This window comes from Mustela erminea, chromosome 1 (assembly GCF_009829155.1).
Source record: "Mustela erminea isolate mMusErm1 chromosome 1, mMusErm1.Pri, whole genome shotgun sequence".
NCBI classification, from domain to species: Eukaryota; Metazoa; Chordata; class Mammalia; order Carnivora; family Mustelidae; genus Mustela; species Mustela erminea.
The window spans coordinates 65,422,840-65,494,928 of NC_045614.1; the positions used below are offsets into that span (position 1 = coordinate 65,422,840).

The 72,089-nt window shown below is 37.3% G+C and overlaps 1 long non-coding RNA gene across 1 annotated transcript; it reads left to right on the forward strand.

The window, feature by feature from the left end:
• The first annotated feature begins 25,076 nt into the window (after window positions 1–25,076).
• LOC116600711 lies at window positions 25,077–58,570 on the forward strand. The gene is made up of 4 exons (XR_004289770.1): window positions 25,077–25,211; window positions 44,090–44,199; window positions 46,485–46,615; window positions 58,519–58,570. It is a non-coding gene; the product is annotated as an uncharacterized LOC116600711 (long non-coding RNA).
• Window positions 58,571–72,089: the final 13,519 nt, after the last annotated feature.

Sequence of the window (72,089 nt, forward strand, 5' to 3'; positions counted from 1 at the left end):
GTGTTGCAATAGAAGAGGACAGTATTTATTGGTATAATAGTATACAAATTTCATAAGAACAGAAAGTCCTGGTGGCTCTACATCTGAAATGTTTCAAGAACCTGATGTGTTGGGGCATCTGGATGGCTTAGTTCTTAAGTGTCTGCCTTCACCTCAGGACATGACCCCAGGGGCCTGGGATGGAGCCCCACATCGGGCTCCCTCTTATTTTCCCTCTCTCACTGTCTCTCAAGTCAAATAAATAAATAAATAAAATCTTAAAAAAAAAATCTGATGTGTTCTTGGTATATTTACTATTGCCATCTTGGAACAAGCCAATATCACTTCTCATCTGTCTCTTGCTTCCTAATTGAGTCATTAAAGCTTCTGGTTGTTCACCCACTATCTCCATCCCCATCCTCTACTCGGGCAATCTATTCTCAAGATAATAGCCAGAGAGTTTTGTTAATATGTAAGTCAAAATATGTTCTTCCTTGGAGTAAATTCTAAGTCTTTATCATGGTCTTTAAAACACTGCACAGGGGGCACCTGGGTGGCTCAGTGGGTTAAACCTCTTCCTTCAGCTCAGATCATGATCTCAGGGTCCTGGGATTTAGCCCCACATTGGGCTCTCTGCTCAGCAGAGAGCCTGTTTCCCCCTATGTCTCTCTGCCTACTTATGATATTTCTCTCTCTGTCAAATAAATAACTAAAATAAAATAAAATAAAAAAACACTGCACAGTATACTTCTTCCTCCTACCTACCTCTCCACACTTGACCTTGAAGTCCGAGAGTGTCAGATCCTCTATATCCTCTATATCCTCCAAACACTGTCTTACTTTTTCATAAACTCATAAAACCTGATGCTTTGTATATACATTTGTCCATTCATGTAAAAAGCGAATTCCACAAAAGAATTCATCTCTTTTCACTATTCTAACCCCAATGCCCAAAATAGTACTTAACATGCAGTAAATAGGTAATAAAAAGTGAAAATGAATAAATGTATAAAATCAAGTAATCAAGGGTCTTTGGATCATATTAACTTATCTTCAAGTCTGTGGTCTACCCTTGGGAATGTCATAAAATCCCTTGCCCTCATCTTTCTCTTTCACTTATCTAGCAAAATCCCAACCCTACATTAACCCAAATAGTCACTTTTTCAAAGCCTACAAGATGAGAATCTGAGCACTTCTAGAGAATCTTACCTGATATTATAGACTAATTTTATTATAAGTGAGTGATCACCAATCCTAAGTGGGTATGCAACACTGCACACCTGTCCTACTATATTTCTATGTTGATTTAGTATGTTTCTATCCATGTAATATTGTACTATTTTTAGCAGAAAATAGTGCAATTTTCCAGGATTAATGAGCAAATCCTTATGTATCTATTCTACTTATTCTCTACTTTTAGTTGGTTTATTCCCATGCGTTTAAGCTTGTTCAAGTCTTTCCCATTAAAAAGAAAAAGAAAAACTTTCTATTATATTTTCCAGTTACTGTCTATTCTTTTTCTTCTTTTTTCCCCTTCGCTTCTCGGCCTTTTGGCTAAGATCAAGTGTAAAATAGATTTTATTGTTAGAACAATTTTAAGTTCACTGCAAAGTTGAAAAGTATGGAGAGTTCATATATACCACCAATCTCCATATATGCAGTTTCTTCCATTATCAACATCCTACACCACGGTGGGACATTTGTTTTGGTCCATGAATCTGTATCACTGATACATCATTATTAACCAAAATCCTCAGTTCACATCAGGGCTGCTCTTGATGTACTTTATGGGTTTTGACAAATGTATAATTATATATATATATCTACCATTACAGTATCATAGACAATAATTTCACCTAACCCCTTAAAATCCTCTTTGCTTTGTCTATTTTTTGGTACCTCTCCTCTAACCTTTGTTAACCATTGACATTTTTATTGTTTCTATAGTTTTCCCTTTTCCAGAGGGTCATATAGTTGGAATAATACTAGGTAACCTTTATATAGTTGACATACAATGTTAACATTAGTTTCAGAATCACCTAGTGATTCAACTTCTCTATATGTTATGCTATGGTCACCACAGGTGTAGCTACCATCTGTCACTATATGACTATTATAGTATCACTGATTATATTTCCTATACAGTGCCTTTTATTCCCATGACCTATTCATTCTATAACTGGAAGCCTGAATCTTACCTTTTTTTTTTTTTTTAAAGATTTTATTTTATTTATCTGACAGACATAGATCACAAGTAGGCAGAGAGGCAGGCAGAGAGAGAGGGAAGCGGGCTCCCTGCTGAGCAGAGAGCCCGACACAAGGCTCGATCCCAGGACCCTGGGACCATGACCTGAGCCGAAGGCAGAGGCTTTAACCCACTGAGCCACCCAGGCGCCCTTGAATCTTCCACTCTTTTCCCACCTCTCCTCTGGCATTTTCTAATCCCTTTTTACCCATCCCCTTCCCACTTCTCCTCTGGCAACCATCAGTTTATTTTCTATATTTTCAGGTCTGATTCTGATCTTTGTTTATTTGTTATTTGTCTATTTTGTTTTTTAGATTCCACATATGAGTGAAATCATATGGTAATTGTCTTCCTCAGTCAGACTTATTTCACTTAGCATAATACCCTCTAGGCGCCTCATGTTGTTGTAAATGGCAAGACTTAATCCTTTTTTATGACTATGTAGTATTCTGTGTGTGTGTGTGTGTGTGTGTGTGTGTGTGTGTGTGTGAACATATGCATCACATCTTCCTTATCTATTTAGCTATCTATAGACACTCAGGTTGCTTCCATATCTTAGCTATTTTAAATAATGCTGCAATAAACATAATGGTGTTTATATCTTTTCAAATTAGTATTTTCATTTTCTTTGGGTAAATACCCAGTAGTAGAATTACAGGATTGTATGATATTTTTATGTTAATTTTTTTGAGGATTCTTTATGTGTTTTCCACAGTGGCTATACTAATTTACATTCCCTCCAACAATGCACAAGGATTCCTTTTTCTCCACATCCTTGTCAACACTTGTTATTTCTTGTCTTTTTGATTTTAGCCGTTCTGATAGGTGTGAAGTGATATCTCATTGTGGTTTTTATTTGCACTTCCCTGATGATAACTGTTGTTGAACAGAGAACACATTTCTTTCTGACACTGAATAATAGTACATTGTCAGTTTTCACCACAGTTTATCCATTCACCTACTAAAGGATATCTTGATTGATTCCAAGTTTGGGAAATTATTAATAAAGCTGCTATAAATATCTCTGTGCAGGTTTTTGTGTGGCCATAAGTTTTCAACTACTTTGGGCAGATACCAAGGGGCTTAACTCCTGGATTGTAAGCTAAGAGTATGTTTTGTTTATAAGAAACAGCCAAACTATCTTCCAAAACGGGTGTGTCATCTGGCATTCCCTTCAATAATGCATGAGAGTTCCTGTTGATTCACAGCTTCACCAGTATTTGATGCTGTCAGTGTTTTGGATTATGGCCATTCTAATAGGTGTGTCTAATAGTGATAACTCATTGTTGCTTTAGTTTTCATTTCCTGGATGGTATATGAAATGGAGCATCTTTTCATACACTTATTTGCCATCTAGTGTTTGTTCAGATTTGTTGCTTATTTTTTGTTTAAATGTATTGTTCATTTTCTTATTGTTGAATTGCAGGAGTTTTGCTTTGTTTTGTTTTTTGAGGGGGATATACTTTGAATACCATTCATTTATCAGATATATCTTTTGCAAAGATCTTCTCCTGGTCTGTGGCTTGTCTTCCCATTCTCTTGATCTTTACAGCTTTTTACACCAAGACCTCTCTATCCCCATATTTCTTCCTCAGCCACTTTATTCCTGCCTTCATTCTTACGCCATTTGGATTCTGCTGCTATAATTCCATCAACATGTAAGATAGTAATGGCCATTAAGTTGACTGATTACTTTATGGATCTTATTTTATCTGATAGTTGAACAGCACTTGGAGCTATGGTCTTCTTCTTTAAATAGGCTTGTGTCTGGGTTTCTGTGACATGTTATTCTCTTGGTTTTTCTCTTTCATTTCTGGTTATCCCTCTTCTCTGACTCACTTACATTGTTTTCTCCATGGTTAAATGTTGGAATTTCTCAGCATTGAGGCCCATGATCCACAAGGTGTTTACTCTGCCTTTCTCTACAAATGATTCCTTTTTTCATATATCTCTTTCTAAGACTTGTCCTTCAAATTCTAGCCTCCTATAGTAGAATGGCCACCTCACGTATTCTCTAAGATGTTTGCGAGGTGCAAACACAGTACATCCATATTCCTCTTCCACGTCCACCCTCAAAGGAAATTCCGTAAGTTCCTTCAGTTTTCCCTATCTTGGTGAAGGGCACCCCGACACGTGCACTTTGATAAACCAGAAATGTCATTGTTATTTTTATTTCTTCCCTTTTCCCAACCTTATCACTTACTGCAACCCACGTACCTTCAATTTTTACTCCTTAGTTTCTAATCTCTCCATTTTTCTGTAGCTGAACCCATGCTCCCTTTAAACAAGTTAGTAGTGCCATGGCAGGCCCCACCATCCTCATGCACTCTCCCCACTCTGAATGCTTTTCTGTACTAAAGCCACAGAAACTTTTTTCAAGATACATATCTGATTCACTATCTGCATCTATCTTAAATTAAGATACCACATTTGTTTTTAGGATAAAGTCAAAAATCATTTAAAGGGATTAAATAAAATCCATGTCTGACATTTGCTCGGCTTTGTCTTACACCACTTTCCCCAGCCAGTTTTGTCTCCCGGGTCATGTGCCACAGGCAGTGTCCCTTCTTCCCATCACTGGGATTCTAGTCACACTGTTCCTTGTGCCTGCAGGAGCTTTCTCTCTCGATCTCTCTCTCTCTCTCTCATTCTCTTTCTTTTTTTAGTTAATTCACTTCTAACAGAATATAGTGTCTCATTATGTTATCATGGTTCTCCAGAGAAACAAAACCACAGGTATATAGATGATAGATAGATAGATAGATAGATAGAGGAGTTGATTTATTACTGGAAATGACTTACATGATTATGAAGGCTTAGCTATGCCATGGCATCCTGTCTGTAAACCGTGGAACCAGGACATCTGGTGGTATAATTCAGTCGGAGTCCCAGAGCCTGAAAACCAATGGAGCCAAAGGTATAAGTTATGGAGTCCAAAGTCTAGAGAACTAGTAACTCCAATGTGTAAGGGTAGAAGAAGATAGACATCCTTGCTCAAGTGGAGAATGAGAGAATTTGCTCTTGCTCCACCCTTTTGTTTCATTTGGGCTCTGAACAGATTGGATGTTACCTACCAATTATTAGAGAACATACTCTTCAGTCTACTAATCAAACACTAACCTTATCTGGAAATACCCTCACTGACAATCCAGAGATGTTTTACCAGCTATCTGGGAGTCCCTCAGCCCAATAATGTTGACACATGAAATTAACCATCTTGCTTATCTTGAACATTACATTCTTAGGCAATCTTCCCTCAATATGCCAGAGCCCCATGACTTGTAGTTAAATTTTTTACATTTTTTTACTTGCCTAAATGTTTGGTCAATCTTTTCACCCAGGAGATTGTATGCTCTATCAGGAACCTCAATGTTTATGCTCTTGCTTATGTTCTGTGTCCTTAGAACCTAACTCTAAACCTGGACCATTGAATAAATGAATAAATCTTCTTTATGGACTTGGTGTTTTCAAGCCCCTGTTGGTTCTTTTATGTTCATATCTAAATATAGGTATTGAAATGGTGGTAAATTAGTGTTATTTTTGCATCTTAACAGTTCTATTTCTCAAAGTGTGTGTTAAAATCAGGTGGAAGTTAACATCGTATTACTGGGATTTTTTCTTTATTTTTTTTCATTTGGCATCCCCCGTTTCACATCACATCATACTGACTTAGCTCCTGGGATTGCTATGCAAAATAATGTGTGACATCAAGACATTTTGTAGTTCCAAAGTGCCACCTGGAAGCTCAATGATGGTGATGATGATGATAATCATCATCATCATCATTTTATACTACATAATCTTAATGCTCTGGAACCCTTAGGAATAAAAGCCAATAACTCCATCATATGGAATAAGACCTATTCACTGTTGGCTTAGTGGTGATTTTATTCACATAATATATATAATGAATGCCAAATATAAGTTAACACAAGAAAATAAGAAATTAATAAAAGGTCCAAATTAATTTTTTTTCTCATGGAGATATTAACTACATTTTATCATAGGCATTTTGTGTTGAAAAATATTCATTTAAGTACCTGTCTGACATTTTTGCAATCAAACATGGCATTTATAAACTTATCAAGTGGTCATGTTCCCTTAAGCATCTAGTATTATGGATTGAGCCAAGAATATGGGAGAAAAGCTACCTTTGAGGAGTTGCTCTGGCAGTGACTTGTTGCATGACCTTGGGAAAAGCATTTCACTTCCTGAGACTTACCCATAAAGAGGGGAAACCACAAGTCTTCCCTCATGAGTTTGCTGTGAAAAATGTGAACCAGTATATGGGAGAGTACTTACTACCTTATAGACTGTTGTGTGGTTATGATTTATTGAAAGGGGTCTCTTTCACTATAGCCAAAACTATCATTTAATTGGGAGTCAGATGAGGCAAGGAAAACTGTAAAAGCAGTTTCCCTTCTCATCTCAGGTACACTTCAGAGTTCTTTTGAACCCTGGCAACATAGAGTATCCAAATCGTTCTCTTAAACAGTGGGAAACTACCCACTTCCAACTGTATTGTCTATGAGGTGCATGACACTGAAGTATTTGGAAACATATTTCAATCTAAATATTCTATATTTTAGACACAGAGTTGAATTGAGTGCCTAGTCTCTTAGTTCTTACAAATGACATGATCAGTTTCTTTTCATCTCCTCTCTTGTCTTTTTCAGCTCTATTTCTCATTTAACAGATGAATAATCAGATTCAGGGAGATAAAGTGGTTTGTCAAAAGTCACTCCTTTATAAATTTATTGCTAAAATCTTGTAATGATTATACTAACCATTTTTTTTTTTAATGCTGTTACTTGCTCTAGACTCTGAAAGTGCCAGTGTTATAGAGGGAGAATAAGTTATTTCCAGGACAGGTATCCAGCACATTCTCTCACCCATAAGCCATGCTGCTCCCTGAAAATCAGCCTGACTTTTCATGATGACTTATGATCCTTTCCAAAGAGGTTTCTTTGTTTTTGCAATTTATTTTTCCTCTTTAGAAGCCCAATTGGTTCTAATTAGCTTAATTAGATAGACTAATTACCAGAGTGCTTGTTGCCTTCTGACCCTGTCTCTAGTATAATAAGAACATTTTATCTCTTGTACCACCTCTGGTCATTAGGTAGTAGTTTTCTGGAGGTTTGTTCAAAAAAGCCTGAAAAAAAAAAAAAAAGCCAAAATCAATGAATTACATCTGTCATGAAGTTAGAAGAAGCTCAGAGTCATATTTGCCATCCAAGGTCAAGTATGTATGTGGTCAACAAGTATAAAAATAATATTTCTAAAAAAAAAAAATATTTCTTTATGACAAAGGTGTCTGTGGGTTTCAATGGAATTTACAAGGCCTTGAAAAATTACAGATACCCATTGTATATCTAAATGGAAAACCAGGCTGTGAGCTCTAACAATAAAAATTATGACAACACTATAACAATAGCTCAAATATATTTTCTTACTATGCATCAGGCACTGTGCTAAGTTCATAATATATGGGAATATAAATATATTCTTATTTTATCTTCAACAACTCTATATCATAGATACTATTTTAGTCCCTATTTTACATTTAGAAATGGAACCAAAGAGAGTTAAAGAATGTGAACATTATTAATCATTTGTGAAAGATGAGATTTGTGATATTCTGCCTCTAAACTTCAACTTCAGAGCCACACTGCACTACTTTATTGTTTCTGTGCAAGATTACAAAAAAACGGTTGCAAACTTTTGCCCTCCCATTGAGATTTGGAATCCATGTCACCTCTCCCCTTCTAGTATTTGATTTGAATTGTTTAATAAAATGCAGCCAAATGTCATTTTGTGAGTTCAAGGCTGAGTCTCAGGAGAACTTGTACATTTCCTGTCAGCTTTGAGCTATCCTGTGCTGTACTCCAAGTGAGTAGTCCTGGTCTTGCCTGCAGAAGGATGAGGAGCAAGTGAAACCAGCCAACTACCTGGGCCACCTTTGACCAAATAATCCGCAGCCAATCTGGAAGCTGACTCCTGACAAATTGATAAGCCCAGCTGAGATCAACCAACCCTGGCCAGAATAAGCAGAACTCTTCAGTCGAGCCCAGTGCAAACTTGACAGGGCATAGAATTTTGAGCTTAACAGATGGTTATTGTTTTAAGTCATTAAGTTTTGGCATGACTTGTTATATAGCCTAACTGATAAATGTCTCAAGAGGGAATAAAAATAGGTGTTATGATATCTAGGAAAAAAAGATAAAAGAAAGATAAACATGCCCTTGAATCATAAGGAAGAAAGATGACTCTGTAGGATAAGGAACATAGCAAAAGCTGCAGAGGTTCCTTTTTTATTTTCATATGAGCTCCCCTCCTCCATTCTTTGGTAGAGCTTATTATGGGAAGGACATGAGAGAAGAAGCATAATCATAGCAGTCAAGAATTTCTGCACTTGGGAAAAAAATTAAGAATTGAAGGATGGAAAAAGAGTGAAAAATAGCAGAAGGAAAAGAGAGAAGATGAAAAAGATTTAAATAGGAAAGGAAGCAAATGTCAACTTCTCTATTACTTTTCAACATTTCTACATCTTCCAGTGTTCCCAGGCGGTTAAAAACAAAAAAAAAAAGTTACTCCCTTGGAAAGAAAAAAAAGTAGAAGAGAAAAAGTTAGAACAAATGTGCTGAGGTTAGGTGTGCTTGCTTATGAAAGACCAAGAGCCAGATCTGAAAATATGTGCAAAGGCCAACTGCAGCTATATGTCCTATATATAAATCCCAAGAGTGGAACTTTACTTGGGGATGGCAGCACTTGCAGAAATGGCATCTCAGAATATAAAAACAATTTGGGGCGTGTATAGAATAGGCTTTCTTTCAACGAGGGAATAGATAATCCTAAAGAATGTTCTAGTCTCACCTGGGGTCAGTAACCTTAGTCTAGAATCTTAAACACTATAACATCCTGGACACAGATTTGCTTATTTCCCATTGTTTGTCTCTGAGATGCATCTCTTAGTCCCACTAAAAGTCTCTGGGGGTTATGTTTGTCTTCAGACAAGAGGATACATACCAAAAAAAAACCCTATAAATTAGTCAGTGTGAAAGAACATTCAGTCAGAATTGAACACTTCTTTGACATCAGCTTATCCATAGTGGAGAAAAACCTTATCAATATCTTGAATGTGGAAAAGTTTTTAGTTGGCATTCAACCCTTAGGAGATATCACCAAAGGCACACTAAACAGAACACTTATCAATGCAGTGAATGAAGAGAATCCTTTAGTCAGAATGTAGATCTCCTTCATTATCTAAGAACCCACACCAAGGAGGAATTTTTTGAATGTAGAGAATATGGAAAAACTCTTTAGTTTTAAGGATATTTTATGTGTCCTCTTCAATTTATTTCATAAGTGTTTTATAGTTTTGAGAGTTTAGATCTTTTACTTCTTTAGTTAGATTTATTCCTAGGTATATTTTTGTTTTGGTGCAATTATAAATGGGATTGATTCCTTGATTTCTTTTTCTTCTGCTTCTTCATAGATGTATAGAAATCCAGCAAATTTCTACACTTTGATTTTACGTTCAGTGACTTTGATGAATTCGTGTATGAGTTCTAGGAATTTTTTTTGGTAGAGTTTTTCAAGGTTTTCTACATAGTTTATCACGTTGTCTGCATATAGTGACTTCCTCCTTGCCAATTTGCATGTCTTTTATTTCTTTTCGTTGTCTGATTGCTGAGGCTAAGCCTTCTAGTACTAGGTTAATTAGTAATGGTGAGAGTGGACACCTTTGTCTTGGTTCCTAACCATAGGGGAAAAGCTCTCAGTTTTTCCCCATTGAAGATGATATTAGCTGATGGTCTTTTGTATATGGCCTTTATGATGTTGAGGTAGAGCAAACATTGTTGAAATGTCTATATTACCCAAAGCAATCTACATATTTAATGCAATCCCCATCAAGATACCACCAGCATTCTTCATGTAGCTAAAACAAACAATCCTGAAATTTGTATGGAAACGCAAAAGAAATAGCCAAAGCAATTCTGAAAATGAAAAACAAAACTAGAGGGATCATGTTTCCAGATTTCAAACTACATTGAAAAGCTATAATCAACAAGACAGAATGGTACTGGCACAAAAACAGACACATACATCAGTGGGACAGAATAGAAAACGCACAGATGAACCCACAACTATATGGTCAACTAATCTTCAGCAAAGCAGAAAAGAATATACAATGGAAAAAAAATGTGGAGCACATTTCTTCAACAAATGATGTTGGGAAAACTGGGCAGCAACACACAGAAGGATGAAACTAGACCACTTCCTTACACCAGACACAAAAATAAATTCAAAATGGATGATAGATCTTAATGTGAGGTAGAAAACCATCAAAATCCTAGAGGAGAAGATAGGGAGAAGCCTCTTTGGCTTTAGCAACTTCTTACTAGACACTTCACCACAGGCAAGGGAAACCAAAGGAAAAATGAACTAGTGGAACATCGTCAAGATGAAAAACTGCTGCACAGCAAAGGAAACAATCAACAAACTAAAAGGCAACCTTAGGAATGGGCAAAGATGTTTGCCAACTGCATATCTGATAAAGGGTTAGTATCAAAAATCTACACAGAACTTATCAAACTTAACACCCCAAATACAAATAACCCAGTTAAGAAAGGGGCAGAAGACATGAACAAGACACTTTTCCAAAGAAGACATCCAGATGGCTAATAGATACATGAAAAGATACTCAACATCACTGATCATCAAAGAAAAACAAATCAAAACCATGATGAGATACCATCTCACACCTGTCAAAATGGCTAAAATTAACAACACAAGAAACAAACAGGTGTTGGGGAGGATGCAGAAAAAAGGGAACCCTCTTGCACTGTTGGTGGGAATGCAAACTGGTACAACCACTCTGGAGAACAGTATGGAGGTTCCTCAAAATGTTAAAAATAGAATTACCCTATGATCCAGCAATTTCACTAATAGGTATTTATCTAAAGATACAAAAGTACAGATTTGAAGGGATATATGCATCTGGATGTTTATAACAGCATAATCAACAATAGCCAAACTCGGGAGGGAGCCCAAATGTCCATTGACTGATGAATGGCTAATGAAGATGTGATATGTATAGGACAGGACAGTGGGGCTACAGGATAACCAAGGTAAATAATTAACAGGTTGGCTCAGTCCTTCCAAATCCTTCTCTGGTGAGTTTGTAATCCTATGGACTCATGGAACCTCCATGTCCAGAAGATTTCCAAGATGAAAGTCACTCAAATTCCATAACAGATAAACTGACTCACTGGGAAAAGAGTTTGATATTTTCAAGGTTTAAGGACTAAAAACAAAATTGCTGAGCCATCTTGTTCTAACAGTGGCCTAAATAATGTCAGACATCTTAGAGATTCTACAGAGATGAAGCAACGTTTTCTCAGAACATACCCCTGTCTCCAGGACAGATGTTGCCAGAATATTACATAGTACATAGAAATATTTCCAATTACATTCTTGGACAAAATGATTAATTATGGAGTCCTGAGTCAATATAGACTAGTTTATTTTATGTAATCTGAAATCCCAGTTTATATAAACTGAAATTCAGAGCACACTTTACTGAATTAATTCCAGAAAATTTTAGATAAAATCTAGTTCTTTGTCTGAAAACACCAACTTTCACTTTAGGGACAAGTGTTAGCGTACCAAAACAGATTCTACCCCTGCAAATGCCCAAACTGAGGATGTGGGCATGAGTAAAGAAGTAGGAAGATAAGGACAGCATCAGACCCAAGACAACAGTAGCAGCTACATCTCCCACAGGCCGTGGATTCTAAAGCAAAATGAGCACTGTACTTAATATTTCTGACCCAATTACACAGAGTAATATTTAGGAAAAAATTGATTTATAATATGAAATTTCCATTGCAATTAACTTCAATCTCAGAGCTAACTTTACAGCTTTGTCAGAGTAAATGGATGAACAGAACTTTACCCTTCAAATTCTCTCCCTCTGTGCCACAAACTGGGGTCAGTTACCTATTCTATGTCTTCATGGTTTATTTTGTTCATCCTTCTCACACAAAGTCCAGAGTTAAGCTGATAGTTGCTGGAACCAAAATAGCTTAGGTTTCTTGGTACCATTCCCTCCCTTTACAAGTCACCTACTTCTTTAACTTTGACAAATGTACTATTTTAATTAATGGTCCACAGATGAGTAATGTTGACTGATTTTGGCATTCCAATCTTTAAAATTGATTACTGAATTGGAAAGAACAAGAAAGAACAGAGTGGTACTGTTTCTGTAAAACTATGTATTAGGTGGCCAGGCACATACAGATTCTTGGAGAATGTTAGCCTGTGTTTTACCTCACTTTCAAATGATAAATTATAAGGTACACATAGTCCATTGGATAGTGGAGATTTTTAAATAGTTTGTCTACTCAACACACATGTGCTTTTGCTGTCTCCACAGATGAAAGAATTCATTCTAGATTTTAAGGTATATCCCATGGCTCTGAGCCTTGGTCAGCAGAAGTGCTCTACATTTTTTCTTAGGAATCCCTCCATTATCTATCTCTCTCCTTGCAATGTCAAGATCCATCATTTTTGGCACAAGGTCTACAAGATAAGGTGGAGAGGGTTGTAAAAACTAACACCTTCATCGAGGTCTTAAATCATGCAGGAGCCTCAAAATAGAGTCAGACACTTCGCCTTGTGAAGATTAACTTTCTCTACCTGTAACTCCTGCATTTTATTATGCCAGAAGAGAGCCTAGCTTCTTCTCAGAGTTGAAAAACATATTCAAAGCCTTTCATTATTTCCCTATTCTCAGTGATGTCCACAAAAGGGACCTGGGCAAGGAGGTGGGCAGGAATTGGAGACCCCACTTCAAGGAAGTAGAGAAAGTAGAGTGGATGGCAGACCTGGGAGGCAAGCAGAGGCAGGGAGTCAATGCAGAGCTGTCCCCAAACACCCCATTAGGGTTTAGGTCTGTGAGGGAAAGAGCTGAAGTTCCATAGTGTCCTTAGCACCTGGCACTGTGCTTGGCACATTGTTAGACACTCAGTAAAAGCCTTTGAATGAACTATTTAAAAAAATGTAATTATGCCTCCATCAGAAAGGATGAATACCCAACTTTTGTAGCAACATGGACGGGACTGGAAGAGATTATGCTGAGTGAAATAAGTCAAGCAGAGAGAGTCAATTATCATATGATTTCACTTATTTGTGGAGCATAACAAATAGCATGGAGGACATGGGGACTTAGAGTGGAGAAAGGAGTTGGGGGAAATTGGAAGGGGAGGTGAACCATGAGAGACTATGGACTCTGAAAAACAATCTGAGGGTTTTGAAGGGACGGGGGGTGGGAGGTTGGGGTACCAGGTGGTGGGTATTATAGAGGGCACGGATTGCATGGAGCACGGGGTGTGGTGCAAAAATAATGAATACTGTTATGCTGGAAATAAAATAAATAAATAAATAAATAAATAAAAGAATAAGTCAAAAAAAAAAAAATGTAACGTGTGACATGTAGGCCAAATTTCCAATCACTACAGATATGAACATTGAACTCACACATACTATTTTTCCTAGCCCTTAATTCAGTTTGTCCCAGCCATTTGAAGAATCTTAAAAAAAAAAATTGAATACCCTGCCCACGAAATGCAACTATAAAATTTTAAATATCACTTCAGTGGCTCATGGATATCCTCCAAAGTCCATCTGAAAACTTCATAATCCATGGGAGTAAGAGGGCAGTATTCTCCTCATGCTTGTAAAATGCTACGGAATTTCCACTTCCCAATTTTATTCAAATAAAACATGAATCTTTAAGTGCCTCATAGATATACTCATCCTATCTTATTGCTCTCATTTTCCACTGTGCTAAATTGCTTTGCAATGGTTCATAAGCATGCACAGAGGTCAAATTCACCCAGCTATGAAAAAAACGATGGGACTTCTAAGTATATTTCTCATCTTTGATCATGAAAGAGAAGATACCCTAAACCCTAAACCCATGATAATCTGTGGAGACACTGAATATTTCTAGACTGGCCTGACATTCTTCTTATTCTTAAGCTATCTTAAGGATTCCAAAGATTTCTATAAAGAAGCCCAGGATGCGGAGAAGGAGGAAAAAACAGAGATGGAATATGAGTGTAGCTCAGCCTGCAGTTAATGAATCAGGATACTGCAGCACATCACACTCAGACTTAATTTTTGGAAATAGTTGTTGGCAACCCAAGAAGCAGAATGTACTGGCTGTCAGGAGATGTCTGTGAATACAACCATGCAACGGCTGTACAAGTAAACATCGTGAGAAAATAGAGCCGTCAGAGAGCCAAACAATTTTTGACCAAACAAACTTGGCATGTTTGACATAATCATAAACTCTTAGGAATGTTACAAAACAGAATTCTTAAGAGAACAAGAAAAAAACACCTTATAGTTCCTCATGTTTGAATTAAGTCAGAAATCAGGAAGGAACCTCCTGAGAATGAATGTTATAAAACTGTGAAATGGGTTCACAGAATATAAAAGTTCTCAATTTTGGAGTTCTATCAGAATTAGCTAGGGAGCTAAAAGTCACATATTTTCAATTTCCCTTCCCTTGCCCATAATCTAGGGGGAGCTTGGGAATTAAGCTGGACAAGACAAGGCAAGGGGGAGAATGACATTTAGCAGGTCTTACCACGTGCCTATTTAAGATTTCCCTTTTATTATATTCACATTACATAAGAATGAATGTCCCTGGAAGGAAGCATAACTTTCTGTTTAAATAAATTGACTTAGAAACCATGGCCAGTGTTCAAACGTGGATGCTCTCACTTAGGAACAATGTGATTTGGATGAGGTTTTTATCTTTTTCATACCTCAATTTCACATTCCAAAATGGAGATAGTTGTAGTCTGAGTTACTAGGTGACTGTGGGGATTAAAATGGGTGAATTCATATAATGTACTTAGAGTGGAATTTGGCAAAGAGTGACCATCCGGTAAGTGCTGGCAATTACTCTTAACAAAATTTTACAAGTGGGAAAATGGGAGGTTTGCAAGGTTAAGTAGTAGTTAGCTGAGGGTCGTGTAGTCCTAGAGAGTTTTAAATGGTTCTAGAACCTTGATAATCATTCTGGGGCCCATAAAATAGAGCCTTGAAGTGAGAGGGTGATTTACTATCTTTTTAAGAGAATGCCAGACTGTTGGTTCTATATTTACTTAATGCAAGGGAATAGGGCTACACACTTTGCACCATTCATGTGAATTTCTACTTCTAGATGTACAAATAAGTAGAGAAAATAGTGTCACAATTATTTCTGTGAAAATCATCTTATTTAATATGAACAGATGTTTTGCTTGACTCATGTGCTTCAACCCCATGTATGCACATGAATAAAGCAACCTAACCATTTTCTAATGCTCTGGGTTTGAAAGAGGTGAGGATTTTCAGGATCAGTGTCCCAAACCAAGACTTGTTAATGATTCCATTGCCCTAATAGTTCTCATAGCCATTGCTCCTGAAATTTTGAAAAAACGGGTCACACAATGGGCTCCAACTCTGAACATCAGGCCCCTTGTTATCATTCCTGACCAATTGACTAGATAATCATAAATATTCCACATTAATAACCTACTCCCAGCCCCAATAAGCTTTGCCCTGAGCACAGGGTTTTGGGGATTTTCTCTGGGCTCTAAATTCCAAATTACTTTCTCAGATCTGTTTCCCGTCTAAAACTTTGCTTCTGATCTTGGTCTCACTCTAGACATAAAAGCTGAGACTTTCTCATGCTTGGTAGCAACTCTTGCCGGGGACCCTCTTGCCTCATTTTCCTCTTGCTTTATGTGCCACATTGGGGGTTAGTGTTCTCTCTCTTAAATCCAGAATAAGTCCTAAATAATCTTTCCTTGGACAGAGGAGAACACTCACAGAATCTATTTGATTTGGCTTGATTTGATTCAATTTAATTCGACACAATTCTAGAATTCTGAGGACCTGCTTTGAGACCAGCCCTACTTTGGGCACTATTTGCCTGAAAATCAGAGGATAAAAATGCATAATAGGAATAAAATATCACATATTCATATAAATCTTCTGCCTCTCCTTTCCTCTCAACTTTAATTTCAAATAACTCTATCTATTCACTTTCTTTCTTTCTTCCTCCCCCCCCCCCCCAGAACAAGCTATCAGGCTTTTAAGAGTCTTTGTCACATAAAAGGCAAGGCTCTGGTTCGAGATATTACCAGAGATCTGACAACTGCTTCGGAAGCAGAGTAATAGCACGCCTTTCCCATGGGTGCCCTGGGCAATTTGATTTCTCTCATGTATGTGTGAGAGAATGTGTATGTGTATGGGTTTTGCTTTAAAAATGGAGCTGCGAGAATGAAGCTATCTCTACCTCTATCAGTGTGCAGCGAATCTCAAGTCAAACTCCACCTTTCAAATTCTGCTCCTGCGGGGTGGGCCGCATAGGCACACATCCACACCAATCCTCATACACTCCCATGCTCACACAGCCAGATCCTCCCTTGTAGCTCGCACGCTGGTAAGTGTGGCGCCACCACATCTGCTAAGTGTCTGTACCGTTGACATCAGATACTGTTGCACCAGCCACTTCCCCAGAGATGGGACTTACACAGCAACAGACTCAGCAAGTGCCATCAAGTCTCTCCTTACCCTTTCCACAGGGCAGTAAGTGCCCATTAAGAAATCCCAATGATTCTGCATGCTTTTCTCAGTCATTACTTGCACTTTCAGCTGGCTGCCTGGCCAGCCTTGCCTCATGCCTGGTATGTGTCTCTTAGGGCTGGGACTAGTGTATGTGGCCACACTTTCCTCACTCAGAGGTTGGTGTGACAATTTAGGACCAGGCAGAATCCTCCAATGTGGTGTCAATGACCTGTTGTTGGTAGTGAACTTCTGGCTGCCATCCAGGCAGCCACTGTTAACAGTAAAGAACCAAGGCAAAATGAATTGCAACCTAGAAACAATGTTCCATCACAGTGGAACAGTCCAGGTCAAATACCTCTGTTGGAAAACTTTAACTCAAAACTCTTCTTTTGGAGAATTCCTGTTCACCTTAGCCTATTAAAGGTTCTGATAAGGTTTGCTTGAAATAAATAAATCTACTTGACCTTGCTTGACACAGTCCTCCAAAATCTCTATCTTGGAAAGACAGATTCCAAATACATATACATACTTGAGTACACATACCATGTATTGCACCTGTCTTAGCTCAAGCTGCTATAGCAAAATAGCATAGACAGGATGGCTTCAATACTAGTTTTTTTCTCACAGTTTTGAAGGCTAGAAAACCCAAGATCAAAGTGCTAGAAGATTCAGTTCTTGGTGAGAATCCTCTGCCTGATTTGCAGACAGCTGCCTTCTAGTTACATCCTCACATGGTGAAGAGATCTAGTCTGGAGTCTCTTAAAAAGATACCAATCCTATCATGTAGGCCCCACCTCTGGGATCTTATAAAACCTAATTACTTCCCAAAATCCCTATATCCAAAACCATCACATTGGGGTACAGGACTTCAACATATGAATTCTGAGGGGACAAAGCATTTAGTCCATAACAGTACCCATTAAACAAGATGTTTACTTGAATTTTTCTAATACTAGTTTTTTAGGGCACTGATTCAAGAGTCTGCCAGAGCTCCATGGGCTGGCAGAGTGACCTTCAACAATCCTGAAAATAATGACTATCTTATAAGGTCATTGCAACAGTTAAATATATTAACAAAAGAACCAAGAACAGCACCAGGCTCCTCCTAAGCAGGCGATAAATGTTAATTATCATTAATTTCCTGTGTAGACAGTATTTTAGGAAGTGCTAAAGTAAATTATGCTTGCTGGTCACACTGTTCATTTTTCCTGTACCAAGTCAATTTTGGTTTCTCATTTTTTAGCATCTGCCAAAATGGGATGTGTTATCAGTATTAAGCTCAGCATTTAATTTTTTTTTTAAGATTTTATTTATTTATTTGACAGACCGAGATCACAAGTAGGAAGAGAGGCAGACAGAGAGAGAGAGAGAGAGAGAGAGAGAGGAGAAAGCAGGCTCCCTGCTGAGCAGAAAGCCCGATGTGGGGCTTGATCCCAGGACCCTGGGATCATGACCCGAGCTGAAGGCAGAGGCCTTAACCTACTGAGCCACCCAGGTGACCCAGCATTTAATTTTTTATCAGTTAGGTAACCAATGCCATGTCCTTCTGAGAACCAGCTGCAAACATATGCTCTGACTCCAACAGAGTTAGTGCTGGTCAGGAAACACCAGGATTCAACTCCTGCAGTATCACCTGGGTTCCTCTCTACTTGGTGTGTATGATTTTGAGTTCATATTCTTGAGAAAATGGAGAAAGGGATGTTTAGAGCCCTGGACAACCCTGAGAAGCGCAATTCTTGCTGCCACAAGATAAAGGGTAAAGAGAGATTTAATAGAGCTCCTTGAGCCCATCATCTTGTAAATCCCAACTCTGGGAAATTGACAGGCAGAACAGTGTCTGAAGGGAGCATCTTCTTCTCCTCTCTTCAATTGCTAATTAAGATTGTTCATAGCTTGCTACAAAGATAAATAAAAACAAACAAACAAATAAATAAAAATCTTGCAAGCAATCAAACCAAACAAAATCATTCCAGTTAAGCTCTGGGCTTAACAGACTGTGTTCTGCCTTGATGTTTTCAATGTTGTGGAACAGTATGAAGTTCTTCTACTTCCAGGGCCTTCTAAGGCCCAATGGCAGAGGTTTCCCCTACTTTTTGGACACTTCTGGTGTCTGTTAGCTTAAGCTAGCTCAGACTGGTGAAAACTGAAATGGAACATATGAAGATGATGGTGGGGTTGCAGGGCCTGGAACGGAATGAGGCAAATGACATGCTCAACTTAGGTGCAAAAATAAAGTGAGTTATCAAAAAACTCATTATTCAAATAATATTTTAATGTTATTTATTTATTTATTTATTTATTTCTCTTCCTTTCTTTCTTCTCTTCCCCTTTCTTCCTTCCTAATTTCTTTCCTTCCTTCCTTCTTTTTTTAAGTAAACTTCATACTCAATGTGAGGTTTGAACTCATGACCCTGAGATCAAGTGTCACATACTCTCCCAACTGAGCCAGCCAAGTGCCCCTCAGTACAATATATATAAAACTGAAAATTAATGTAGAAAATCCACAGTAAGCCAAGTATCAAAATTTTAGGTTAAGACAAGATCAGCATTATTGAATGTTCCTTTAGTGTTGGATATAACATGGTCCTACTCTGGGATGGAATAGGAATATGTGAGTGATAGAGAAAGATTAGGTCAATAAGTAAAATTAACAAACAATTTCCATCAGAATATCATGTTTCTCAAGGTTGGCAAATTTAAAGAAGCCATATCTAGCAGCAAAAGCAGTAACATCTTTCTAATTGTCATAAAGCAAGATCAACATTCAAGATTTCCATAAGCTAAGCTAGAGAATGGGGCAGAAAAGAAGGAAGAATTACCTGATACTTGCTATTTCCTGGTACACGATCCTTTACACTTTATGAGGACTCCAGAAGTAGATATTTGTATTACTGTTGGATTGCTGGGATAGCAGAGCCTGGAGAGAGATGCCTGAACAAAAAGCTAGCGTGAAGATAGAGGTATTTTTTTTTTTAAGATTATATTTATGTATTTCTGAGAAAGAGACGGAGAGAAAGCACGAGCAGGGGGAGCAACAGAGGGAGAAGCAGACTCCCTGCTGAGCAGGGAGCCCGATGCAGGGTTCAATCCCAGGACCCTGAGATCACGACCTGAGCCAAAGGAGATGCTGAACCGACTGAGCCACCCAGGAGCTGCAATAAAGGTAAAATTTATGATAGATCCACTTTACTCCAAAGCCCTTGTCTTTTCTTCCATATTGTTTTGTATGTGCCTTGACTTTTTTATTTGTAAGGCAATAATAGTGCCAATTTCTGCCATCTCTTATTAGGACATAAGTAAACATATTTTGTAAACTAAAAAACAAACAAACAAAAACTTTACAGAAATATAAAGTTCATTTATTCTTTAATTCATTCATTATCTATTTGCTAAGTACCAGGAAGTTAACTATTTTGATCTGGAATACTGCACAGAGAGAAAAAAAGCCTATCATTTGGACTTAAAGTTTTCACAGATTTGCAGATTCTGAACCCTGAAATTGACTGTTCTCAATTCTCCTTGTTTTTCATGACAGAAACAAAAAAGTAACCAGTTTATTTCTGTTTAAATTTTTTTCTGCCTAAATTTTTTAAGAAGTCAGGTAAAATATTCTCTAAATTGTTGTCTAAATGTTTGTTTCCCCTTTTCTGTTAGAGATTTGGCCCACAGGCACAAATGAAGTGTCATACCTTAGAAGTTCCATTATTTTCCTTTGGCTCTTCAGTTTACCAAATATAACAAGATCTCTCCAGGTGGGGTGACTACTGGCATTCTGCAGGCATATCTCTTGAATGAGTAGACAGACCTCATTCTCACCTTTCAAGGCAACTGGAAAATGAATCCTAGTTTCAGATTGTGAGGACTGGGTTTCCTGAGCTGGTTATAATGCACTGCAGGGTGTGAGAAATGCTGCCTCAGCTCTCCAGTTGGATAACTTAATTATATTTAATAAAATATGCCAGCACATTTGAAGTGTGGTCTTTTATAGTGAGTATCTCTGGTAGGTAGTTTATTATTTATTAATCTAATGACTTAAAATTCCACGATAAAAGCTTTGGTACACGAGATTGCCTAGCTTTGCCTGAATGATTACTAATGGGTTGTTAATAGCTGTTACATTGGTAACAGGTCTATTAAATTATGTAGACTAAAATTGCACTGATGACCTCAGGAGAGCAGTTCTTTTGGGAAAGGAGATACACTTGAATAAGCAGAAACAAAATCAGAATGCTTGGACAGGTTATTTTATTTTATTTTATTTATTTTACACAGATTCTTTTAAATACAATATCTCCCTTGACAAAAACGTTTGTATAAAAAAGAAAGTTTATGTGAGAGTCTGGACCTTGATGTTCTTTTTGGAATTGTACCTCAAGAAGAAGTATAGCGATACTGTAGAGTAGTTAAAGCATGGACACCAAGAGCAGACGATCTGTCTCTAAATCATTATTTCTTCATTCACAAGACAGTCTACTATAACCTGGGGCAAGAATTTGATGTCTCTGAGACTTGCTGTCTTCACATGAAAAATATAGTTATGGAGTTGCTGAGAGAAGTAAATGAGGTCATAGACTTGTGAGAAGAATATATTAATAAGGAAGTACTCAGAGATTCACCCCTTCTTCACTCTACCAAAAAAGAATGTTTCAGGGGCACCTGGGAAGCTCAGTTGGTTAAGCGACTTCCTTCAGCTTGGGTAATCTCCAGGTCCTGGAACTGAGCCTAGCATCAGGCTCCCTGCTCAGCAGGGAGCATGCTTCTTCCTCTCCTGCCTCTGCCACTCCCTTTGCTCTGCTCTTGCTTTCTTGCTCTCTCTCTCTCTCTCTCAAAAATAAATAAAATCTTGGGGAAAAAAAAATGCTTCAGTTATAACTCCAAATTTCCAGTGTTTGACCCATAAATAGAGTGCATCTCTGCCAGAAAAGTCCTGTGTGATACAGAATAAACCAAAAAGAGTTAGACCTAAGACTCAGAGTAAGGTGGGAAGAGATTAGCAGAGAGGTTAAGTGAATAAATAAGGAAGTAGAGAGGTGGGAGGAGATTATACAATGGAAGAAGCTTGGAGGATGCAGGAAAGCCGAGAGCTGGGAAAGTGAGGAAAGGAGGCAGGCCAAATTGCCATTTGTGCTCTTTGAGAGACTGGAATAAGGAACTGGTCTCTTCATTTCATTTCCTTTTGTTTTATTTTACTCTGCTGAATTCTGAAGCTTTGCATATGACCTTATTAAGGAACCTGTCCAGAGGCCCTAGATTTCAAATGACTGTATATATAAAATGATTATTATAGAATATGGTACATATGACCTAGTGAATACATTAGAATGTTTACAATAATAGCTACAGCAACAGTGATGATGATGATGGTGGTGGTAGTGATGCTGATTATAATTATCATCATAATTATTATGTCTGAAGTGAAGTTCCCACAAAAGCCTCATTTGGACATGTATGTCCTATGGGCACCACATTAGAGACATCCATGATTGGCGCACTTAGGAATAATGATATTTCGTTGTCCCTTAATAAACTTAAGAAAATATTGGAGGAGTTTTCCATTTCTGATGAGATGAAAAATTAACATGGGGTACTGGGTCTCCTGTCTTAAAATTAACCCCAGAGAAATCAGGAAAATATAAGGGTAAGAGGATTTGGGGAAAATATAAGGTTATCATCATGCTCTAGTGCGTGTGTGTGTGTGTGTGCGCACGCTATGGACTTGAGACAGTTGAAAAGCTAGCCACTTAAAGAGCTATTTCTTGACCTTTACCCAAAGAAATTGCAATGACCAGGTTGTTGGTGTTGAATGTTTAGTATGAAAGCAGCATAAGAGAACCTCTGGAATGAAGGCTTGATTAAAACAGCTCTTGAGTATTCATTATTTTAGCCCATTCCAATTTCTATGGCTGGTGGATTACAACTATAAAAAATATCTCTTTATAATATGTCACTTCCCCCTAAAAACCTAAAGATGATTTGCTGACTGGCAGCATTGCCTGTGAGAATGATGGTACAGAGGAACATCTGAAGCTATTCTGCGCTATCTCAGAGGGGGTGCCCACCAAGGCCAGACCTTTTACCCACCACGTTATATATTATCACAGGACTTATGTCCCACATCAACATGACTAGACACCTGAAAGTTGTCTAGCACTTTACAAAAGAAAGAAATAATCAAACAGATGACTATTGTAAATGAGTCCAGTAAAAATACTTTAAAAGAGGGAAATACCGGCAATATGAAGTCAGAAAGAGAAGTCTTGAATTTTAAACAGGTAGAAATATTTTGTATCAAATACTTTGTAGACAAAATAAAACATTTAATGGATTGTATAAGTACCAAAATGGACACTGATGAAACTTTGATTATGAAAGTGAAAGATAAGATAGAAGAATTTTCTTAGCAGTTAACGGGCTATTATACAAGGGAAATAGGGTGAATTAAAGTAAAAGTGGTAAAAACTGGATAATAATGTTCCAGAAGGAGTCAAAGAATGGAGGGTAGGAAATATTTTATGAAGATACATTCCCATAATTAAATGATGATTAAAAAATCCGAGATTGAAGTGGCTCATAGAATGCCTAGCAGAGCTAATAAGGACAAATGCATGTATCTTTTCTTTTTTTTCAAATGCATGCTTCAACATAATGAAATAAATCCCAGGACAGAAGAGACACAAAGAATGCTGTAAAAGCTCTCAGAGAGAATGCAGACCATGTACAAAGAAAGAGAAATCAGACTGGCATCATATTTTTTAACAAAGCCTTTTGTACTCTGCCATCCTTCTTGCTACTGGTGGCTCAGTTCCTCATCCCAGCATAACTGGGACTGTGCATTGTCCCTCACTCTTGAGTCTGGACTAGTTTTAATGACTCATAGTCGATAAAACATGACAGAGTGACACGTTCTTCTGAAGCTAAGTCAAAACAAGTCTTGCAGCTTCTGCTTTAATCTCTTGGATTGCCTATGCTCTAAGTCTTTCCTCTCCAAAGCCAGCCCCCATGTTGGCTGAAGCTCAAGCCCCATGTGGGAGTTCTCCCAGATAAATCCAGACTTTCAGCAATCTCCAGCAGCACCACACTTAGGAATGAAGAAGGATTTTGTAAGTGGATCCCTCACTCCCATATTTTTTGGTGCTTGCTGCTGAAGTCATCCCTCGATTGAGGCTCCAGGCATTCAGGGGAACGAAGAGCCAGCATCACTATACTCTTTTTGATTTCCTGACCCACAGAATCTGAGTATAAATTTATTTATTTATTTTTTGCCACTGCATTTTAGGGCTATTTGTTACATGACATTAGATAACTGCAACACTTAAGGAGTTCTTTCCAAGAGTCACTTTTTACCAAATCTGAAGAACCTTAAGTAGACCTATTCTGTCTCATTCATATACTCATTCATTCATTCATTCATTCAATTCATGCCCCCAAAGATTTATTAATCATCTACATTTGTCAAGTATTGTCCAAAGTGCTAAGGATGTAATAGTGTACAAAATAGACACAATCGCTGAACTCATAAAAAGTATACCCTTTCCTGAATTCTTTTTTTTCTCTCTTTTCTGGATTCTCAGGGAGAATAAAGCTTGAGTTAAAGCTGGAGTCTCTCTCTCTCTCTCTCTCACACACATACACACACACAATTTTATATATATGTGTATATATATGTATGTATATGCCTTCTTATGTGTATTGTACACAATAAGTTAAATGGTTTCTTTCAATAACAAGCTACATGATCAAGAGTAAATAATTACATCAATAAGACTTCTAATGGAGGCTTTTTATTCTTTCTCACAACAGTATATTCAAGCTCAACCGTGAAGAACTCTAGAAGTAAATTCTGTAAAACTCTTAAGATTCAAAACATTGTGGAGTTCGCATTATCCTTTTTGCTTGCTGAGTCCACCTGTCTCATTTTACAGCTGGAGCAACTGGGCCCCAGAAGGCAATGGAACTGGATGGGTCGTGCTATCCATGGTGGTGCAGAGCAAGCCAAACTCTGTGAGGTCAGCTGAGGTCTTGTGTAACCCGGAGGAATTCTGGCACAAATTTCAAATCCTTTTCTAAATTCTGGCACCATTTCTGGTATCCATATGTCTATGCATACATAGAAGCTGAGGCAGAGAAACGCGTGAGAATTGCCAAGGTCTTAGAATCCTGAAAACAGTTGCTATATCCTGTTGCCATGACAACCCACTGAGGAAAGTACCTAGGTGCCAGACTTAGATTATTCTTTTTTTTCTTTTTGGGTCCCAGAGGAGTACCAGAGTGAGTTGATAACTCTTTTATTGCTACCTGGAGAGAAGACTTTCCCACCTGGTGCAGCATCCAATGGCAGATCAACGCTCCCAGAATGGTAACTGATGTGACCGTGGCTGGATTTATTTTCTTTAGAGACAAAGGTCTCTGATGATTGTTGTGTTATGAAAAATAAGAAGCTTGTATAAGCTAACATGTCTATGAAAACTTGTGATTTCTTTAAGCCTCAACTTCCTCCGCATTTATGAGGCTCCCTGCTTTATTTCTCCCCTCCTTGTTTTCCACCACAGCATCTGCTCCTTCCTGCAGAGGAAACATTTGTACTGTTCAAATGGTTGGACTATGAGTCACAGATTAGGCATGAGGGACTTTTCTGAATGATGTTGAGCAAGGCCTTAATTAAAAAGGAGGAAGAAGTTCTGGTGAGTGGGAGCAAGGTTGGGGTGTTGAGAGCCATGCAGAGTGCCAGCCTCTCCCTGTGTGTGACACTCTCCTTCTGGCAGGAAAGCATCATCTACTTTTAGGATGCAGAAGACGATATAAGACATCCTCTGGAAATTCTCAGAAGGGCATTGTGATGCTACCAGAACATGCACCTGGATGTTGGAATAAGATAACGATTGCCAACACTCCCATTGTGTTTCCTATGTGTCAGACACTATTTTAAACACTTTTATATTTTAATCCATTATATCTTCACAATAACTCAATGAAGTAGGTAGTAGAGAGGTTACGTCTCAAGATGGTAACTATACAGTTTGGCTGGTTTTATTTACTCTAGAGATGAAGGACTCTGATGATTGTTGTGATTTGAAAAATAAGGGGCTTGTGTAAACAAACAAGTCCATGAACACGCAGCTAAGTAAGTGGTGATTCCAGGATTCAAGTTGTGGCAAAATGTGCCCTTGCCCACCGTGCCATGTCACCTCTGCTGAGATGTAGCAGTCTATCCATTTAGTGCTAGATAGACACCGTATACCTACGTCACCACTTGTTCAACAGACTACCAATTTCATGATTTTTTTGCTCTGCTCCAAAACTCCTTTGGCCACCATCTCCTCTCCCCAACCCCTGTATTTTACCTCATGCCTTAGTTAAGAGATGAATTCTTTCTCAACTGGCCAGTCCAACAATCAAGTATCATATTCCCCTGCCTCTCATGTTGGTTTTATTCAATCCATTCCCCACATTGCAACCAAAGAGATGTGTTAGAAACATGTCTCAGATCTTTCCCATTTCTGTTTTAAAACCCTGCAATGCTTCCCCATCCTTCCCTGGATCTCAAACCTTCAACAGACTATCCTTGTGTCTTATGCATGCTTTTGCTACATTTGGGGTTTTCTCTATTGTAATTGCCTATTTGTACTGGGCTAACTGTGACTTAATCCAAGGCAGCATTTTTGTTCTTTATCCTTGTTTCTCCACTTCCTAAAACACCTCCTGATCTCTGATAAACATAGAAGATGACAAAGGAAGTTTATTTAATGACTATTGAATTAAAATAGCTAGTTAAATTTTGGTCTCTATGTTAGGAAGCTGCTATAATGTATTTCTGATTGTATTTTAAGCTTCATTATGATATTAACATTTTATAATATTACATTCATCTCACAGAACAATTAAAGAACATGAATCTGACAGCCACAATTAATATACTACTCTGGAGACAAAATTTTCTCAATCATAAAACAAGTGGCTGTAAGTCTCAATCTAGGAGTCATTCTCTGAAGCATGTTTTTGTTTTTGTAAATTAATACCTGTTTTTTTCTTTAAGTACCAAAAACCATGCTCATTCTGCTCATTTAACACTGCTCTAATTGCTTTTAACAAACATGATCCATTAATCCCATATGTCATAATATATCTTACTAGAGAACATTGTTTCCTAGTCTCAGTCATCATCAGACACTGCATTGAAAACCATGCTTTAAGTTATTATTAGATGGTTCAGTGAGGAAAAAACAGGAAATACTCTGTTTCTTAAGGAGAACTTCTTCATTCTACTTCCTTCATGGGTCTTCCTTCTTCTCCCTCAGTTCCCACATTCAGTGGCTGTTGAACCCACCTCCTCCTCAACTTCACTGCAACCACTTCTCCCCTGGCCTAGTTGTCTCTCAGTGGCAACTTTGGTTTCCTCCCTACTCATGCTCTTCTCTCTTGTCTTATCCATTCACAGTACCTTCAGAGTGTTCCCTCTAAAGAGCAAAGCTTACCATGTTATTTCCTCATTTAAATCCCTTTTCACAGTTGCCCTGATCCAAGTACAGAAGCCCAGCATTCAAGGCCTTCTACTGTTTGGCTAACAGAAAGTATTTACTGGGTGTGGGGAACAAAAGAAGTACAGCCCTTTAGATGTATTAACTCTTTGATCCCTTGATCACTCCCTAACTCTCAAGTTTTAAAACTGCCTGGGGGTTCAGTTGGTTAAGCGTCTACCTTCAGCTCAGGTCATGATCCCAGGGTCCTGGGATCCAGACCCACGTTCGGCTCCCTGCTCAGTGGGGAGCCTGCTTCTCCCTCTCTCTCTGGCTGTCGCTCTGCCTGCTTGTGCTCTCCCTCTCTCTCTCTCTATCTGTCAAACAAATAAATAAAATCTGTAAAAACAAAACAAACAAAAAACTTTCTCAATTCATGTTGTGCCTGTGTAGTGTGATGGATGTAGTTCAAAAAATTTTGTTCAGATTCCTTCCTCTTCCATTTGCTTCCCATCTCACCTTCTCAACTGGCTATTCATCTTTTAAATCTCATTATGGGTCCATTATTTGCTCCCTAAAAGCCTTCCTTCTCTTTCAAAGGCAAGCAAGAAGTTGCGTGTGTGTTTCCACAGCACCTTACATAACATCTGAATGTTATAGTCACTGTGCTGAACTGCCATTGTCTCTTTCTGGACATATAATTATCTGACTCTCTAAAGGGGCTATGTTTCATGCTTTATCTGTCTTTGCATCCCACTCATTTCCAGTGGAGGTCCAATGAGTACTTTAGAATAGAGTGGGTACTTTCCTGAGTATTCATGAAAAAGAGTATTTGCCAATAGTGTAAGAAGCATGTAAGCAGAAGCAAGAAAGAGAAGAAGGTAGAGATTAAATTAGAAGGACCAGGTCTAAATTATGTAAAAGCTTGAAACAACAGAGAAGTAGATAAAAGAATAAAGGAGAATAAAAATTACTCAATTGGCTAGTTTTCTGTGGTATATTTGGAAGATGTTATTAGGGGATGAGAGCTGTAGGAGAATTAGTGCTATTATAGGCAAAGAAGAGCTACTTATGTTCTTGAGTGGGGCAGGGGATTAACTAAATTGACAATTAGGAAAGATTATTTAAGCAGTTGTTAGAGAAGAACAAATAATCTATTGCATACTCTAAAAATTAATCACGGTATATTTGAATGATAGAGTATTATACAACAGTGAAAAAGAATGAACTAGAAGTATGTATGTTACCACAGACAAACCTCTGAACATGATGCTGGGAATAAAAAGAGCATGACAACATTTACATGAAATGCAAAATATGAAAAAAATAGTAGTTATTGTTTAAAGAAACAAATATGAACAAAATTTTATACCTTTCCATTTAAAAGTCATTCTTGGGAAAGATAAAAAATGAACTCTGTTGGCCTGTTGTTATTTGTGGATAATGAGACTGTGATTGCAGAAGAATGGACAAGGGACTTCAACATCTTCTAATGTTTTATTTCTCATTCTGAGTGATAGGTGTAAGGATATTGGATATTTATTCTCAATATACTTCATATTGTAGAAATATTTTATAATAATAGTATTAATGAATAATCAGAAAACAATGGAAACATATCTTAATGCTTTTCAATATACTTTGTTGTAAATGCAACTGCAGGTAGAAAAGGGAAAGAAAAGATCCAAGTAATTACTGTGAGAAAGCAAGAAAAAAAAAAAGAGTTAAGATCTTTGGTGAAACATTCCAAGGCAACAAAGTAAAAAAGAGTGAAGTCAGCGGAATCACTTAGGCAAGTGACATCCTGGTGAGAGCGTTTCACATTCCTAACAGAGTTGTGACAGTTAGATATAAAGAGATCTGAGAAATAGCAAGGAATGTAAAAGTGTTGGAAGAATGAGAAATGAGGAAAACCAGGGGAAAGTTGGTAAAATCCGAGCATGGGTGATAGCTACAAACACGTGAGGAGTGAGTTCATTGAGGGACAGTGCCTTGAAGAGAAGTACTGAAGAGCTCGAGACAATGCATACTTAGTGAGCCTGGCAGGAAGGAGAGCCAGCAAAGGAAAAGTGTGTTTATTTGCTGGCAAAGGCTCCAGAGACAAGTCAGCTCTTTATTGAGTTCGAACATAAGGAGAAGTACCCAAGAATGTAAGCCTTTCATCACATTTGTTTCATCTGTCACTTTATTTACTTTCTCTTGAGAACTGAAATGGAGAGAGATCTGAGCAAATTTGAAATTTGGTATTTTATAATGCTAAGTCCAGAGCTTCTAAATCGTTTTGAAAAATCATCAAGTCTGTTAGAGATTTATTTAGAACACTTTTTAAAAATGTGCCCGTCTCTTAAGTTTTAAATCACTCTTCCCTCCTCTACACATTGTCACCTACATTTGACTTTCAATAAGAAAAAGAAAATCATGATTATCATGAACAGTTGTTGGGAGGTTTCTATAAAACAGGGTCAATGCCAAGCCTTGTACATAGGTGACCCCATCTGACCTTCACAACTTTATAAGCAAATACCTAATCAGCAACTATGGAGCATCTACCATGTGCAGACACTGTTCTGGGTGCTGAACATACCACAGTGAACCAAATAGACCCAAATTCCTGCCCACGTGGAGCTTCTATTCTTGTGGGTGTGAAGAGGTCATAAACAGAGTAATTGGTATAATAGAACAAATAGTTATTTTGTACTGGCAGAGGTAATGAGAGAAAGGGCGTGGTGTTCAACTTCCAGTAAGATGGTGAGAGAAGGCCTCACTAAGAAGACAGTCATAGTGGAGTCTGGACATAAGGAATCAGCTGTAAGAATAATGTGGGAAGCAAACTTGGGGCACGAGGGCACAAGCACTAAAGGTCTCACAATTCTAACACATGGTGGCTGATTGTCTGGAGGTTGTGTACTCTGAGGGTGAGCAAAGCAGGGTGAGCAAGGGTTAAAGAGAAAGGAAAGTGGAGAAAGAGAAAGGAGAGCAGGGAGGTGAGAAGGATCCCTGAGACACTGGGAGGCTCTCTGAGTGAGGTGGGAAAGCCTTGGTAGGTTCTGAGCAGACGAATGACCTGATCTGAGTTCTGTTTTAGCAGAATGAATGGAAGAAACAAGGGCAGAAGGAGTAGTGCTCAGGTTGGGAGCAGGTGGCGACTTAGACTAGAGTGGGAGCTGTGAAGTTAGACGGAGCCACATGTTTCTGGCAGAACATGTTTTGGTTGTGATATGAGTATGAAACTGCTTGCTAATCTATGTGTGATTTTAAGGCCAACATACTTGTTAGGTCTAATTGATGGGCCTTTTTTTTTTTTTTTGCCTCTCCTCCCCGCCTTTTTTTTAAACAATTGAGAAATCGCCATTGTCCCACACACTATGACTACACTGTGTATATAGATGGTTGCATACTAAATTCTCTTCTAGGCTTTTGTTTTTCATTGGACAACTAAAATAAAATTAATTCCATTGGCTCTATTGCATTGGCATTTTCATGATGTCAAATCAATGTCTCACTTTATTAAAAACGTAAGCACAGTCTCATCTGTAGAACTCTCCTCTGATTGTGAGTTATTATTGTGAAAAGAAGTATATCTATATTACCGGTAATTATTACAGATCCAGACCTGGGGTGACTTTGGACATGTTGACATCAAAACACACCTTACTGATGTCAGGTTTGCTTACCAACACATGAATTGCTAAATGCTGTTACTATGAATATTTACTTGGCATCAAAATAATGTAAATCTCAAGCAAATGCTATCACTAAAGTAATTCAATAATCCCTGGTAATAAACCAGCCAGCCAGGTGATCCAGGATATATCTTTATATTGTTTAAAATTACTTTCCACAGAAAGCACAAAAATAACAATAATTAGCTCAGATAAGGATTAATAACTTACTGGCTCTTATCATAATATGTCAATATCAATATCAAAATATATCAGTAATATTTTATCATAAAAATAATGTGATTCTATTTGTTTTCCCCTCTAAAAAGTTGATATATTAGTCACATACTACTACACTAATACTATGTAACAAATTACTTCCAAACTCAGTAGCTTGAAATAGCTATCATTCATGTCCATGGATCTCAGCGTTTGTAGGTCTGCTCAAGCTTTGGCAAAGCTTAGCAGGGCGGTTCTGCTTCAGGTTGCAGACTCATGAATAAGCTGAGAGACACTGCTTCATGTCTTTATTTCCCTTAAGCCAGTGAGCTAGCTGGGGTGCCTTCTTCTCAGAACAATGACAAGGTGGAGTAGGGAATGGCCAATGGGAAAAGTTCATTCCAAGCAGGGGCGTGCTTCAGCTGGTTGCACTTATTTATAAGAGTTGACTGTTACATTTTCAGCCTTTTGTGAGCTGCTTGTTAAAAACAGCTATTATTAAAACTTAAATTATACAAAGAAACAGTTAAATATATTAAAAACAAAGACAGATATTCAAAACTCATTTTTTATAAAATGAGTTTTGAATATAAAATGTTTTATAAAACAAATTTTCTAATTATTTTAGAAACAATAAGATATAATTATTTTCTAATAATAATTTTCTAATAAATTATTTTCTAATCATTTTAATTAATAATAAAATGTTATATTAATAATAATAATAAAATTATTTTCCAATAGTTTTTTTTTACTTTAATTTTTTATTTTTTATAAACATATATTTTTATCCCCAGGGGTACAGGTCTGTGAATCACCAGGTTTACAGACTTCACAGCACTCACCAAAGCACATACCCTCCCCAATGTCCATAATCCCACCCCCTTCTCCCAAACCCCCTCCCCCCAGCAACCCTCAGTTTGTTTTGTGAGATTTAGAGTCACTTATGGTTTGTCTCCCTCCCAATCCCATCTTGTTTCATTGATTCTTCTCCTACCCACTTAAGCCCCCATGTTGCATCACCACTTCCTCATATCAGGGAGATCATATGATAGTTGTCTTTCTCTGCTTGACTTATTTCGCTAAGTATGATACGCTCTAGTTCCATCCATGTTGTCGCAAATGGCAAGATTTCATTTCTTTTGATGGCTGCATAGTATTCCATTGTGTATATATACCACATCTTCTTGATCCACTCATCTGTTGATGGACATCTAGGTTCTTTCCATAGTTTGGCTATTGTGGACATTGCTGCTATAAACATTCGGGTGCACGTGCCCCTTTGGATCACTACGTTTGTATCTTTCGGGTAAATACCCAATAGTGCAATTGCTGGGTCATAGGGCAGTTCTATTTTCAACATTTTGAGGAACCTCCATGCTGTTTTCCAGAGTGGCTGCACCAGCTTGCATTCCCACCAACAGTGTAGGAGGGTTCCCCTTTCTCCGCATCCTCGCCAGCATCTGTCATTTCCTGACTTGTTGATTTTAGCCATTCTGACTGGTGTGAGGTGATATCTCATTGTGGTTTTGATTTGTATTTCCCTGATGCCGAGTGATATGGAGCACTTTTTCATGTGTCTGTTGGCCGTCTGGATGTCTTCTTTGCAGAAATGTCTGTTCATGTCCTCTGCCCATTTCTTGATTGGATTATTTGTTCTTTGGGTGTTGAGTTTGCTAAGTTCTTTATAGATTCTGGACACTAGTCCTTTATCTGATATGTCGTTTGCAAATATCTTCTCCCATTCTGTCAGTAGTCTTTTGATTTTGTTAACTGTTTCCTTTGCTGTGCAAAAGCTTTTGATCTTGATGAAATCCCAATAGTTCATTTTTGCCCTTGCTTCCCTTGCCTTTCGCGTTGTTCCAAGGAAGATGTTGCTGTGGCTGAGGTCAAAGAGGTTGTTGCCTGTGTTCTCCTCAAGGATTTTGATGGATTCCTTTTGCACATTGAGGTCCTTCATCCATTTTGAGGCTATTTTTGTGTGTGGTGTAAGGAAATGGTTCAATTTCATTTTTCTGCATGTGGCTGTCCAATTTTCCCAGCACCATTTATTGAAGAGGCTGTCTTTTTCCATTGGACATTCTTTCCTGCTTTGTCGAAGATGAGTTGACTGTAGAGTTGAGGGTCTATTTCTGGGCTCTCTATTCTGTTCCATTGACCTATGTGTCTGTTTTTGTGCCAGTACCATGCTGTCTTGATGATGACAGCTTTGTAATAGAGCTGGAAGTCCGGAATTGTGATGCCACCAACGTTGGCTTTCTTTTTCAATATCCCTTTGGCTATTCGAGGTCTTTTCTGGTTCCATATAAATTTTAGAATTATTTGTTTCATTTCTTTGAAAAAGATGGATGGTACTTTGATAGGAATTGCATTAAATGTGTAGATTGCTTTAGGTAGCATAGACATTTTCACAATATTTATTCTTCCAATCCAGGAGCATGGAACATTTTTCCATTTCTTTGTGTCTTCCTCAATTTCTTTCATGAGTACTTTATAGTTTTCTGAATATAGATTCTGTGCCTCTTTGGTTAGGTTTATTCCTAGGTATCTTATGGTTTTGGGTGCAATTGTAAATGGGATGGACTCCTTAATTTCTCTTTCTTCTGTCTTGCTGTTGGTGTAGAGAAATGCAACTGATTTCTGTGCATTGATTTTAAATCCTGACACTTTAGTGAATTCCTGTATAAGTTCTAGCAGTTTTGGAGTGGAGTCTTTTGGGTTTTCCACATATAGTATCATATCATCTGCGAAGAGTGATAATTTGACTTCTTCTTTGCCGATTTGGATGCCTTTAATTTCCTTTTGTTGTCTGATTGCTGAGGCTAGGACCTCTAGTACTATGTTCAATAGCAGTGGTGATAATGGACATCCCTGCCGTGTTCCTGACCTTAGCGGAAAAGCTTTCAGTTTTTCTCCATTGAGAATGATATTTGCGGTGGGTTTTTCATAGATGGCTTTGATGATATTGAGGTATGTGCCCTCTATCCCTACACTTTGAAGAGTTTTGATCAGGAAGGGATGCTGTACTTTGTCAAATGCTTTTTCAGCATCTATTGAGAGTATCATATGGTTCTTGTTCTTTCTTTTATTGTTGTGTTGTATCACATTGACTGATTTGCGGATGTTGAACCAACCTTGCAGCCCTGCAAGAAATACCACTTGGTCGTGGTGAATAATCCTTTTAATGTACTGTTGAATCCTATTGGCTAGTATTTTGGTGAGAATTTTCGCATCTGTGTTCATCAAGGATATTGGTCTATAGCTCTCTTTTTTGATGGGATCCTTGTCTGGTTTTGGGATCAAGGTGATGCTGGCCTCATAAAATGAGTTTGGAAGTTTTCCTTCCATTTCTATTTTTTGGAACAGTTTCAGGAGAATAGGAATTAGTTCTTCTTTAAATGTTTGGTAGAATTCCCCTGGGAAGCCGTCTGGCCCTGGGCTTTTGTTTGGAGATTTTTAATGACTGTTTCAATCTCCTTACTGGTTATGGGTCTGTTCAGGCTTTCTATTTCTTCCTGGTTCAGTTGTGGTAGTTTATATGTTTCTAGGAATGCATCCATTTCTTCCAGATTGTCATATTTTTTGGCGTAGAGTTGTTCATAGTATGTTCTTATAATAGTTTGTATTTCTTTGGTGTTAGTTGTGATCTCTCCTCTTTCATTCCTGATTTTATTTATTTGGGTCCTTTCTCTTTTCTTTTTGATAAGTCTGGCCAGGGGTTTATCAATTTTATTAATTCTTTCAAAGAACCAGCTCCTAGTTTCGTTGATTTGTTCTATTGTTTTTTTGGTTTCTATTTCTCCAATAATTATTTTCTAATTATTTTTTACATTTTCTTGAGGTCATTTAGGTCTATTATACATGTATGGTAGAGGCCGAGGGCAGGCTGCCTCCAGATGGGCCACTTTGGCATACTGATTATTTTAAATAAAAGTTACTTAAGAGACAGCCTGTGCAGGAAGGACACTCAGACCCCTGTCCCCCTGACAACAGGAAATAAAACTCGGCATGAAGAGTGCCCCCCCTGTACCAAGAGGTAAAGAGACATCCTTATCACCAGAGATGGGAAATTTAGAGCCCAGAAGTGTATTCAAACAACCCTTGTTTCTTTTTATTAATTTACTACCCCAACCCAAATTCTGTTCAGAGTTTCTTACTAATTGAAGCTTACCAAGTTAAGTTGTCTTTGTCCTATCAATTCCTCAGATTTATTGTCCTTTTTTCTTAAAAGTATAAAAAACTGCCTGCCTTGGTCATTTCTTTAAGTCCCAATTTCATTACTGGAACTCCTGTAATAAATCTTTAGGTTTTTCTCCTGTTAATCTGTCTTATGTCAATTTCATTCTAGTCCAGCTGGAAGAGCTTGAAGGGTGGAGGAAGAATGTTTCCTTCCCTTCTGTAGGCATCCTATAAAATACTCTTGTTACGACATAAAATGCCATTGTTACTACATACTACATGAGACCAGTGTCTCACGGGTAGCTTGAAATAGGCTGTGGTGGGAGTATTTATACCATGGAAATCATTAACTGTACCAAATCAGAAACTTTTTCCTTAGGTTGTTCAGCAATTGGCTCTGCACTTAGGCTGTTTAAGAAGTGGAGAGCCAGACAAACCATAAGTGACTCTTGATCACACAAAACAAACTGAGGGTTGCTGGGGGGAGGGGGTTTGGGAGAAGGGGGTGGGATTATGGACATTGGGGAGGGTATGTGCTTTGGTGAGTGCTGTGAAGTCTGTAAACCTGGTGATTCACAGACCTGTACCCCTGGGGATAAAAATATATGTTTATAAAAAATAAAAAATTATTAAAAAAAAAAAAAAAAGAAGTGGAGAGCCAGTTGTTACACACTTTCAAGCACAGCATTCATTTACTGCCTTTGCTTGCATCAAGTCTGCGAATATCCTATTGGCCAAAATCAAGCGGTGGTGAAGGGCACTCTACTTTTAGTGGAAGAGATGGCAAAATGAGGGGCAAATGTGCATACAGACAGGAGGGTGACTTGCTGAAGGTAATAATTCAATTCTAGCACAGTTGGGAAAACAGGTTCAGTTGGTACAAACAGGCCGTCAGTGTGTCCATGTATGTGTGAACCTGAGTGTGTACATATAACTTTGATTTTCCTCAAAAGTCATTTTTCCTCATTATTTCTAACATTCCCAGAGGAAGATAAATATTTAAAAGTGATCATTTGAATAACAAAATAGATTTTCATCTATTTGTATTTATAAAATGCTCTTTAATTATGGTGGTACACAAACCTAAATAGTCTGGTAAGGGTTGCTTGTTTATGATTCCTAAACTCTTATTAATAAGCATACTTCCTGGTAAAACTTTATTCCATTTTATTTTTTTTAATATTTTATTTATTTATTTGAGACAGACAGAGAGAGATCACAAGTAGGCGGTGAGGCAGGCAGAGAGAGGGGGAAGCAGGCTCCCTGCTGAGCAGAGAGCCGGGACTCTATCCCAGGACCCTGAGATCATGACCCCAAGATCATGAGCCAAAGGCAGATGCTTAACCCACTGAGCCACCCAGGTGCCCCAGTTTTATTCCATTTTAAATCAATCATATTCCACCCCAGCCATGATTCTTCCCACATAGTGCAAAGCTGACATGGCCTATGAGAAAAAGCCTCCAAGCTCAACTCTAAGAATGTTAATAGGCTTACTTTCCTTACATGAAGATTTATCTGTTAATTGGAAATAGCATTCCCAGCTGCACTGAGAATGTTTTCTGAACAAAGGGAGGAGGACATCTTAAAGATTGCAGTGGAAGTCAAGGCAAACCATAATTTACATTTCAGAATATGAATGCTCCGGGGAAGCCTTCTTCCCCTGCTGCTTAGAACTTTGATTGGCATTTCAATAGGACTCCACCAAATTGGAGGTTGGTCCCAGGAAACCCATCCTCATGGTTACCAATGACTGTAATTCCAGGCGTCTGCTCTGAGAAAATAATGTCTATGAGAACAGGACATTTAAAAAGTCAAGACAACTTGAAAGCCAATGAGAACCAACCCAAGGAGGAGAGCAAGGACATGAGTACTGGGGATTTGTAGAAATGAGATATATTTCTAATTCAAGTTAATCCTGCTTATGTGGTTGTCAATTAAATGGCAAAAAGTAAATATATTTCATTTATTTCCCACCCTCACCCCAAACTCATCTCCTCCAGAGAGGATTATCTACCATAATCTCTTCTTAGATTTAAAGCATTATAAAAATTGTAGTTTGGGAATATAAAATTGCTAGAATTTCTTGGATAAAAATTTTATTTTGGATGTTAAATTTTAAAATCTGGCCTCTTCAGCTTTGAAAATCATAAAAAAGGAAAGAAATTGAGGTACCTCAGAGTTATTCTCAACTTCTTCCTCCCTACACAGTCACAAAGTTCTATACCACTCCTTCAATTCTCCAGAGCTTAGTGCTAATCATGCTTTACCTGCTGGACCAGCTGTGACCTCTCCCTGAAACCTAATTCCCATCTAGGACAGAGCCCCCCTCCCTGCCTTCCTGCATTCCCTCTCCTGTCTCTTTCATTTTACTTCTTCTTCCCTTTTCTTTGGTCTTTAATCATTTTTATGAAGATCAAGTAATCTGTGAATTATGAAGATAAAGATATGAACTATGAAGATAAAGTAATCTGCGAATGAATGGAAATAGGTACAAACAAGAAAATACCTGCTGACATGGAGAAATCTAGTTTGCAGGGTGAGCAAAAGAAAGCTGTTTCCCCAAAATGTTATCAATAGTACATCAACACATTCATTTATTAAAGAGTCTATTTGGACTCCAGTGATTTAAAGTGAAATTCATCATAAAGATCACCTCCAGTTAATTATTCATAGGTCTTTCTCCATTGAATCTGGCATTTATTTATAAATCCTCATGCTAATATTATGGTGGACTAATTATTATTTCTTTAGAGTGTTTTTTTTTCTGATACCTACAAAGATCTTCTCATAATTTCATAAACATTTTCACTTTTCCTTCACTTTTTTTTTTTTTTCCTGGTGGGAGCAGATGAATTTTAAAATATCCTGGCCAGGAGTCTTTAAAAATTCTTTGGGGATTTCAATCAAGATGAATTTGACAACAATTGACAGCTTTATAATCTCATATTTTATCATCCTGTAATATGTATGTCATATTTCATTTCAATCTTATTTAATGCTTATTTAAAGCTTCATTGTTGTTTTCTCTTTGTAGGCTTACTCAAATTTTGGAGTTTTCCTCTTATTCCTAGGGCAAAAATCTAGCTTTCCAAATGAGCATTTTCAAAAATCACCAATTGTATTCTTGCCATCAATTGAAATGACATATTCTCTCTCTTCCCACAAACACTTTACTTTGTTACTGCAGGGAGTTACAACATTAGGGATGAAATTCTTATCCAGATTTTTTGCTAAAATTATTAGAAAGGGAAATTCACTTTTACCTGCAATTGCTAAGCTAATAAGATGCAAATCTAGAAATGCTTGCTGTAGTTTTTCCCAACAAGCACCAAATCAACATTTGAAAAGGACCACAGGTTTTAAGGACATCACTTGAAAAACTTGAACTCATTCACGTCTCAACTAAATCTACTCGATGGACCCTTGCATATAGTGAATCAAAATCCCCCCACCTTTATTTTAATTGATTAAGCTTGTCATTTGCCACTAATAGAAATAGACATACAGTGTTTTGTGTTCAATTTTTTGATTTTGTAAAATTATTATTATAAAGATAAATTGCATTTTGCAGGAGGTTGGAAACAAACATACACTTTCCACCTCACTCTCCAGGGATGGTTTACATTAAGGTTAATGCAGTTTGTCTGTTATATTTCCTCTGATTACTTCTTGCTACACAGGGACAATAATTTAAACGTTCATTGGATAGATACTTGGGAGCTCTACTATTTGTGTCCGTTTGTTCATTTTTATATCACAGTCAGGAGAACGGCATCTATGATTTATTTTTGTAACTTGTGAAGTTTTTCTTTGCAGGTTAATATCACATCATACAGTATCACATGTGATGTGGGAAACAAAGGCAAACGAAAAATTTCCTCCCTACTTACAGCCCATTCACAAGTCCTTGAAATAAGCAAAGTGACTTTCCTCTAGGAACACATTTGCCTGGATACTAATACTTTGTTAAGAGCAAAAGGCAATTTTAGCCCAGCCCCAGGATCCAACCCCCAGGATTCTGTAAGTCTACATTAACATATAAATATTCCTTTGGAAACTTCCTGTATCTATATCCTTGGTATCCTTGATACATGTTGGCAATCATCCCCCAAGCATATGACCTACTGATATACATCTGAAGAGTCTCATGACTCAGGTTTTATCAGACAGTAGTAAATGATTTTTTCTCAACATCAGTTAGACCCCTCAAGATTCTGGAAACCTTGCTTTCAAAATTCCTTAGAAACTTAGCTATCCCTAACCCCTTCCAATTTGAATGTATATAATTGGCCACTCCTCACGACCCCAGTGCAGCTCTTTCTGCCCAATGGTCCTATCCCCCTGTTTTAATAAAACTATCCTTTTGCACCAAAGACAACTCAAGAATTCTTTCTTGGCTGTGGTTTCTGAACCCTCTCTTTTCTTACATCAACATGTACTTGCTGAGCATATTTGCTAAGAATTAATGTTCTATATTTACTAGATTCAAAGATTCTTTCTTTCCTTCATCCTTTTATTCCTACCGCATCTATGAAATAAGACTTGTTCATGTTAGTCTTCAAATTTCCTCTACGTCTACCTTTATGGGTTTTTTTCCTTTATTTTCTGATCTGCCAACAACTTCTGAGGGAGGGACATGGAATTGCCCTATTTTTATCACAGTTTTTGCTTTATTGATAAAAAAGATATGTTGTTGAGACCCTAAATATTGAAGAAGAATGATTTCTCTTCAGATCCTTTATCCTACTTGCCTGATGTCAATTTTGGTTTGTTAATACTGCTTCACTTTTTTCTATTCAACATTTCCTTGGTATAACCTAGTTGTGACTGTGTGTGAGTGTGTGTGTATGTACGTGCGTATTGGGTTGTGAAACCATGCATGAGTAAAATGTCTATTTAATATGCAAGATAGACCAATGAGTTTTAATATAACAGTATGAAAAATTTCATTGATATGGTTTCAGGTTCTACATTTTAACTAACATTTACAAAATGAGCACTTGTGAAGAGTAGGCGTAGTTTCAGAGAAGAATATCCATATTTATCTGAAAAGGCTCTGAAAAATCACCCTCCCTTTTCCAACTGCCTGTATGTATGAGGCCAATTTATTTTTTCACTTACTTTAACCAAAACAAAAGGGCACAAAGTTCATTTCATGCAGAGGCACTGTGAGAATCCAGTTGTCTTCTATTAAGTCAGAAATTAAAGATATTTATAAAAGGTAAAACTATGCTTTCTTCTCACTAAATTCATTTTGGTTTGGGGAAATGTAGTCATTTTTTAATGTGTAATTTGTTAAGATTTAATGGATTTATTAATGTTATATTAAGTTAATGAATGAATATTTTCAATATTTTAATTTTTTATGTTTTTAATTTATTTATTTATTTATTTGAGAGAGAGAGAGAAAGTGTGCACACACAAAAAAGGGGCAGAGGGAGAGGGAGAAGCAGACTACCCACTGAGTAAGAGCCCGGTGCGGGGCTCAGTTCCAGGACCCTGGGATTATGACCCAAGCTGAAGGCAGATTCTTAACAACTGAGCCACCCAGACACCCCCCAATATTTTTAGTTTTCATTTTGAAGCCATTTAATAGGGATAGCTATAACCCACAGGAGTAAAACAGGTGGAGGCTACTTGGTGAGTCATTCACAAATTGGTCACGTGGGTAGGCATCTTCAATCAAATGTCTTTTTTCTTAAATTGCTGCTGAAACTTAATTGCCGTTTAGTAGAACCACAAAAAGCGTACTCATGATTTTTGTTTTTTTCTAGTTATCTATTCTGATGTAGCCTAATGCTATGTAGCCATTGCTACATAAGCCTGCTGTCTTTACCTACTGGGGTGAGACGCAAATACCAGAAAGGATTAAATACTTGACTCAGGGTATCACTGTCTTGTTATTTGCTTCCACTTTGATTTTATTCACATGAATGCTATTTTTTGGTTTGAAGATGGTCAAGGTCTCCTGACCATGCTCTCACACATCTGCAGCAGACTAACTGCTTGGGGCAAACTCTGAGTACAGCTCCAAGGAGTTAGAAATTAAAAAAATAAATAAACAGGGGTTCATGTGTTGGCATGTTGGAATTCTAGGCAACCAAAGGGAAAACCCTGGAAAAATCATTTTATCTGTAATAATGAAAGCTTGAGATCTTTGAGACACTGGAGGTGGTTAAAAGGACCTGCAAATTGCAGTCTGGGAGATTTCCTCAAAATGCCTCTTCCACAGCTAGCCTCCTAATGCACCTTTCAGAGGCTCAGCTGGTTCCTATAATGGTTTTTAAAAGGTTATATTCCCATGTAAGGATTTTACCCCTTTCTTCTGTAAGCAACTATTACTGAAAGTATAACAAAGTAGACCTTTGAAGTGGGGGGGGAATCAAACATTGAAGACATACAAAGAAAGATTTCCAATTTAGAAGATGCAGACTTTATTTCTGGGGACCAGTCATGTCCAGTAAATTCTGATGGCAGTTTGATGGCACTGGCGGATAGGACATAACCACCAGTATGTTAATTTTGGGTCCTAATAACTGTTTCCAATTGTAGTTAAACTAATTTCCTCAAGCAATGGTTCTCAAAGTGTCCCCGGACTAGCCCTATCAGCATTACTGGGGACCTACTAGAAATATTAATTCTCAGGATCTACCCCATTTCTACTGAATCAGAAACTCTGGAGATGTGTGTGTCTCAGTCATTTTTAACAAATTTCCCCCATGGGATTCTGAGGCATACTACAGTTTAGGAAGCACTCTCTTGGAATATGTCTCCAGAAAGAATGTCATCAGAGGTCAAGACTGTCTTACTCTCCCCTGAGATGTTTCTATTTCTCCTTTACATACTTCTTTATAATTAAACAATGTTTATATACAACTGCAAAGGACTGGCAGAAATTTCCAAAGCACCAGAAACTGGGAATGAGGCAAAGCTGGCCCTTTGGCAAGTAACCTGGGCCCTTGATCTCTCCTTACAAGAAAGACATACAGGCTCTTAGAATCTCCCTGGCCAGCTGCTCCTCTAGCTTTTCCTACTTTCTCTGGCTTATCCTCACTTGGTGACCAACTCAAATTCTCTTGTTTCACTAATTTTCTCCGCTATGTGGGTCTTTGCTTTGTTCTCAACCCTGCGTGATCCCTCCATTCTGCTGTCTGTCTTTCCACCATCTCTTCTGATGGAAACAAGCTGAGAAGCAGGGGCATGTCTATGAGATGGGTATTTCCCAGGAAGGGTAATTAACCCTCTTCTGTCTGCTCTCAATCCATTTTTATTTAAATCTAGCATCTGCCTTCTGATGTATCCAGTGCAATTGCCATTTCAGGAACAAAGAAATCCAGACTGACAGAAGCTCAAAATTACTCCCAAGTGACACAATGCTCAAATGCTTCCTCTGGAAGACAAACCAATTTGCCTGCTTGCAAATACCTTGTGGCCTGTTCCTCACTGCACTACCTCCTATGTTTAGCCTCTCATTTTCTCCCTAACACCAGGACTGTACTTTTGTTTTGTGGGGACACATATTTGGGGCTTGGAAGTTACAGGTGTTACTGAGTTAGCTTAGTTCTATTATAAATGAAACAAAGCCAAACGCTTTTGTTTCAGATACAGATCACCAGGAAAACCATAAAACAGTTCTTAACCACTTAGCCTTTCTTTCCTCTTTTTTGGTATTCCCTCTGTGTTACTTTTTCATCTTCACTTTAAAAACACCCTTGGGAAATGCCATTGAAGATGAAGGGAGGAGCGAAAGATGGAGTTTATCCTGGCATGGTTTGCACTTTGAATATAAAACAAAAGAGGAAAATGGAACATAGGAAAAGGAAGAAAGCATTTGTGTGTGTCTGTGCCGTTGTTGTTGTTACTGTTGTTGTTTTTGCTTTAATTATAATATGAGTAGGACAAAAATTAGTGAACATTTTAAAGTTGAAAATACGGGTGCAAAAGAAGGAATGCGGTTGGTTATCTTTCTCCCTCTTGCACCACCAGTCCAGGGAAACGGCCTTCAAGCTGCTGCAGGAGGACTGGAGCAGGAGTAAGTCAGGAAGGAGGGCCCAGGGCTGCTGTCTGCTTTGCTGCAAGACATGTCACTAGGACTTAACAATGATCTTTCGCGGGGGCCCTTGCCTGTAGGCCTCATGAATGAGGACCTTTCCCAGAAGACTTCCGCAGTTATTTGCAAAATAAGGATCTCATGGCTAAACACTAACTTGAATTTAAATCCTGGCTTTCTTCATTTGGATCAGTGTGATTTGGGGCAAGTAAATCCATATCTGAGTCTTTTACTTCATTTGCTACCTAAGAGTGATTTAAGGTCTGGGTATGACCAAATTTCCTTATTGTGGGACATATTTGTGGGACTCAGTGTCAAAGAAGATGAGAAACGCCTTGCTCAAAAATTATTGTAAATGTCCCAACAATTACAGCAGTACATTAAGGCAGGTATAGGGCTGCGGACAGGGCATCTGCTAGGCAAACCTGCTCTGTACATCCCTCTCCCCTAGGTAATCATCCATGAGGCCCCGGGGGGATGCGATGGTTCAAGAAGACCTTGACTGAGCTAATGTAAGTTGATGTGTGACTCTCTGCTGAGGGCCCGGCAGGCCTCACACCGTGCATAGACCTGCTATGCATAGGTTAAGCAATGGTTTGAAACACACACTCTGTTTTGGATATATTTAAATACATCTAATATGTAGCAGCTTCTTTTTTTTTTTTTTCAGTTTGAACCCTCAAGACTAAATGAGATAACAAATGTAGACTACATGCCCCATCATAGAAAAAAATCAGTATTTGCCCCTGATTTGTTCCTGGAATGCCCTGCAAGAGAATGGTAAGATTGCTTGCTATGGTGCAGACCCTCAAGTTCCAGAGCAGAGCTGGAACATGGGAACCTGCATTTTTGCCAAGTCTCCTGAGAGATTCTTATGCCATCAAAACTTTCAAACAACTATATAAACTCAATACCCATCAGCCCCCTCCTGATTTCAAAGATAAACTTACTGCATTATTCCTGTTTTAATGAACCTAGCTATTACCAAAGACAGGTGAATCTTAGCAATGACAACTCTTATTTCCTATAGCAATGACGATTAGTACAATAATTCTAATGACATAAGCAATGGCTCTCCAACATTTTCTATGTGTCAAGTTCTTATTAGGATTTCATTTAATCCCTTAATGACTACTGAGGTGGGTATTGCCATCCCTTGTTATAGGAAAGAAAATTGATGTTCAGAGACATTAAAGGACTTGTGGCTTGCAAGAGGCAGTGCTGGGATAAAAGGCTGGCTTTTTGACGGTCCAACATCCGCAGTGTTCCAATACGCTCAGCTACCTTTCTAAGCAGGGGGAAAAGGAAACAAAACCTACAAATGTGAATTTATGGGGTAAATTGTCCCCAGCAATTTATTTTCATTTTATGTGATATAGGTGTCTTGGCTTTCCTTGTAGTAAATTTGGAATTTGGAGAAGGAATTCTCTGGAGGTCTAAGGGATCTCTTGCTGAGCAAGAAGTACTGAAAGGAAGAGCATTATTGAACTGCACTGTATTCTCCTGTCTGAACCTAACCCCAGCATGCCTAGTGAGACATCTGTCACTGCTTTTTTTAGTTAATAATTCTAGCTAAAAATACTCCAAAGCCGACAAATACAAGAGACAAAGAAAGAGATACATTTTAAAAACTCTGAATGGAGGTATGAGAAATAAAGCTCCATGAGGCAGCTAAGAGGTAAAACCACAAAGAAGTTTTGTGTTGTGTCAATTTCTCTCTTTACTGAATGAGCTAGACAAAGAGAAGTGAATGAGCTTTTTTAAAAATTCGTTTTGTTTTACTTGTTTAAATTTTTAATTCCAGTTGACATACAGTGTTAATTTCTGGTATGTAATAACGTGACTCAGTACCTCCGAAGAGCACCCATTGCTCATCACGAGAAGAGCATTCCTCTATCCCGATCCCTTATTTAACCCATCCCTACAACCACCTCCTTTCTGGTAACCATCAGTCTGCTCTCTACAATTGACTCTGTTTCTCAGTTTGTTTCTCTCTTTTTTCCCCTTTGTTTTGTTTCCTAAATTCCACATATGAGAGAGATCATATGGTATTTGTCTTTTTCTGACTTATTTCACTTAGTATGATGCTCTCTAGCCCCAACCACATCATAGCAAATTGCAAGGTTTCATTCTTCCTTATGGCTGAATAATATTCCATGATATATATCCATATGTGTGTATGTGACATGTATATGTATATATACACATGTATGTATATGTACACACATGCTTACACACATATATGCACACACAATATATATACATGCAAATGTGTGTATATATATATATATCAAGCATATATAGTCAGTACATATATATATATCACGTCTTCTTTATCTATTCATCAATGGATGGACACTGGGACTTTTGAAATATCTGAACTATTGTAAATAATGCTGCTATAAAGATAGGAGTGCATGTGTCCCTTTGAATTAATGTCTTTGTATTTTTTGGGTAAATACTCAGAAGTGTGATTCCTGGATCACAAGCTAGTTCTACTTCCAACTTTGAGAAACTTCCATACAGTTTTCCAGAGTGACCACACTAGTTTGCATTCCCACTAACAGTGTAAGAGGGTTCCCCATTTTCTCCACATCCTTGCCATCCCCTGTTGTTTCTTGTTGATTTGAGCCATTCTGACAGGTGTGAGGTGATATCACATTGTATTTTTGATTTGCATTTCCCTGATGGTAAGTGATAATATCTTTTCATGTGTCTGTTGACCATCTGGATGTCTTCTTTGGAGAAATGTCTGTTCATGTCTTCTGCCCATTTTTTTACTTGGATTATTTGGGTTTTGGATGATGTGTTTTATAAATTCTTTATATATTTTGGATACTAACCCTTTATCAAACATATCATTTGCAAATGTCTTCTCCAATTCTAAAGGTTGACTTAGTTTTATTGATTTTTTCCTTTGCTATACAGAAGCTTTTTATTTTGACATAGTCCCATAGTTTATTTTTGCTTGAATGAGCTAATTTTTAATCTTCCCTTTTTATATATATGGAGAACAAGAAAGCAAGAAAGAGACTATATACTGATTGAACTTCTTTTTATTTTAGTTTTCATTCCTTACTCTTCAATGTGTGCCACAAGGGGAGACAGAAATATGGAAATTTGACACAGATAACATGGATCAAACTCCAGAGTTCTAATTTACTCCTGCAGATGCTTAATGGACTAAGCCACCCAGGTACTCCTGAACCTTTCTTAATTACAGAAAGTTTGTGCATATAGTTCTCTCTACTGTTTCTTCTTCTGCCATAAGATTGTATGATGAGTTATGTGCCAGTAGATGTCTAACAATCAGTTCTTCAGAGACAGGAGAAAATAAAATTGTAGCATTTGTTGATTTTCATATGGCTAATTAGCTCAAAATTTTTACCGTGAATGGATTTAAAATTTTGTGATGCTTGTCTTTATTGAGATGATAATATATTTTTTTCTCCTTTATTTTGTATAAGTAGTAAGTTGTATTACTTGACTTTAAATGACTTGGATTCCTGGGATAAATTTGACCTGACCTCGATGCATTTTCCTATTTACATATTGCTGAAATAGACTTGCATATATTTGTGAAGGATTTTTATATCTGTGATCAAAAGAGATAAAGATCCGTAGCTATCCACTCCTCTAGCATATTTTTCTGGACTTAGTATCAAATTAATGCTGGTCTTATGAGTTAAAGTATTTCTTTTTCTACTGATTTCTAAATAAGTCACTGTAGGATTAGTATTCTTTCTATAAATGTTTGATTTAATTTGCCTGTGAAGTAATCTCTGCTTATATTTCTTTGGGGAAACTTAACTACCTTTTTATTTTACCAGATTTAATAGATATAGAGTAACTCAGATATTCTATTTTATGTTAATTTTGGTAACTTGTGTCTTACAAAAAACTTATCTGTTTCATTTAAATTGAAGGATTTCTTGGCATAAGATTTTTTTCAAATATTCTCAAATTACCCATATAATTCTCATGGGGATTGAAGATCGCCCCATTTTACTCCTGATATTGTTAAATTTTTGAAGTATACTTCTGCTTATTAAGCAACTCTAGACTGTTCGTATTTCTACTTTCAATATCTTTTAAATGTCAATTCATTGACTCTAGTTTCCAATGTATCTGAGAGAAAGTCTGCTGTTCCTTTTAACTATATCACTGTACTTAAGCTGTTTGAAATTCTTAAAATTTTTAATTTTAAATAAGTCTTCTTATTATAAACTATAATGTTACATAGAAAAAGCACTAAAATCAACAATGAGTTATTAATACTAATAACTGAGTTCAGTAAATTTTCCAGATATATGATCAGCTTAAAGAAACAACAACAAAAATGCACACACAAAAAAACCCAAACAGAAAACCCAAAGACCAAAGCCAAAATCAAAACAAAAACTTGATCTAAACTTCACACCTCCTACAAAAATTAACTCAAGATAAATCATGAACTTAAAATGTAAATCATAAAAGTTCTAAAGAAGAATGCAGGGGAAAAAAATGTTCCAGGCTTAGAACTAGCAAAGAGTTTTTTGACTTGACACCAAAAGCATGATCATTAAAAATAAATAAATAAATAAATGAATGAATTGTCCCTCATCAAAATTTAAAACATTTGCTCTGTGAATGACACTATGGAAAGGATGCAAAGACAAATAGCAGACTGGGAGAAAATATCTCTGAGTCACATACCTGGCAGAAATCTAATATCCAGAATGTTTTAAATTCTCCAAACCCAACATTAAGAACCCAAATGATCTAATTAGAAAATGTGCAAAAGACCTTTTAATTAATTTTTTTATAAACATATATTTTTATCCCCAGGGGTACAGGTCTGTGAATCACCAGGTTTACAGACTTCACAGCACTCACCAAAGCACATACCCTCCCCAATGTCCATAATCCCACCCCCTTCTCCCAAACCCCCTCCCCCCAGCAACCCTCAGTTTGTTTTGTGAGATTAAGAGTCACTTATGGTTTGTCTCCCTCCCAATCCCATCTTGTTTCATTGATTCTTCTCCTACCCACTTAAGCCCCCATGTTGCATCACCACTTCCTCATATCAGGGAGATCATATGATAGTTGTCTTTCTCTGCTTGACTTATTTCGCTAAGCATGATACGCTCTAGTTCCATCCATGTTGTCGCAAATGGCAAGATTTCATTTCTTTTGATGGCTGCATAGTATTCCATTGTGTATATATACCACATCTTCTTGATCCATTCATCTGTTGATGGACATCTAGGTTCTTTCCATAGTTTGGCTATTGTGGACATTGCTGCTATTTGCAAACGACATATCAGATAAAGGACTAGTGTCCAGAATCTATAAAGAACTTAGCAAAAGACCTTTAACAGTCATTTCACCAAAGAGAATATACAGATGCCAAATAAGCTACTGAAAAGATGTTCAACATCATTAACCATTAAAAAAATTAAAGCTAAAACTGCAATGAGATCTCACAACACATCTATCACAACAGCTAAAATTAAAATAGTAATAATACCAAAAGGTGGCAAGGATGTGGAGAAACCACATCACTCATATATTTCAGGAGAGAATGTAAACCAGTACCTGATGATCACTAGCTGGGCAATTATTTTCAAGAGTAAAAATGGATTTACTAATGGCCCAGCAGTTGTACCCTTGTACACTTATTCCAGAGAAATAATTTTCATTTTCATACAGCACCGTGTACACAAATGTTTATATTAGTTTTATTCATAAAACTAATATAAGAGAGTTTTATGAAACTCTCCAAAAGTCAAAACAAAACAAAACAAAACAAAACAACCCAGAAAACCTCTGGGGGGGAAAATTTGGTTACTTTTCAGAATTTCATTCTATCTTTGTTTTCAGTGGTTTTAATTAGGATGCTCGAGGTGAAATTTTTTTCTAATTTATTTTGGATGGGGTTCACTAAGTTTCTTATGTATGGGGGTCAAGTTCTTTACCAGTTTTGGAAATTCTCAGCAACTGTCTTCTTAAAAAGGTCATCTGTTCCATTCTCTTTCTTTCCAGTATTCTGGAAATTAAATTAATTGTATATTAAACATTTGAAATCATTCTCTATTATTCTATTTTCTTCTTCTTCATTATTACCCCATTATTATCCCTTCATTATTTAATTCTTTTTAGTTTCACCAATTGTATTTTATTGTTTCTATTTTGTACATCCAACAAATTCTTAATATCAGGTATTAACTTTTCAGCTCTAGAATTTCAACACACTTATTTACTTATTTATTTATTTATTTATTTATTTGTAATTAACAGACTTTGTTTTGGGGGAAGTTTTAGATTTACATGAAACATATAAGGAAGTAAATAGTTTTTTGGTCTTGATTTTCTGTTTTGGGGGGTTTTTGTTTTTGTTTTTATGAGCGTGGGAGAGAGAACAAAGAAGGAGAGAGGGGGAGAAAGAGAGAGACTCTTAAGCAGGCTCCAGGCCCAATGCAGAACTCAATGTGGGGCTCAGTCTCCCAACCTTGAGATAATGGCCTGAGCCGAAATCAATAGTCAGTTGCTTAACTGACTAAGCCACCCAAGCAGCTTGGTAAATAGGGTTTTTATATACCCTATGAGCCTACTCTCTAGTTTCCTTCTTATTAACATATGTGTGGTCATTTGTTACAATTAATAAACCAGTATTTATATATCATTAACTAAATTTATATAGTTTATATCAGGATTCACTCCTTGTGTTAGATATCCTATAGGCTAACAAATGTAAAATGATATGCATCAATCATTGTAGTAGCACACAGAATAGTTTCATCGCACTAAAAATTCCCTCTGACAACCACTGATCATTTTATGTCAGTATAGTCTTCCTTTATCCAAAATGTCATACAGCTGGAATCATATGGTATGTAGTCTTTCAGATTGGCTTCTTTCACTTACCAACATGCCTCTGAAATTCTTCCATGTCTTTTCAAGGATTGATAGCTCATTTTGCTTTATTACTGAATAATACCTCATTGTATGGCTATACTACAGTTCATTTATCCACTCACTTATTTTGCTGAAAAACATCTTGATTTCTTCCAATATTGATTAGTTGTAAATAAAGTTGCTAATCTAAAACCAAAACAAATAAATAAAGAAAAAATAGAATCTGACCAATAAATACAGAGAACAAACTGATGCTTGCCAAAGGGAAGGAGGTTGAGGGATCAGCAAAGTGGGTGAAGGGGAGTGGAAGATATGGGCTTCCAGCTATGAAATGAATAGGTCATGAGAATAAAAGGTACAACATAAGGAATATAGTTAATAATATTGTAATAGTGTTTCATGGTAACAGACCATAGCTACACTTGTGGCAAACACAGGATAACATAGAGATGTTGAATCACTGCTATACACCTGATGTGTGTATAACACATACTAATGTTTGTGTGTCAACTAATACAAACTAATGTTTGTGTGTCAACTATACTAAAAAAAAAAAAATTAAGATAAATAAATAAATCTATAAGTATTCATGTACAGGTTTTTGTGTGAATGTAGGTTTTCAACTAATGTGGTTAAATACCAAGGAGCATGATTACTGGGTCATGTGGTAAAGGTATGTTTAGCTAGTTAGAAATAGCCAAACAGACTTCCAAAGAGCTATACCATATTGCATCCCCACTTTCAATCAAAGTTCCTGTTGCCCCACATCATTGCTAGCATTGGCATTGTCAGTGTTTGGGATTTTGTCCATTTTAATAGGTTTGTAGTGATTTCTCATTGTTCTTTTAATTTGCGGTTTCCTGATAACATATAATATGAAACATTTTTTTCATATGCTTGCTTTACATTTGCATATTTATTTGGTGATGTGTCCATTAAGGTCTTTGGCCCATTTTTTAATCTGGTTGCTTGAGTTTTAAAAGGGTGCGCATATTTTGTATATCAGTCCTTTATGAGGTATGTGTTCTGCAAATATTTTCTCCTAGTCGATACCTTGTTTTTTTATTTTCTTAACCATATCTTTTGAAGATCATATGTTTTTAATTTTAATGAAGTCCAATTTATTAATTTTGGTGTCGTGTCCAAGACTATTATTGCCAAAACTGAGGTTATCTAGATTTTGTCATATATTATTTCCCAGGAGATTTATGGTTTTCATTTTATTTTACTTTTTATTTTATTTTTTAAAAGATCTTATTTATTTATTTGAGAGAGAGATCATAAGTAGGCAGAGCAGCAGGCAAAGAGAGAGGAGGAAGCAGGCTCCCTGCTGAGCAGAGAGCCTGAAGTGAGGCTAGATCCCAGAACCTTAGATCATGACCTGAGCTGAAAGCAGAGGCTTAACCCACTGAGCCAGTCAGGTGCCCCATCATTCTCATTTTACATTTAGGTCTATGATTCTTCTTGAGGTAACTTTCATGAAAAGTGTAAGATCTGTACCTACATTAAATTTTCTTGTACTTAGATGTGCAGGTTTTCTAAAATCATTTGTTTAAAAGACTATACTCTATGGAATTGCCTTTGCACCTTTTACAAAAATCAATTGATTATATTTGATCTATTTCTGGGTTCTCTGTTTTGAACTATTCCTCTATTCTTCCTCATATATTTATATGTATGGTATACAATATCATACATATATTATATGTACATGTATATAATACATATTTCTAAATATTTATTTTTCTGTTTAATTTTTTTCTGTTGAAATTCTTCATCATCTAACCCATTTTTGTCCATTTTTTTCCTGTAATTTCTTTACCAGATTTATCTTCCTTATTTCCAATATATTATTTGTAAATTGTAATGTCAGAATCTGTGTGGATCTGCTTTTATTGTATATTTTTACTTTTGCTTCTGTGTCATGTTTTTAAACCTCCTATATGTTTCATACATTTTTGTTGTATTCTGGATACTGGGTTTAAGTGAAAACAATAGAGACTGAAGTTAATATTATTTTTCACCAAACAGGGCATACACATTCTATAGTCAAGAAGCTAAGGAGAGAGAATGCTCCCTTTGATTTTTTTTTTTTTTCATGTATTGAGCTGGGTTTGAGCTGTGTGTGATTTTAATTAGTTTCAATTCACATTTGGCTTTTAAAATATTCATTGTGGATCTTGGGGTTTTTTTTGTGTTGTAGTGGTTTTTTTTTTTATTTTTATTTCTCTTGAAGTTTTTTGGGGATATAAATACTTCATGGCTATGAGAGATTTTTTTCTTGTAGCACATGCCCACCTCTCTGCCACCTTTCCTACCATGCTACAATGCCAGGTAGTGGGCCAGGAGAGCAGGCAAGCAGAGAGGACTAGATCTATATTTGGGGAGCTTCCAGATTTCTCTCATCATGCATGGCCATTACAGCTCTGAAGTTTTCTTCTTATCCTACCACTGTCCTGGGAAACATGACCCATAATCACAGTGCTTTAAGCACTTAAATGTATATCGACTCATTTAAAATTAACAACATCACTGTGCGAGATGTAATATTTTGTTACCAATTAGGAAATGAGAAAACTGAGGCAAAGGGATATTTTTTAAAAAGGTAACCTTGCCCAAGGTCATACAGCTAGTAAGTAGTTCACATGAAATTCAAATTCTGCAATCAGTGGAATGAACTTGCTTTCAGAACTACCCCTAGAAAATTGCTTTCTGTGGCATGGACACTACAGTTATCAGTAAAAGGTATCTTATACATATCTCAATCTATCTTTGTTCTTTTGAAACCCTCAGGTATAGTTGTTTCTTCTATAAAAAACTGTTTGAATAAAGAAGTCCATGTCTAGGGACACCTGGGTGGCTCAGTCAGTTAAGCATCTGCCTTCAGGTTAGGTCATGATTTCAGGATCCTGGGATTGAGTCCCACATCAGGCTCTTTGATCATTGGAGAGTCTGTTTCTCCTTCTCCCTCTTCTTCTATGCACTCCTACCCTCTCTCTTTCAACTAAATAAAATCGGGGGGGTGGGGTGGGGGGAGAAGTTCATGTCTATTCCATTTCTGTGCCTTTTCAGATGGTACCATGCATCATACCCAATACCGTTCCAATAGCATCAATTGATGGGCTTATACTTTCTCCTGATCATCATCTGCTCTTCCTGTATGCCTGCGTCCTGGCTCCATCTGGTTTGAGCCCTCTTGTGTTAACCTTGTGCTCATACTTTGGACACAGGGGGGATCTGGCTGTTCATTATCCCATGACCCATCTCAGAGAGTCTCCATCACCTGTGGCTTCTGATCAGTGCAATGTTCTTTCCCTGGCCCTGGGATCCCACATAGGCTTTGTCCCTTTCAGGATTTTTTGCTAGAAGGAATTTAGATGAAAACTGGACTATAGCATTTATAGCTTAGATATATTCTTTATTAGACATTTGGGTGTGAATCACATGCTGATAAATATTATTCAGAGTAGAGAACCAATTATACTGGGTTATTAAATTTTATATTTTGTGTTTCCATAAAAAAGCTATTCAACTATAAATGGAGCTAAAGCTAAATTCAAAAACCCAGAGGTTAGATAATGTAGGTTAGATAATGTAGATAATGGTATTTTATGTCTCAGGTTTTGGGCGAGATTGAGGATGAAGTAATTCAAGTTGAAGTAATATTACAAGTGTTACCTCATACTAAGCAAAGAGCCACTGTTCAAACAAAAAGTGGATAGTCCACTAACATTCATTTGTATGAATGTGAAAGATGATCACTGGCATTTAGAAAACAACTATTCACATTCTGAGCTCTCATTTTCATGACCAAGATTAGTAAGAGAATGGGAAAGATCACACTATCAGTTATTTTTCCAAGGGTACAAGAACGTGTCTCTAATATCTTTTGTTCTTAGGAGTACATTTTCCTTAAGATGAAAAATGACAACTCAATATGAATGTTCTCTCCACAGAGCTGAGAACTAAGTCCACAGAGAAACATACTAATTTTCTAGCCAATGAGTATTTTGATGTTTATATAATCTAAATACTATGAACAACTGCTTTAGTTGTAGAGAAAATCCATTCAGAAATGAAGTAACCATCCCAGACAATGACAACCGCAGCCCACCCTCATTCCTGCATTTAGTGAAGGCCTGTCAGACTGTCTTTTCTTTTGAAGTTCCACAGAGAGACACATTAAGGGGGTGAATGCTTCCATTTCAGGTTCCATTTAGGCCACCCTATTAACTTTCTGTTAAAAGCTTTTTCTTTTTTTTTTTTTTTTCCTTTTTTTCCCCCATTTGAACATTTTCTTGTAAAATCTCTGGCCGGAAGAAAAATTCCTTTTAGAAAACTTTGACTGAAATATAGAAGCAGTTTTTAAGTTACAAGCCTTTGAAAAAAAGTGCAGGTTCTCTCAAAAAAAAAAAAAAATCAGTTCTATCTTTGATTTTGTATAGTCTTAAATAGAGTCTGATATAAAACTCAAAATCTGCATTTATTTTATGGTCCTACTTGAAGATCACTGGGTTAACATTTTTGGTGAAATTTAACTTATTACTTTTTTTAATTGAAATTCCTGAGCACTGCAACCCTGGGGTGAGGCTATTCACTGCTTTATCCAACACTTGCAGGAATAAAAATGGCAGAATCGTTATCCTGAACCAATTCCCTCGTTGTCCCCTGTGCAACATTTGTAAAGAAATCACTTGGCATCTCATAGAGGTCCGCTAATGGCTTAAATTATGATTAGCCAGAACAGCCAGTAAAGGGATAATTCGAGGATGCCCATTAGGACCTTCTGCTCCTAAATACCAAGTATGCTATTTCTTATTATTATAGCTTAAGCCCTTTTCATGCTGAGGACTTCAGGGAGGTTTCTGCAGTCATTTGTGGATGTTCAGACCCCTGGGAAGTACTCACTATTAAGAACTAAGATCACGTTAATGAGAATCCTATAGGAGTGATGGATTAGTCCTGTTTTGAGAAGCTTGGTATAACTCAGATTATGTTCATTTAAGTCTTGATGATGAAAGTTCTTCAGTCAAGAGACTGAAGAGAGGTAATAAAGGATGCTGTTAAAGAGGAAGTAGACTATTCAAACAATCTCTGTTCATGGGGAAACCACACTGTCCAGACAACATGGACAGATTGGTCAGATAATGGTGGAGATGGATTTATAAATGAGGCAAGGGATCTTGTAAACCAGTTAAGAAACCTAGGTTCGTCCATAGTCCTTAAGCAGTGAAGGAATTATCTATGGAGGAAAATGACGACATATTTGAACTTGGAAAGTACATTCCAATCAGGAAAAATCAGGGAAGGTAGATCAAAAGGAACAATCGTGGAAGAAAGAAAACTCATCAAGAAATTTGTACTCTGAATGAAGTATAATGAAAGAGTTACAACAATGTCTGAGAGGGAAAGGAATGGAGTTTATATACTTTGGAAATAAAGAATATGATGTGGTTAAAGATTATTATTTGGAGATTTTATGTGGGTAGAAAAGGAAATTGCAGATATAGTATTCAATATGTTTATCGAGCAGGAATATAAGATGCTATAGAATTCTGTACTTACCTTTCATATCAAATTGATTTGTTATATCAAATTTGATTTGTCGTTCAGGTTGCTAGATCTTAAACACTTTTTTTTTTAGACTTGGATATCTGGACACTTGCTAGAACTTTTCCATGAATGTAAACTTTTGTTCCTGTGACTACCAAATTGGTGTGTTGGAAGAGATGATAACATAGGACAGATAAAAGACGGGTTTTCAGAAACTGTTTATTGAATAGATTGACCAGGAAATAATAATAATAACAATCATCACCATAATGGCAATGCCTTTATAATATAGTTTATAGAATACATCTCACATGCATTACCTCATGCGATTGTATATGAGCCAGGTAATTTTGTAGTTGGGGAAACTTCAGAATAGTTAAGAAACATTCTCGACAAAGAAGTGCTGACAATGATAGCCCCACCTTTAGTCCTCCCTCTTGTTCATGCCTGCCCAGTGACCTCTCTGGGGGCCATGTGTGCTGAGCCTCATGAAAGTTAATGTACGCTCTGATCAAAATGTTCTGATCTTCCTGAAGGTAGTGCAAAGATGGCACCACTGTATATAAGCACCCTGTGACCTCACCACCATGCACTTTGCTCCATAAAAGTTGGGGATTAAGGCCAGGATTTGGCAGAGAATGAGTGTGCAGAATAGCAGTGTAACTGCCTGGAGCATTCACCAATCCAATTTTCCCTTGTCAGTGAGTTACTCTGAATAAAACTCTGTGTAAACATTATGGGATGGCTTCTATCATTTTTTGGTCTCAATGTGTCTTCTCAGTATGAAGGATACTTATGCTCTTTCAACTTCTGACACCCGTGGTCACAGAGCCTGCAAATTTAAGAGGTGAGATGAGAATCACATTTTCCTTGTTTCCATTATGCCAACTACCTCACTAACTAATGCTGAAAATGATAGTGGGGATTCAGTAGTCTTCCCAGCATATTGCAGCACTAACTATATAGTCTATAACATTGTTTGGGTATTTCTCATTGAACAATTTTATATAGTATTTCTTACTAATGGGCCGTGTTTCATGCTTCTTCTCTAGAAATGTTATCCGTTATAGTTATAATAGCAATAGTCGATTTGACTTTGTTTTTATTTTTCATTAACCTAATTTAGATGAATTTGATATTGCCAATTAATTTCATAGAGCTATTTCCACTGTCTCCATGGATTCCCAGATAGCAAGTTTGTAATCCCCATAATGATATACTGACACTTCTTTGTCACAATATCGATGAATCTTATAAAAATTATAGTTCTATAAAAAAATACACCCCTAAAGCTAAGTTTATTTGCAAACACATTGAGATGAGTAACAATAAGCAGTAACATAATAGTTTCACCTAAAATTATTTTAAACAGTATTATAGTGGTGCACACTATCATGGAACTTCAAAGGGAGGAGCAATTAAAGTTGAATAGGTTAATTGGAAATGAAAATTTGATTTAAAAAAAGGAGCAGGGGCACCTGGGTGGCTCAGTCATTAGGTGTCTGCATTCGGCTCAAGTCATGATCCCAGGGTCCTAGGATCGACCCCCCTCATTGGGCTCCCTGCCTGGCGAGAAGCTTATTTCTCCCTCCCTTCCCTGCTTGTGTTCCCTCTCTCACTGTGTCACTCTCTGTCAAATAAATTAAAAATCATAAAAAATAAAAATAAAAAAATTAAAACAGGAGCAAGTTTATCAGGTAGATAAAAAGGGAAGGACATTGCAGGCAAGGGAAAGATGACAGAGGTACATTAGACGTGAAATGGCTTGGCATAAATGGTTGGTTATACCTGAAATAGATGGTATGAAAAGAAGCAAGATAGGAATTGAGACTATAGATCTGACTGTCCAATATAGTAAAGCTTAGTGCCATATGTTTGTTCAAATGAAATAAAATCACAACCCAAATGCTCAATGGGCATTTGGCTAGTTGCTACCATATTGGATAGCATAGGAATAGAACATTTCAATTACTGCAGAAAGATCTTTGGTACATCTCTGATAATGGACAATGGCCAAGTGACAGCTTTGCAAGCCCATAAATAGTGTGGATGGAGACTGAAGGATAGCAAATGAGAGATAGGAAATGCTGAACCATCTTATCAGTCCCATCTTTAACATACTATTTTATCTCTCTTATTTATCCAGCTTTACTTAAACTACTATGTATATTTTTATAGCATTGTAAATGCACTGGAGTTTTAACTTTAACATAGTTACAGATGTAAAAATCATAGTCAATACACACAAAACCCATAGAGAGCATAATTTCTTACCAAAATTATTTATTGTAAACACAAGCATATTCCAGGGGAGCAAAGTTAATTGATGAATATCATATAATTAGTATATGGAGCCATCAAAGGAAGACTTTGTGAGGACCTGGGTGCACAAGACCATGAAGTATCCTTGGACCTGGATTTTGAAATGTAAAGGTTATGACAAACATCAGCTGCCTCTGTCCTCGTTTCCAGAGTGTTGTGGCATTCAACCTAATAAAGTGGTGGAACCTCAACATCTATTCACCTCAAATTAGATTATGTGAATCCCAAAAACCTGATATCTGGTTCAGGAATTAGGAAGATAAGGCACAGTCCTATGAATCAGGGTGTTAGCTGTGGGCTCTGAGAAAGTTTTCTTTTCTCTCCTAGAAACGAACCACAAGACAAAAGTGACTATTTTTTTCTGCCACCCATACCTGGATGCACCTTCCAGAACATCTATACTCTGAGGAGGTAGCCAACATAGGAGAACGGCAAAAGAGCAGAGCTGGAGGCCTTCCCTTTGTTCCACTTCTGGAAGCCACCTGCCTCGTTCAGAGATAATACTGACTCTATTTTTGTTTATAATCAATAATTATAATTAACCTAATTTTGTGTACTTCAGAAGAGACACAGTACTATAGATTGTTTTCCCCTGGAGACACATACATCTCTAACTACACACAACGTATAATGCAAAGAGAAAGAAGACATTCCAGTTAAGAAAATTGGCATGCGCAGAGACATAGAAGTCAGGAAGCTTAGTATATTCAAAGAATGCTCAGGGTTCATTAGTTTTCAAGGATGAATGATTATGGCAGAGTCATAGAAGCTAAAGACAGGTGGACAAGGGGCAAAGTAGAAATAGACTGTGAAAGCCCTTGCTTGGCATACCAAAGGCTATAGTTTTTGGTTTTATTTTTTATGAAAGATTTTATATTTGGGGCTCCAGGATGGCACCTGGGTGGCTCAGTAGGTTAAGCATCTGCCTTTGGCTCAAGTCATGGTCTCAGGGTCCTGGGATGGAGCCCTGGCTTCTGGCTCCCTGCCCAGGGGAGTGCCTACTCTCCCTCTCCCTCTGCCCCTCCCTCCAGCTCGTGCTCCCTCTCTTGCAGGAGCACTCTGCTCTCTCTCTCTCTCTCTCTCTCTCTCAAATAAATAAATAAAATCTTTAAAAAATGATTGAGCAGGGAACCAGAAGACAGAGCTCAACCCCAGGACCCATGACCTGAGCCAAAGGCAGGTGTTTAACCTACTGAGCCACCCAGGCGCCCCAGGACCATAGAGTTTATCCCAAAATAAAAGCATGAACCCTATCAGCAATCCCCAAAGATGGTCATAGACCCCCAGTTGAGTAACATCCATGGATGCCTTGCTAGAGTAACTTTTCAGGCTGAATTCCTTGTTTAGTAATACACCCTTAATCACAACATATTGTAATTTTCTGTGTATGTTGTTTTAAATGTTTATATTAGAATATTCTGCTATAATATTAAGAAACAGAGGTGGTGACTTGTAAAATAAGTGGGAGAGGGACTGTTAAATCCCAAACCACTTCTACAAAGGTCAGTTTGCCAAAAGCATATCTTTGCAAATCCCACAAAGGGTTAGACATTCAAAAGCTCCTACATCCTCACAAGAGAAACTGTAATGGCAAAATAAAAGGCTAGCTGGACCTATTATCTCAGATGGAAAAGATCCTAGGATTAACTCAGTCCTCTTAGTTCACGACTTCCAACTTTAGAAAGAACACTGACAAAACCGTAGGCAAAGAGTGCACACAACATCACAGAAATGTGGGTATTGAGATGAGAGTAAAAAGATCTAATTCATTTGAAAAATTATTTCTGCTTGCATGTGGGTACAATTCTAGCTTTTAGACACATTTCCACAGTATAAGGAAAACGCTGGCCTTGGTCTGTCCTTTAAGCAGGAAGTGTTCCTGCCTCTTACATTTATGCTATTACTTAGTCATCACTAATATGGGTACGGGTTTTAAAAAAAAAACACTTTCAGTCTTGCTGTGCTAATAATTTTTTTTGTGTGTGAATTTTTCAGACAGTACATTTGAAACTTAAGGGATACAGTCTTTGACTATGAAGCTAAGGACTTTCTTGGAAAAGCTTAGGCTCATTATCACCTAAATATTACCTGTTCAGGAGCTCTGATATGCTCAGCATTATATAAGATGCTACTGGGGGGTGGTTACCAGAATAGAATTAAAATCTACTGAGCGGGATAGTGGCCCCACCTCCAAATTCATGTCCACTAGGAGTCCCAAACTGTGACATTATTTGGAAATAGGACCTTTGTAGATGTAATTATCTAAATTAAGATGTGGTCATACCACAGTCCTAAATATCCAACAACTGGCATCTTAATCAGAGAAAGGAGGAGATTTGGAAACAGAATCCAGAGGGTGCCCAAAGGAAGAAGGCCATGTGAAGACAGAGATAGAGAACAGAGTGATGCAGCTACAACCTATGTCAAGAATGTCAAAAATTGCTGGTGATCACCAGAAGCTAGGATAGAGACATTGAACAGATTCTCCCTCTGAACCTGCAGATGGAACCAATACTGCTGACACCTTGATTTTGGATTTCTGGCCCCTGAAGTTTATCATAGGATAAACTTCCATTGTTTTAAGCCAGTTTACAGTCATTTGTTATTTGTTACGTTAGCCCTAGGAACCTGGCACAGAGAGTAAACCAGAATCTGCATGATTCATGTTATAGGCCCTCATGTTTATGTTAGACATTCCATTGTTCACTGACTACTCATAGGGAGCTCTACTCTAGCTTCAAGATGAAAGAACCAAGACTCAAAGAGGCTGATGACAGCACTCTGTTAGCAAAGGTTGGTCAGAGCTTTTGTTTCTTCTATTAAGATCATCACCTTAAATGCTCTGCCTATAGATTTATTCATCTTTCAAATGCTGATGCTTTAGGATTGTTCAAACAAGAAGCTCAACAAGGGCTGGGGTATGAAAGAACATCTTCCATGAGGGAGTGGAGCTAAGTGGGGGCCTTTGAAATTTCAGTAGAATTTGGGTAGATGAAGAGGTCCAAGAAGGTTTTTCAAAGCGAGAGCTTTTGGAACTCTGAGTCAATTCAGTGGTCTAAGCAGTCAAATGCTGATACATCTGCTGAATTATAACTTTTTTGTGTAGGATTCCTGCATCCATGGCATTTCAGTATTATATTCCCTGCCAGTATTCATGCACATAATACATTTTCTAATCCTGTTGGTCACTCTGTGGCATAGGTATCATAGTATGAAAAAGGAAATGAGTCTCTGAAAGTTGAAATGACTTTTCTTCGAAGTCACATAACCAGAAATGGAAGACGGGAATTAAATCCTAGATGCTTCTGACTCCAGAGTTCATACATTGCAACTATGCAATAATAGAATGGTTCTTCTTCCTCCTGTCCCCATTTCTTCTCTTCCTCTCTTCCTTTGAATTCACTTGGTATTTTTATAGAATAGAAAGAACACTAGCTAGAACAAGAAATTGTATAAGATGCAAATCTCAGCGAGAGTACAGCATATTCATGTTTCTATGAGCATAAGAAGGTTTTAAAACCCAAATATCTGCTTGCATTTGGTAGGGGAACAAAGCATATTAATTACAACCATGGGAGTGCTATGCTTTTTGGAGTGGTCTTGCTCTCACCTTTGAGCCACACAAAAGTCAATGGTAATTGCTCATTCATCTCGTTCCACTAAGCTGATGGTTCCCAGTGACACAGGTTTTGTCATCGCTATTGCTATACTCTTGGCTTTTGGCTATGTGCCTGGCACATAGCATGTGGTCAGTAAATGTTTTCTGGAATGAATGAATATATGAAAGAATGATTAGGTAATATGACAGATTATCTGTGTTCCTTTAGTCTTTGCTGATTATTATCCTCAAACAGTTTATAATAGACATGAAATGTCAAAGCTGACGCTCATATTTAAAATGGAGTTCTTCAAAAAACATTAAATAAATAAAATAAAAGGGTATTATTCATGCAAACAAGTTTTAGTAAAGATTACTAAATTTTATTTAGTATTTATAGGTTTGGTAAAAATCTAATTTTCTTAAAAAAAATAAATAAAAGGTTCAACCTCTTTTTGCTTTGATATGATTCTCCTAAATACCAGGATTCTCTTGCTTTCCTTTACCTTCTCTGCCAGGGTATTAGTAGTCTAGACATAACTCACAGTTAATAGGGAACGCCTTGGTATACATGTAGAAAAGGAAAAAAAAAAAAAAAAGGAAAACCTAGTTAAAAAGCCATACAACCTTTCGGCTAAATCCTTAATTCTTGTTTTAATGTTTAATTTATACAATCCAAAATGTAAACACATTTAGAAAGTTTTCTGATAATTTAAACCAGACCTCATCAGAGCAATTGTATTCCCATCATGTGTTTAGGAATCAGTCTTCCTAAACAGTATTATATTAAGATAATGAGACAATATGCATATGCAAATTGCTCAAATCAAAAATTACGTTCCTGGACACATTAAACAGGAGATATTAGATATAATGATGATTTGACATACTAAATATCTTCATTTATTCAGAAAAGTCATGCAAAAATATATCACCATCACAACCTGGTCTGCTTATCATCCACTGAGAAAGCACCAGAAAAGATGAACTACAATGCCAGTGGCTTTATTTTATATAATGAGAAATATAAAGCAGTATTCTTTTTGCACTTTGCTGTGGAAAAGTCCCAAATCCTCTCTTCTGCAGTGGCTCAAAATGCCAGGCTTACTGAAAGTCACTCGTGCCCTGGCCAAGAGTCAGACAGATCCATAGGTCAGTTTCCCTTTCTCTCCTACCCCCTTCCTGTAATGTCCTGTGTCCTGTATTATTTCTCTACATCTGTTGTTGTAAATTTGAATCTTAGGAAACATTTCTTTGTTTCAGTCTGCTTATTTACTTCAACAGCTACCTGGTCCTCTTGGGTTCCGCTGGCCTTCTGGGGAGATGGTTAATGAAGAATGGCATCCCCTGGGGCATCACAAGTTGTTTCTGGAAGTGGACTGAGTCCCAGATGCCTCTCTATCACCCATACTGCTTTGCACAGGCTAAGGAAGAAACCAGTTTCCTGTGGAGAACTATTTTCTTGCATACAGGGGAGATGTGTCAAGAAAATGGCCTTCCAGTAATTGAAAAGAAAAGGAAGCTTTCCCCACCCCGCCCCCCCAAGACTATTTTGTTCCAGACATTGTTCAAGGACGTCAGCAAAACTCTGGGAAGTAGGTATTATTATCTCTGGTTTTCAGATGAGCCAGTAATTTGCTCAAGGTCATATAGATAAGTGGTAGGTGTAGAATTTAAACTTGAATTTATCTGTTCTCAAAACTCTTTCCATTTCCTGGGTCATCCCTGTTGACCCAGGAATATACCTCCAGTTAGGGCAAAGCAGGCAGTACCACAAGCATCTTTGGACAAGCTAACTTGGAATCAGAGAACTACCATACTGGTGGGAACCCTCACAATCTTAGTCGTCTTCCCACTTAGAGATAAACACTGTGGCTTTAAGAGGTTCAGTGTTTCAAGCAAGGTCAGATGGTACGAATATAACTCCAATCTTCTAACTCCAAGTTTTATATTTGTTGCAATTGACTGGGGATTTGTACATGTGCCCTGCCACAACTCCACCCCCAAATTCACATGTTGAAAACTAATCCCGCCCGTGATGGTATTAAGATGTGAGGCTTTTGTGAGTTAATTATTAAGTCATAAGAACAGAGCCCTCATGAATGGGATTAGCTCACTTACAAAAGAGACCCCAGAGAGCTCCCTTTACCTTCCTGCCATATGAGGGCACAGGCAGAAGACCGCTGGCCATTTATGAACAAGGAAATGGAACTTCACCAGACACCAGATCTGTTGGTGCCTTGATTTTGGACTCCCCAGGCTCCAGAACTATGAGAAAGAAATTTCTGTCATTTATAAATTACCCAGTTTATTGCATTTTGTTACAGCTGTCTGACTGGATTGAGACACTCATCCATAATGATATTCTACCTCTCCCTTAACAATTTGGTTTACTTTGATATAGTTTACTTTCTTCTTCTTTTTTTCTTTCAGTATTATCTTTTTTTATCCTCCATTTCAATTGATTATCTTCACTGATGAAATAAACAAAGATTTGCATTCACCAACCTGTTCCTCCTATTATGACTGAGTCTGAAGAATTCCTTAGAAAAAGTGCACTTGAGATCACCATGAATTCAAATGAATGAGAACAAATTGCAGAACCGTTTGAAGCTTAATTCACAAATTGTGAAGTTTTCTTTCTACTTTCAACTTCTTTTGAACTGAACTGATTTTAAAATGTCATTAATGTTCTTACCACTTGCCAGTCAACAGGTTTGCAGCTTGCCAGTTTGCTTCTTCTCAAGTCTCAAAAATAAACAAACAAAAAGCCAGCGGAAAAAAAAGTCAATAAAATAAAATTGCATAGCTGCTTGACAGACAGACGGCTTCAATGTTATCTTTGAGTCGAACTGAGGATACATAACACTTTTCTTTGTTAGCCAATTTTCTGCCATCTTGGGAACAGTCAGCAATCTACCCATCACTATGCTTTGGCTACATAAAAGCAGGAATGCTTGTAAGGTCTTTTACTTTGCTCTCAAATGATGAGAGGAACAAAATGCTTGCTGTTTCTCTTAGTGGAATGAGTGAGTAATATTAAAAAAGGAATAAACTAAAGGACATATTCAAATACATCTCACAGGGAATTGTCAAAATCCCATTCTCCATTTGACACTTGTCTTTTAAAAAGGGTTTCTGTTTTGACATTTTACCTCAGTCTACTTATCGTTCACACCAAAACCTCTTACTGACCCTGGGATTGCATTTGGACAAATTACAAACAGGCAGAACCCATTCTAGAGATAGAAGTGTTATGAACACCTTGCACAAAAGGTAGTTCCATATTGGAAACTAAAGTCCAAATCCATAGTTATGTGTTGGTTACCCTACCATGTGATTCGGTGTGTCCTTTTCAATGGAGAGGGAGAGGTGCGGTGGCTGACTATGGCGGTTCCTACACAACACCATTGTGTTCGCCAATTCAAGTGGAAATGGAAAAAGATGAGTAGAAGTTGAGAAGGGAGACAGGAGTTATGACAAGTATGAGGTCATATCAAGAAGAAATCTGTTGGATTCATCATTAAGAACCACAGACTTTTGTGTGTGTGTGTGTTATGTTAGTCGCCATGAAATACATCATTAGTTTTTGATGCAGTGTTCCAAGATTCATTCTTTATGCACCACACCCAGTGCTCCATGCACTACGTGCCCCCCTTAATACCCACCACCAGGCTCACCCGTCCCCCCACCCTCTTCCCTCCAAACCCCTCAATTTGTTTCTCAGAGTCCACAGTCTTTCATGGCTGGTTTCCCCCTCCTATTTCCCCCAATTCACTTTTCCTTTCCTTCTTCTAATGTCCTCCGTGTTATTCATTATGCTCCACAAGCAAGTGAAATCATATGATAACTGACTTTCTCTGCTTGGCTTATTTCACTCAGCATAATGTCCTCCGGTCTATCTCTGTTGATGCGAGCATTGAGTATTCATCTTTTCTGATGGCTGAGTAATATTCCATTGTATATATGGACCACATCTTCCTTATCCATTCATCTGGCATCTCAGCTCTTTCCACACTTTGACTATTGTAGACATTGCTGCTATGAACATTGGAGTACATATGGCCCTTCTTTTCACTACAGACTTTTATTAAGTGCTAGCTTAGGTCAATTTCCCTTGAAGCAAAGTCTAAGATGAGGAATGTTGTACAAATGAGGTTTTGGGGGAGAACCGGATGAGAAAAGCAGGATGGGACAGGAGTAGAAGCTAAAAAGTGATGCATTCTTCTCTGGGGATTGGTTTTAGCCTGATTTTTATAGGGAACTATGGACTTGCAGTGTCCAGTACAGTGGCCACTGGCCACATAAAGCAATTAGGTGCTTGAAATGTGATTAACCTGAGCCGAGATGTTCTCAAATGTAAAATATATACCAGATCATGGACACGGTACAAAAGAAAGGTAAAATATGCCATGGGTAGTTTTTTATTGATTACACGTTGAAATGGTACAAGTATGGATTAACTAAAATATAGTATTACAAATAGCATCCATTTGGTTTTACTTTTTAAATGGTCATTACATATATGGTCATTACAGAAAATTGGTCATTACATATATGGTTTATATTTATTTCTACTGCATAACATTGCTGTAGAATGACAATCTGGATTTATTATAGTCAAGGAAGTCTGATACATAGTTAGGCAGTATCTTCCTCCCTCCTTCCCTTCCTTCTTCCTCCGTTTTTCCTCCCCGCCCCCAAATTCCCTAACCATTAATGTTATTGAACACCTAGCAAGGCAAGACTGTTTTCCAGCTTTCTTATTCAAGTGACACACAGCCTGGTGATCTCATCATTCCAACACCCCGGCAAACATACCATAAATGCACTACACTAAGCACGACTACAAAATGCTCCTGACAGCTTGGTGGTGGGAAGAGATATTGGCACCAGTTCTTCAAAATAAGCAGCTTATCCAAAGTCCCAAAACACATTATCAACTGGCTTCCAGATGCTACCATTTGTTCATCTGCAGGCCCATTTTGTTGATGGCAGGTGAGTTATTGTGGCAGGCTATTTAAACAAAAAGGACTGCTCACCACATTCCATTTTTGAAGCTTTGCAATTTGCAGGCACCCAGAGGACACTTAAACATTCAGTAACAGCAGCCAAAAGTCAAATGATATACTGTAAAATTCATATTTATGTTATATCACATTACACTGCAATTTATACCACCATTTCTACCCCAGACTCATTTTTCAGTAACGTGTGAAATCCTTTGGTGCATGCTCATTTTCTAGGAGTACTTGATAAATGTACTAAATTCTTGCCGGAAACGTTTTATGATAGAAGCTCATCTTCATCATAACAACTGTGTCACCACTGATAATGTTTTACAAATTTTGCCCCAGTGCCTGGATCTGTATTAGGCACCATAGATGATTTAGAACATTGGATATTAGGGATAATAAGACAAACATTCATGTGGCAAATAAAATCAATAGTTTAGCCATTGTCTTCTCTACTTGGGCAAATTTTAGCTCAAAAGAATTTGAGGACAGGCAGCAATTCTAGAATCTAACCCAAGAACACAGAATGCTATTAGCTGGAGAAAATCTTACTCCTTTCTCTTTTCTTGAGCTCTTAATTTCCTTGCATTTTACAAAGGAAGCACAACAAGCCAGTCTTGCAGAGTGACATAAGGAGTAGGTAGCCAACCAAAACTCCATTGTTAGTAATAGTAAATACAACAGTGGATACAGTGGTGGAACAGGGAGGGACGGGAAACTGTGCAATGAATTTCTAGATATATTAGGTTTCTGAAAATTAATGAATATTTAATAGGCTTACTAATATTTGATCTAGAAAATATTAGTGGTGCCTTGATTTTAACATTTGGAACTAACACTAATTTATCTAATCTTTGTTTCAGTTAGATTACAATTAATTTTTTTTCAACAAAGGATGGAAGCCACAACCCAGCCAAATAACAAAATGTTATTTGTGTATGCAAAACAGTTCAATTATTTGATGCAATTAAACTAATATCACAAGAACAATCTGAAATAAGAATATCTTTGTAAAAAGAGACTCCAACAAAAATGTAAAATATAAAGCTTATCTTTGCTGTGGTTTTGAGGGAAAAAATGCAAAATGGACCAAAGAAATTAATCTTCAGTGTTTAATGTTTATCATTTCCAAAAACTCAACTGTCTGATAGCTTTCTTAATAATTTAGATGAAACTCCCTTGTTTTACAAAAGTAACAATTTTTAAGGTAGATATGCTTGTTAAAGCTGTTTTTTTTTTTCATGGCTGCCTACAAAAATGAAAATTGTGGGGGTAGGCAGGAGGCATATCATCCGTGCATATTTTTTGTGCATATCACTCTCTGGATATTTACTCTTTGAGTCTTTCTGAGTACTATTTTGCTAATAATTTCTTGAACTAGAACCTTCCACTTGACTCTGATTTAAGAAAACAATAAGCTATCACATGTCACAGATCAGATCTTTTCCTCAAATAATCTCAAAGAACCTTACTAACAACCACTTTGCCTTTTACAAAAACCCCTAGATAAAAAGTAGCTCATAGTTGGAAATGACATATCTAAATGGCAAACGTAAGGAACAGAAAAGCCAGTGACTTAATCCAAGTCACAGATAAGCTAAAGTACAAAATTCTAATTTTCATACTCCTGTATGAAATACAGATGATATACTATGAAATACTTCACTGTGACCACACTGTTCCCCATGAAGTTTACTAAATTAATGATCAGTTCTTAATAATTTAAGTCTAGGGAGACAATGATACAAACATTAGAACATAAATAGCTTTTGGCCAATTTGTCGAAGAAATCAAGGCTTTTCTAGTTGGTATAATAAAAAAGTCTTCTCACATGTGAAAAGTCCTAAGTGTTTCCAGTCTGTTCAGTTCAGTTAAGCATGTACTGACCCTCTACCATGTCACCAGCCCTGTGTTACTTTCTCAAGATACTGAACTCATACTTGAAGATAAAAGCCCAACTTTTATTTGTTTCAGCTCCTCTACCTTAGAATATAATAAATTTCCAGTATTTGGGTTAACTGGCATTTTGCAAGATTATCTAAACCCTCCAGTGGGGAAGAGTGATGGGCTAACAGAGTAATGGTTAATTTCTTTCAAGGCACATACAGGGCTTCTATTATTATGGGCTAAAAAATTATGAGTCAGTGGGTAAATATCTTAGGATACCTACAAATGCATACCCACAATGGTCCACAGTTGTTTGCAGAAGTCTCATGGGAATGTTTACACAGCACATCAGAAACACTGATGATTGGAAATGTTCCTTTAACAAAGAATATTACAGCTATCTGGGAAGGATTTCCAGATGCTTTTACTCTCAGATCTGAAACTAGGACTCTGTAAGTGGGGGGTAGGGGGCATTTGTCGGGCATATCACTCTAAGAGCATCTAAAATGACTGGTAAAAGAAATTGAAACAACAAACACACACACAAAAAACAGACTATCACTGAGAATTATATCCAAATTTCACTTAATGATTTACCCTCCTATGCATGTCCTTTGAGGGGTCCTCTATGAATCCGTGGCCACCCTTCTTGCTCAGCTCACCGTCGCAGACCTGTTTCCAGTCTAATGCCTGAGTCTTCTCAGTAAGAAGGAAACCTAGTCATGGCTCTGCCCTTGGAACCCTTACGTAAGGACCCATGGTCTAGGAAACACGCAAAAGCGTGTTCTGACAATCTATTCCCAACTGCCAACTGTATTGATCTGTACTATATTTTTTACATTTCCATGAAAACACAATATTCTGCAAAAATCTGTTTCTTTCAGGAGGGCTAGTTTTACTTTATCTATCCGAGGAATGTATATAAATGCCTTTTCCTGGTTAGCCACCTCCCCACCTCTATACTATGAACATAAATCCTTGCTTTTTTTCTACCTACATATTCTTTATTCATATTATTAATTTAAACTATTTAAAGTTGCTTTAGGGGCACCTGGGTGGCTCAGTGGGTTAAGCCTCTGCCTTTGGCTCAGGTCATGATCCCAGGGTCCTGGGATGAGACCCTGCAAGGGGCTATCTGCTCAGCGGGAGCCAGCTTCCCTTCCTCTCTCTCTCTGCCTGCCTTTCTGCCTACTTGTGATCTCTGTCAAATAAATAAATAAAATCTTTTAAAAAAGTAAAGTTGCTTTAATTTTATTATTTACAAACTAGTAGCCACTGTTATCATTTTAACTACCACAGAGCTAGTGGTTGGACTCAGCACATTTTAGATGCTCTTAAATATGTTTTGCTTTGCCTCCCTCTCTGTTCTCATCTTGTTTTATTTTTCCTTCCCTTCCCTTTTGTTCATCAGTTTTGTTTCTTAAATTCCACATATAAGTGAAATCATATGATACTTGTCTTTCTGTGACTGACTTAGGTCACTTAGCACAACACCCTCTAGTACCAACCATAGGAAACAAACAGGGTTGCAGGAGGGGACATCGGTGGGAGGATGGGGTAACTGGGTGATGGGAATTAAGGAGGGCACTTCATGTAATAGGCAACTGATGAATCACTAAATGCCACCTCTGAAACTAATAATACAGTATATGTTAATTAAATTAAATTTAAATAATTTTTTTAATGTGTTGATTTGAACCCATTGTATTTAGCTTCCTTATCTTTCTCTGTTGGAAGTCACAGATCAAAGAATACTCTCTCCTTTAAGCAGATATTTAACAGGGGAAATATATGCTATTGTTTCGGAAACTGATTATGTAGATTGACTCTCGTACTAAGAAATTAGAAAATTAACTCAGCACCACTGCTGTGGGACTTAAATTACAGAACTAGCTATATTTTGAAAACTTTGAAAATCTGCCAAAAGAGAAAATTACAAGAATGATTCTATAAACAATGCTGTTCAAAGTTAAACTACTTCTCTAATGGATTTGTTAGAGAGGATTATTTTTTCCCAGCCATATCTTTTATTTTCTACTTTTGATCAGTAGGTATCTTCTGTTTCATCCTGGAGTAAATAATTCTACCTGCAGAAAGTGTAAACCTGTAATCATATTTGAAAGACAAATGCTGTCCTCAATTAAGTAAATGAATCATAACCAGAGTTCTGATACTTTAAATAATACAACTTCATCCCACACCTTTTATTTGCTTGAATATTGTCACTGAAATAACAAATATGATGAGTGGTGGATTGGGGGGACTAAACTCTTTTTTTTTTTAGTTAAATAGTAGTCCTGAAGTGAGCCATTTCTCCCAAGTAGAACACATTTATTCCTTAATTTGGCATTGAAGTGACGAGGCATACAGAAAAGTAGATATAGTGCAAATGTAAAGCTTAATATGTTTTTCCAAATGTAACACACAATGTACCAACACACAGAAGCCTCCCTTGTGCCTCTTTCTAATCATGATCTTTCTTCCACCCCAGGGGAGCCATTATCCAGACTTTTAACATCATGGATTACTTTGCCTCTTTTTGTGCTTTATGCAAATTGCATCTCAAATAGGAACTTTTTTTTTTTTCTTTCTGGCTTGTTTCCCTCAATACTATATTTGTGAGTGGCTATATTTTGTTCCTTCTCATTGCTATATAGTATTGCCTTGTGTGAATATACCATCATTTATTTATCCATTCAACTGTTGATAACCCTTTGGGTAGTTTCCAGGTTGGCTTTATGAATACTGCTGCTATGAATATTCATGGGCATGTCTTTTGGTGAACATATGCATGCATTTTTCCAAATGCTAAAGCGACCTTATATTCCTGGAATAAACCACACGTTTCGTGATATATTATCCTATTTATATGTTGCTGGATCTAGGATTGGAATTAAGATCACTGCATTTATGTGGCTGAAAGAGATTAGTTGGTAATTTTACTTTTCCTTTAACATCCTGGTAAAGTTTTGGTGTTGGTTTCCCTGGGTCTTACAAAGGAGCTGGAAGAGTGCCGCCCCTTTTTCCTACTTGCTGGATGAATTCATTCAATATTGGTATTATTTCTTCCTTGAATATTTGCAAGAACTCACTTTGAGGCCATGTGGGTCTGGGGTTTTCTTTCTGGGATTGTTTTTTAATGACCGATTCAAGTTCTTGATTCAGATTCAGATGTGAGATTAAGATTTTCAGTTTCTTCTTCTGCTAACTTTTGTGTCTGGATTGATGGCTTCATCAGTTGTGGAAAATTTTTGGTGATTATCTCTTTAACTATTTCTACTGCCATGTTCTTTCTCGTTTCTCCCTCTGAAGCTCCGTTTATGCAACTATTAGACTAATTGAATGTGTGTGACGTGTCTCTTACCTTTTTTTTTTGCTTTCCTCTTTCTGTGCATCAG